Below are 72,089 nucleotides of genomic sequence, written 5' to 3' on the forward strand. Positions count from 1 at the left end.
TGGGAGGTCACCATGTGCCCTTAATTTAAAGGTGCCCAGTCTGGAGACCTCAGCTGCAACTAAAGTTCAGTGTTGATAAATACAAGGATACACATGTGGGTAGATATTACACTTCATATGCAAGTGTTTGGATTAGGGGATTATTGTGGATAACAAACTGTGCAACACTGGGCAGTGACAGTAAGTGACCACTAAAGCAAATAAAGTGTTGTCTTGTATAAGGAGGATATTAATTCGAGGGATGAAAACATAATTTTGCCTCTTCATACATTATTGGTATGGCCTCACTTAAAGTATGCAGTGCAGTTTTGGGCCCCAGTCTTTAGGAAAGGATATGAATGAGCTAGAAAGAGTGCAGAGACATGCAATTAAACTAGTAAAGGGAATGGAACAGTGAACCTACTATAGATCATCAAGGTTGGGATTGGTTTCTCTGGAGAAGAGGCACCTGCAAGGGAACATTCTATAGAGTATAGTATGCAGAGAAAAGAGACTAGGATAATAAAGAGGTTGAGTGAGGAGAGGAAGAATAATAGTTTGGAATGTGGGCCCCTTAGCCTAAGGTTTTCTGGTGGCCCCTGGTATCCCAGTCCAACACTGCAGAGTGTAACTGTAACCAACCCTAAAAAGCATCAGTAATTGCATGAGGATGGTTCTTGTTCCCTGCACTTAGAATCCATTCCCCTCACTCACTTCTCCCCTCTCATAGCAGGGGAACCACTTTACAACTCTGATTTCGATCTTATTAGAGAGTTATGTGAAATGAGTGAGCAAAACATTGCATGCACTTCACCTTGAGTAGCCGATACACATTTAACTAAAGACAACAATACCTTGTGGTCATATTGCAAGTTGTTCTTTTTTATACAGGCATGTGCCTCCGGTGCCATATATATTAGAGTTCCGTCGAAGCTCAAACTCTTCCTTCCGACGGTGGCACATGCGAAACCACCTGGAATTGTACAACAAAAGCATGAATTCTAATGTTGAAGATTCAGCCCAACAATAAACACAATGATAAAATATTAGATAATCTATTTCTTGGTCATTTGCTGGAAAGCCTTAGCACTGGGAATATTGTTTTTTCCCGGATTAAGGCTTCTCAATGGTCTATTTAAACATTTCTGGTCTTGTGAGACAAAACGAGATAAAATTGAACAATAAAACACCCTCACTTCACATTCACTAAAGCTTTACAACATTCACCCTTTGTTCACATTTTAATGGGGGTATTTACTGAACCTCAAATTTTTCTGGTCGGGCTTTTTGGGTGAAAAAAATATTTTTTCTTTGAAAAAAATCTAGAATTTTTCATGGAAAAAATGTATATTTTTGAGATTTATAATACCCCCTGCTGCAGAACATAAAATCTAAAAATTCGCCATCTCAGACCTGTCGAGGTCCTGTATAAGTCAATTGGAGAGGCACCTATCTCAATTTGAACTTTTCATGGTCAGTGCTGGAATTTAGGGCTGCACCGACTCTAGGATTCATTTTGGTATTCGGCCATGATTCGTCCATTTACAGCATGGTTATTATTTTTAAATAAAAAAAAACCTAAGGGGGTTATTTACTAAACTCCAAATACAAAAATCACGAAAACGTTGTGAATTTTTTATATAAAATCGGACTTTTAAAAAATCATAAATTTTTCGGAGTTTATTAAACCCCAAGGATGGAAAAATTCTACATCAGAGAATCCAGCATCTCAGACCTATCAAGGTTCCATATAAGTCAATGGGAGAAGTCCCAATGATTTTTTAATATGCGCTGGGTTTCGTGCAATACCCCAAAGTTTTTGGAGTTTTCCAGCAAAAAACACTTACCAATGTTAACTTTGCCGGATGACGTCAGCATTAGATTGGCGGGCTTGATGTCATGATGGATGACCTCCACTGTCTGTAGGTGGCACAGACCCTGGGAATAAAACCAAATTATAAATATTTTCATGCTTTCATAACAAATTCAATATATTATGAATAGCATGGAGGAGGTTTACATACCTGTAATACCTCTTTACAGATATAAGCGGTCCACTTCTCGCACAAAGAATTATTCTTCTTTCTGTTCATGAGGTCACCTATGGTCCCACCAGCACACATTTCCATAGAGATCTAGAAGACAAATAAAGAACATAAAGTACATATCACCTACAATTTTATTGGGAATCATGGGAATAGGTCACATTGGATGCAGACATCTTTCTCTCCTTACAATATGCAACTGTAACAATGTACATATGTATTTGTGCAAATGTTAATATAAATATAGAAGTATCTAGTGACTACGCTGAACACTGTGAGATACAAAATAAATTATAATTGGTGCTCATTGCCGGATATCGTTGAGCTTTGCATTAGGCAATACAGGTGTGTACGACCCTTCTGTGCTATAGTTTACTATAAAATACTGTACATGCAGTGGTTTTAGCTTCTACTTGTTGTGTACCATATGAGACTTGCAATTGGGCTGCTTTGTGGTTACACGCATTGTGCTCTTTTTTTACCAAGCTATTCCTATTTCCATGTAACATCCAAGCTTGTACTAATGCTCTTGATTGGACTATTGGGTGCATAAAGGATTACCTATCTGAATAAACATTTTCTTACCCATAGACCTTGATATGGCAAGCAGTTGGGCGAGGCCTGGTGATAAAAAAGGCCCTGTAAAACTTGAAGACATTGCGGTGGCCGATGACCTTCTGGAGAATTTCTAGCTCTTCTTGTTGGTGTTTTTCATTCTAAATTCAAATACAGTTAAATAAACTGAATACAATTACCATATAAAATACGCCACCTAGTTATGAAGAACTACTGCTTCTAAATACAGCAAAAACTATCCACTTATTTTTATAGTTACAGGGTGATTAGGGGTCATTTATAAAGCCCCAAAGAGAACTGCACAAGCACAAAGGAGCACAAAAAACAGGACCCATAGTGATTGTTCAGGGAGTGCTTTGGGGTCTCGCTTCACTCTGCACCCCACCTGCCAAAAGCATGCATTAGGGCAGCTCTGTTTGGAGTACAGAGGCCCGTGCCAATTTATTTTCCATGGAAGGCAGAGTATAAAGAACAATTTGCAACCTGCAGACTTTCATGATGTAAAAGACCCGTATTGAGTTTGAGAAAAAAATGCACAACCATCAGGTTAGTGCCGCCATTCTGAAATACTGGTAATATTTCTCCATCTGCTAAACCCACAGACCTAGGAACAGGGTTGGACTGGGCCGACGGGGAACCGGGAAAAAACTCAGTGGGCCCTGGCTCTCATGGGCCCCATCAGCCCAGACCTGCTCCCTACAACACAACTCTCCTTACCTCCCTGGCTTTGTCAATGTCCCAACCTCCCTCCCTGGCCCTGGTTGCAGCCGCACAAAGTAAAAGGTAAGCATGGGGGGGCAGAGGGGGTTAAGGCTTGGAGGGTGGAGAGTGCTTGTGACAGGGGGGGGGGCCTAAGGAGAAAGGCCCATTGGGCCCCCCAGTCTGACCCTGCCTGGGAACTTGCCAGTATTTGGTTAGCATTTTCTCCTTCTACTGATAATCATAAAATTGGTGGACCAAAGGCTTATTAGTATCTAATAACAGTAACAGTGTGAAGTCATTACCTCCGGGTCATTGATGACCTTTATGGCCACTTCTTTTTGTAGTGCAATATGCCATCCCTGGAACAGAAGCAGAGAAAGAAGCTCTGTGATGATTATGAACGTAACAATTTGGTAAAGCAACAGATATAGCGTGTGACTAGGGTAAGGTTTAGTGGCAGACTCACAGACAAACGACAAATACACAAAGGACAATACTGTAGAGAGTAAGACCAATTGGAAGAATTATAGAATCACCCAAAAACATGATATTGAATAAAATATCTTACCACATGAACTCGCCAAAATTGGCCCTCTCTGATGGCTTCTCCGATTTGTAAATATTTGCTGGCTTTCTAAAAGGTAACATCATAAATAACAATATTAAAATAATGTAATACATTTATATGAGGAGCACAGGTGGTATAGGGAGAAACTGGAAGGTTTTTGGTTAAGCTTTTTTTCAGATTTCTAAGTAAAAAAAAGTCCAAACAAACTAGAATTCACAATTTTACTTTATATATCATTGAACAAACTAGATAAAACTGTTTTGGAAAAAACTATAAAAATGTGGGTTTTTGTGAAAAAAATAAATTTTCTTGGTTTTATGCTCGAAACATTTGAATTTTTCGTGAAATCGACAAAAAACAATGAATTTTTAGATTTTGGGCCAAAACTCAGCGCAGACCATGATATCTTCAAATTTGAAATGGGACTTTTGCTATTGACTTCTACAGGACCCGACAGCTTGGAGATGAATATTTTCAAATTTGGACATTTAGCAGCCTTGGGGGGATAATAAATCAAGAACAATTCCAGTTTCTCGAGTTTTTAGCATTCGGGATTTAATAAATAACCCCCTTTGTGTTTCAGATTTCAGTTTAAATACTTTTGCTTCCCGGGAGTTTCTTTGAGAGCGGAGTTACGTTTTCCTTCTGGGGAAGGTTCACCCGTAAGTTAACTTTTAACTTAAAGAACTTTAAGCCATTAAAGAATGGCTAATTCTAAACGACTTTTCACTTGGTCCTTGTTATTTATTTTCTATAGTTTTTTAATTATTTGCCTTTTTAGCTTTTAAATGGGGGGTCACTAACCTCATCTACAAACAAATGCTCTGTAAGGCTACAAATGTATTGTTATTGTTACTTTTTATTACTCATCTTTCTATTCAGGCCTCTCCTATTCATATTCCAGTCTCTTATTCATATTAATGCATGGTTGCTAGGGTAATTTGGACCCCAGCAACTAGGTAAAAGTTTTAGCAAACTAGCTAAAATTGCAAACAGGAGCGCTGCAGAATAAAAAGCTAAATAACTCAAAAATAAATAAAAAATAAAAACCAAGTACAAATTGTCTAAGAATATCCCTCTCTACATAATATGAACAGTTAATTCAAAGGTGAAGAACCCCTTTAAAGAAGAACCACATTATCCAATCTACTATGTTTGTGCCCATAATCACACTTTTCTCCGGCTCCTCCTTATTACCCAGATCCTCTTCCTCTGGGCTTTCCTGGCAGGTGTTGGTGTCAGATGATTCCTGGTAAATAGAAACAATTATGATTAAAAGTATCATTAAAGACATTTATTATCACATGCATTTGGCTCCCCTAAAGAAGTTGTTTGGAATTTATGGGGGAACTTATGGCTGATGGTATTGCCAGGTTCCACTATTGACTCCTGGTAAATAGAGAGACCACTTGTGTACCATCTAGGTGAGATGCTTAAAAGTATCAATAAAAACATGTTTTATCACATTCTTTCAGCTCCCTAGGGAAGCTGCTAAAATTAATATTTTGTTTCTCTATGTGGCTCTTGAATAGAAATGTTATTATAATTGTGTCCTTATTTTACATAACAATTTATGTGTTTTTTTTTACTAAAAATTTGGATTTTATAATATGAAAACAAATTTTTAGAGTTGTTGGCATTCAGACTTTAATAAATAACCCCCTATGGGTCCAGATTTGGTTTGACCAAGTGCCAGAAATTCCACAAAATCTGAATCCTAAAAATAAGTGCTGGGATAATGTTATGCCCAAATCTATTGATTCTGGCAGATGCCAGAGGGCAGTTTTTTTAGCTAATAAATAAAACCCGTATTATTTCAATTCGACAGAATCAAATTTTCTAAACTAAAAACTCGGATATAACAAAATGTGAGGCGCTATCTATGTGGAATTTGGAAATGAAGCTTCTGAGATATGAGGATATAGAAAAGTTATGAGAAATGGCGGGATATAGAAAACTCCTTGGAGAAGATAAACTGGTGGGAATAAATCTGGAGAAAAAATGGAACCAAACTCTACAGGAGGTGGCATTTTGTTAGTCCCTCGGAGTAGTAATAATGTCTTATGTTCTGCAGTTGCCATTTTATTTCTTGTTGCAAGGGATCTTCTGCACTCAATGAATGTTTTTGCATACAACGGAGACATCTTGCAAATTACATTTAGAAAATAAAACCGCAGCTATGAACTTTGCAGAACATCTGGACAAGGTTAGTCAGTGGGGTCTCTAACACATTGTCATCCAAATCTGGGTTTCAAGTTTTTGGTATTCTAACCAAAATTTTTCTTCTTACCTGTGAGATCTGATGTTCAGGATTTTCTAGAGTCTCCTGATTAAGGAAGGGAAAGGAACAATGTATTATTTCTCATACAAAGCACTAAAAATACAGGAAAATATAAGGTGATTTTAATTTGCTGCCATTTTCTCACTTGTACTTACCTGGCAGTTGTTGCCAGTATGTTCTTCTTGCACTGGTTCCTCCTGAGTAAGAAAAATAAAGTTATTCATTGGATAAACTTAGTAGAACACAAATGTGCCTTGTATAAAGTCAGTGAGCACAGCTTCAGGAATAAAACTATTTATATTTCATCTAAGTTGAGTGTTTCTGGACTACTTACCTGGCAGGTGGTAATGCCAGAGTCCTCGGTTTTTTCCTGGTTAAGAGAAAAAAAAGTCAAGTTTACAAATGAGCTTAGTTTTTTAGAGAAGAAGTGAAAATACTCTGTCTGTCTGGTTTATTCTTTTTTACTTATTTAGCTGATGACTTGGCCAATTTCAACTGGTTGTACCTGGTTAAGATTTATTAAGGGTCGAATTGTAAATTTGAATTTTTGAGTTGGATTTTTGGTCAAAACTCACAAATTTGAGTTGGGAATAATCCAAACTTGAATTTGGATTTGAGATTTATTATACTTGGACCCTGGGAACAGTTTAAATTTGACAATTTGCCACCTAAAACCTGCCACGTTCATGTAGAAGTCAATGGCAGAGGTCCAGTGACCCATTTCAAGATGTTAATAGCCTTCCTGACATTCGAGTTTTTTTCAGAAAAACAACTCGATCCAAGTTTAGTCAAATTCAATTTAAGTTTTTGGGTCGGTAATATTCTTTCGAGTTTTAGAAGTTCAAGTTTTTCTTAAATAACCTTCCATTTGAGTTGTGATTATACTCAAATTTATTAGAGTAAAAAAATTCACATAAACTCTAAATTTGATCTTTGATAAATCTTCCACCAAGTGTTTACTGCATCAATTCCATGGCTTTTTCTGCTTTCCTGACAGATCCCATGAGAGTATTATCAGTTTATCCTGGTTAAGAGCCAGGGCCGGACTGGAAGTAAAAAGCAGCCCGGGCAAAAAAAACTCAAAGCAGCCCATATGTAAACACACAGGTCTTGTAATCATCCACTCATACTATATATTGGAGTAAAACTGCAAAAAATTATGTGCATAAAGAGCTGCTTTTCTCACTTAAGTGTAATTAATGTAAAATATGTTAAAGATTCTGCAGCCTTGTGCCTTTAATTGGTCACAGAACAACCCCTCAGTGACTTCTAATATCCTTATCATTTACATTAGGGGGTACATTATCCCTTATAATACATGAGTGATACTCAGAGTTCCCTGTATAACTTAGCCTGCATCCTTGTGCCTTTATATGGTCACAGAGCGGGAATACCATGTATAATACCCCCAGAACTAGACACATGAAACATAGAAAGTAATCCGTTAAGAATGTTTAAAAAATATTTTAAGGAGTCAGAACAGAAAATAATCAACGCTAGTTAGGCAGCACCGCAAGATGGACTGTCCTTTAATTTGTTCCTATGGCTTCAAGTTTGAGTAGATATTCCCTTGGCTTTTACTCTGAGCCACCCTGAGGAGGCCATGGCATAGCTGCAGTTCCAGGTTTTGGCCTGCTTTGGCAATCCTGAAAACGAGTTCGGTCTCTGGTAGGGTACAGTATACATATACACATTGCGTATACAGTGGTCCTGTTTATCAGACAAGGGGTACAGACAGCCTCAGCTGCTTAGAAGGTTGGCACAACCGATGGCCTCCGTTTTACCAACATTGGTACAGAATAAAACAGGGAACCGATTGCTTGCACCTGGACCTCATCTGCCTGTAGGGTAAAAAATTATGAATTAATGGCTGGATTAAGAAAAGCCCAAATACTGCATCAATCCTGCTCCACTTGCTGATAGATTTCAGGTCCCCCCACCCAATTGGGACGAGATGGGAATAATTGCACCAATGTGCCCGATGAATCTCTCATCCAAGACAATCCAGCAACTGCCAACTTGGACACTAACGGAGTCCATGTCTTTGTCTTCTGCTCAGCCAGCCAGAATGGGCTGCAGAAACACAAGTAAATCACCGTAAACTTGAAAGCCAAAGAGGCATAACTTACAGGCACCAGTCCCTATGCCAAGGAGCCGCAGGATAAAGTCGGTGCCTGCTGTGCGCTCAGCCCTCTCCACTGCTGCATGCAGGCAGAGCTTTACAGTAACCCCCACCTCCCCCTATAATAATACACTAAGTGCCTTGACACTGGCTTTCTGAGCAGCCCGTCACTTTTTATGTCGTGGGGCAAGAAGGCACCAGGCGTGCAGCAATGACGGTTTTTCCTGCTCCGGCAGTCAAGCGCATACCTGTGCTGTGGGTACAGTTCCGTGCTGCGGCTGCTGCTTCTCTCCACCGCTGACTGCAGAAGGCAATGAATACGCGGACGGGTAGCTCAGGAGCCTGCCGTGCAGGAGCATTGCGGAGCTGGCCTGCGCTGCCACTGCTTCTGGTTCTGTTCCGGTTCCGCCCTGCTGTGCGCACTTAAAGGAGCAGTCGCGGTTTTCGGCCCCATCTTAATTAACTTGCGAGCGGCCCACTTGAACAACTATATAGCGGCCCCTCGGGCAATTGCCCGAAAAGACAGATTGCCAGTCCGGGCCTGTTAAGAGCAATGGTATAAGAGACAGATCACTGCTCTCCTCTAGGAATATCCTGATGTCCCAATGAGAGAGCACTGAGCTAATAATACTTTTATTAAAACAGTGGTTTGAAGTTATGCAGCTGGTCTTACTAGTGAGCCTGAGAGACTTGGCTGGGGGGCTTACACTCAAAGAATCTAATCTAACAACCTCTTGTGCCTTTGCTTATGAAAAACAACTTTGATAATCACAGTAATGATGGAAATAGGTCTGTCAGGAACAGTGTTACTTGGCCAATATTAATTAATGAATTTGGACTATTCCCTAGTCAAAGTACGCTAAAATTAGCTCAAAATTAGATTTTTTTAAATTTGAATTTTCACTTCGGCTTTTGATAAATCTGCCCCTAAATAAACCCAATAGGCTGGTTTTCCCTCCAATAAGGATTAATTATATCTTAGTTGGGATCAAGTACAAACTACTGTTTTATTATTACACAGAAAAAGGAAATCATTTATACAAATTTGGATTATTTGGATACAATGGGAGACGGTCTTTCCGTAATTTGGAGCTTTCTGGATAACAGGTTTCTGGATAATGGATCCCATACTTGAACAGCTTTAATATATTTCTGGAATTAAAAGTCAATTTGAATATCTATAGAGTTATAAAATGTCATTTAGTTTTTGTGCTTAGGAACTTGCAAAAATAATAGGTGTAACAATGTGACTATAACTCCCAGTTAATAATCCAGGTGATTCTTTTTGCTTCTGTTAATAGAATAGTTTAAGCCATTTACCCACAAAACATTTATAGAATTGTTTCCCTATTTGTAACTGTGCGGAACTCATTAGAAATAGGATCATTCCTGAATAATCACTAAGGGGCACATTTTTGGGTTTTCTGTGAATGAGCCTTATGGACTGTGGGTCAGGTAGTAAGTACAGGTACATGTCGTATAAATGAAGAGCAATTTATAGGATTGACCACTTCACCTTCAATCTGTCAGACAGAGAGCTGGAATTTGAATCGTTCAAATAGAAGGAATATCGCATTCGATTTGAAGTTTTTCCCAAAAAAATTTAGATTTTTCAGAGTCCACCAATTGACTCCAAATAGGTTTACCCCCATAGGCTAAAACAGCAATTCGGCAGGATTTAGATGGCGAAGAGACAGTACATGATAAATTTCTATATTCAAATTTTTTTGCAAATTCTAATAGAATTTGGACTATTCCCTAGTCAAAGTACACAAAAATAGCTCAAAATTTGAATTTTTTTCAATTCGAAAATTCCCCTCGACCGTTGATAAATCTGCCCCTTAGATATTGACAGATATCTTTTAGAAATCATACGAAAAAACAAAGGTGAGTATTACAAACAATTTAACTTAATAAGACTAACTAGTCTAGTCTAAACTAAACTGAACTAAACTAATGGAGACTTGTGGATATAATTTCAAATTAAGCAATAACTGTCCTTTGTCTCCCTACTTTAAGGACATTATTGCTATACTGCGAGGAGTAGATCAGGGGGCACATCACCGAACCTGTATGTTATTCGTGGTTGCCAGACCTTTTGAACCGACTGTAGCCTGTCTGTAGCTATGCCTGTTAGCTTCTCATTTGTGAATATCCAGTCGATTTTATTTTTAAAAATAATGTAGTTTATAGGGGGGGATTTGCAAGATTTTGCTATCGTCTGCCTGACAGCCAAAAATATATAGTTTAAAGTGGACCTGTCACCCAGACACAAAAATCTGTATAATAAAAGTCATTTTCAAATTAAACATGAAATCCAATTCCTATTTTTTATTAAAGCATTCATAGCTGTTGTAAACTCATTTAAAAATCTCAGCTGTCAATCAAATATTGTCTGCCCCTCCTCTATGACATGGGCATAGAGGTGGGGCAGACAATTACTTTCACTTTCCATTCAGCACTTCCTAGATGTCACTGCTCTCCCCACATTCCCCTGTTCTCTTTACCATTTAATTGGTTAACCAGGGCATAGGAATGGACATCAGGTCCCCCATTCTGGTGCACAAACAAGATTCTGAGATGATACAAGACTTGCCTTAAAAACAGTGTCCACAAAATGGCTGCTGCCTGCTTGTTATAATTATGAATTCCCAGACTGAAGGGAACAAGATTCAAATAATTTATACAGTGTAATTAAAGTTCATTTTACTTGACTAATGTAATAAAATAGGATTTTGAATAATTTTTTTGGGTGACAGGTCCCCTTTAACAGTTTACCCTTTGTTTTTTGTACCTCTTTAGGAGGAGCTCCCATTAAAGCTTCATGTGGGTTCTTGTGTAGATTTAATTGTAACACTGAATTTAAGTGATAAACTCTCACCCAAAATCTAGTTACCCGTGGGTATGTCCAGTAGATATGCCCCATTGTTCCTGCTGTGGTGCAGCCCCCGAAGCAGTGATCATTGGGTATGCGATATATTTTTGCCAATCTTACTGGAGTTAGGTACCAGCACATAAGGACTGTATCCCACCACTGTTAAAGGATCAGTAACATAAATTTAAAAGAAAAAAAAAAATTGTTCATTTAGAAAGAAAAAAAAAACACCAAGACAAATTAAAGGTTTAAATAGCTAAGTCTTTACCGAAACTCCGCTCTGCGCTCCTCTTCAGAAAAGGCGATAGGGTGAGGATCCATCATGCGGCGCTCGATTTCTCCTCCCTGGCTATCTCCTATAAGAAAGGCAGGGAGAAGAAATCAAGCGCTGCACGATGGATCGGAATCCATAGTAGTCTGCTATGGGCCAGACTCCGGTTGCACTCTGCTGTTTTTTTTCTCTTTGGAATCTGGGGTGCATCCTAGCATATTAGGGCTCTGCCCCAAAGACCTAGGGGAGGACTCTGTGGCCCTTAATACTCCCTGAACCCTGTTTGTAGTTCCTCGGGTAAAGTTTTGGCAGACCCCTTGCCCTGTAGTGATTTTTGGCCTGGAGGTTGGGGATAAAGGGAATCACACTAGTCTTTGGGCGAAGGCGAGTCCAAAGACTCTGCATTACCTTTAGAGGCTTTTGGCCTGGGTTTTTGTGGGAGATGTTTTTGGGAGCCTGTATCTTTTCAGGGAGGGCTCACTGATTCCACCCTGCACTGAACACTTTGTTTTTGCAATATTCATTTTTTGAGGTGACAAGAAAGCATGACTTTTGAGTTTTCAATAAAAAAAAACATTGCACTTGTAGCAGCAGAAGGGGCAAGTTGTGTAATGTTCCACACCTTCAGCCGGATATAGGGTTGCCACCTGGCCGGTATTTTACAGTCCTGGCCAGTAAAAATGATGGTTGATCCCAATTTTATTAATAAGGAAAAAAGATAAATATATAGGAAGGCCGGTATTTTTTTCCAGAAAAGTTGCAACCCTAGCCGGATGCCAAATCTATTGCCTGTCTGTCAGTCTACTTCCCATTGTGAATGACTAATAAGCTACAAGCAGGGACATTACAGAGGACTCCCAGGGAAATGTTTACCTCAATTTTGTCCCTGGCCCCATTTTTGTAAATAATAAGATTCTGACTCTCAGGCCTGGGCAGCACTGAGCCTGATAAACTATAATTAAACTAATAAGCTAATAAATATCTGCTCCCTAAGCAGCAAATCCAAAGCCTTATATAAATGGCCTCATGATGAACAGTGTGAAATAGGAGCATGAACTAATGTACTATTAGAAAAAATAAGGCAAAAACAAGCTGCATTTAGCTCTGCCTCTATAAATACACCGCGGGCTCCATGTCTGCCCCCATTGTTGTCTGTGGAATAACTGCTGGAGCTTGTGACACAAAAAGCATGAGAGTTATTTCGGGCTTTTCTTCTCTGCTGCTAATTTTAGCTCATTGATGCAGATACAGGGATTCCACTGACGTCAATGAGGCTCTGTGCTGACGTCACTACCCCTCCTCTTCCCCCGCTGCTGAGGGAAGGAAGAACCTGCTAGAGAGAATGCGAGTGAACTTGTGTGAGAAGCAGAGGCGGGAGCATCCCCCGTGCCTCTCTGCTCGCCTTGGCGATGGGCTGCCGCCGGCTGCGACAGAACTGGAGCTTCCCCACTGGAAGAAGACAGATAAGAAAGGGCCGCGGGGAGGGGGAGAAGGATAAATGTGACCCAGGGATCCCTGCTTGTCTCCCCCCACAAAGAGCAGGTGGATGCGTCTGGAGCCTGTAACCTGATCAGCGCACTCGGGACTAGGGGGGAGACACACACAGTGTGCCCAGTGTAAGTACAGACTCTGCTTCTGCTGCTACTACTACTGGGATTTACTAATGCACATGCTTTAGAGATGACTGCAGACACACTATCATTACACATATATGTAGTCTGCAAAGTATGAGTGGCTGGAATATACCCAATGTATAAGAATGAATTGCTTTAACCCCTGCAAAGGGGTGGTTCACCTTTAAATGAACTTTTTGTATGATGTATTGTAGAGAGTGATATTCTGAGACCATTTGCAATTGGTTTTCATTTTTTATTAATTGTGGTATTTAAGTATTTTGGCTTTGTATTCATCAGCTCTCCAGATTGCTGCAATTTGGTTGCTTGGGTCCAAATTATCCTAGCAACCAAGCATGGATTTAAATAAGAGACTGGGGAATGAATAGGAGAGGGACTGAATGCATAGACCAGTAATGAAAAGTATCAATAACAATACATTTATAGCCTTATGGGGCATTTGTTTTTAGATGGGGTTATCGACCCCCATTTGGAAGCTGGAAAAAGTCAGAAAAAGAAGGCAAATTAATTTCAAAACTGTAAAAAAAGACAATGAAAAGCTGCTTAAAAGTAGCCATTCTATAACATATTAAACATTAACCACCCTTTAACTAAAGCATATGAAGAACACATTTTTTTTTATTATTGAATCTGTAAGACAAGTTGGGATTTGCCATACAGCTTTCTCTGTTGGTTTTCACTGAAATCAAACCTGTACAAATAGTTGCTTGGATTTGCAGTGCAGCATCAGTCTCACGTGTAGGGAATAACAATCAGCCCTGCTCTCAGCACCTTCAACTGTGATACTGTACTGACATGTCCCTAAAGTACAGTCATTTATCTGCGTTCCTGCTTTTGCTTAAACCCAATTTGGCCAGAGCAAATGCAATCACCCCCACACAGCATTATCAGGGAATTGGGGCAGAACTGCTAATCCTTGCATACTAGTGCAGCTTGAAGAGTGCTGTCGTCTCTAAAATGTATTACATAAGGACACTACGATTTCACTTGGATTTCTGGGTTGTTAGCAGAGCATGCTGGGAGTTGTAGTTAAGTAGATGCTCGGCTGCCTTAGCCTTGCTGAAAAAGGCAATACAATCTGAGACCTTCTGGGCTGTAAGAACAGTGTGCCTCAGTGCCTGATCTGTTTTACTGCAGCAATCCCTAGTGTACAGTTACTTGAAATATGATGTTCTATTGGGGCAGGTGGGTGAAGCTTCTCTCCTGGAACTTGGATGTGGTGCTGCCATACAGAATACAATTGTCTTATTCTGCAATACTAAAAGAGCAATCATTTGTTGTGTTTATAAAGACTCGATAACTACTGCAGTGCTGAAAATACATTCCTATTCTCTCCATGATTCTTTACAATAGGAGTGTCCTACCTGAAGCCTTTCCCATTAGGAATGTAGCATAAAGAGAATCCAAGTCTAGTGGGTTGTTGGTAGTTGCAGTTCCACACTCTCCCAAAATTTCACTATAAGGTGCGAGATTACTTTTTACATCCACCACGTGCCTTGCTTATAAATTGGGTACTTACAAACATTTTAAGGCTTTAAAATAATTCAGATATAACCAGGATGAAGTACTCTGTGGCTATTCCTTGTATAGCCACAGAGTACTTCATACTGGTTATATCTGAATGATTTTAAAACCTTAAAACGTTTGTAAGTACCCAATTTATAATCAAGGCACGTGGTGGATGTAAAAAGTAATCTCGCACCTTATAGTGGAATTTTGGGAGAGTGTGGAACTGCAACTACCAACAACCCACTGCACTTGGATTCTCTTTATGCTACATTCTTATTTCTCCTAGCTTTTAGCGCTGACTTATACAGATGGTGATATTGTGATTGCCACCCAGCAGAAAGGGAAAAACTGAGTGGGAAACAAAGGGGAATTCGGGAACTGCAGTTATACTACTTTTTATATATCTACTTTCCCATTAGGGTTTGGCCACACAAGCAGATTCGGGGAGATTAGTCGCACCAGAGACAAATCTCCTCTTTTTCGGGGTGACAATTTCCCTGAACTGCCTTGCCCCTGCCCTCCGCCGGCTAAAATGAAAATCACCTGCGGCAATGCACATGCGGCGCTTCGTTTTCCGAAGTCGCCCGAAGTTTCCTTGTGATGCAACTTTTGAAAAAGAAGCGCTGCATGTGCATTGCCGCAGGCGATTTTAATTTTAGCTGGGCAGGGGTAAGGCAGTTCAGGGAGATTGTCGCCCCGAAGAAGAGGAGATTTGTCACTGGGGCGACTAATCTCAGCGAATCTTCTCGTGTGGCCAGACCCTAGGGGTGCTGGGAGTCTTAGTTTAGCCACAGCTGAAGGTATGTAACTTGGTTTTCCCTCCTGTACTTACCTCCAACTGCAGTCACTAGATACTGAAGGGAAGAGGAATCTTTAAGTCCATGGGCCACGTTGCAGTTAGAGGGGCACCTGAATCAGCTTTGAGTGCTAGCTATGGGACACTTGAAATCAGGGCAGTTGAAGCATGTGATGTAAACAACACACGTGTGTCATTGGCTGAGAATCTTGTGATAAAATCCCATGGCAGAAATCTAGGGACATTTTGAGAATGTAAAACATATGAGGGGGGAAATGTACCAAGTCAACACATATGTGACATGTGCCTAAAATATATTTTATGCAGGTTTTGGATGGAGGTGATAAGCAGCTTCTCAAGCAGTAAATTGCAGTTGCCAATAGCAACCAACCAGCAGTTAATTTACTACAAGTTAAAAAAAATGAAGAGACCTAATTGTTTGCTAATGGCAACTGCACTTATGCAATTTGTATATATTTTTTTTATCTGTACTGTTTCCTCTGTAGTTACGCCCCTGTCAACGGCTGAGGGGTTTTAATTTTTCAATGTACCGCTCTGCAACACTCCAACCTTCAAAATAGGAGTACAAGTAAGCAAATGATGTATCTAGAAAATATCAGGGAAGTTAGGAAATAGATACATCACAAATGTTTTCCTTTTTGGTGTTCTTTAGCACTTATTGTTCAAATCAAGCCAGTGATAAGGTTAGATTGTTATAACACTAAGGCCAAAAAGTGCATATGTTCCATTATTAACTCTTTTATGTTGCCACTGAGGTACTGCTTTAAAGGATAGTTTATCTTTAAGTTAAAGTATGTTATAGAATTGCCAATAAGCAACTTTTCAGTTGGTCTACATTATTTTTGATTTCTTTTTATCATTTGCCTTCTTCTTCTGACTCCAGCTTTCAAATGGGGTCGCTGAACCCATCTAAAAAAACAAATGCTCTGTAAGGCTACACATTTATTGTTATTGCTACTTTTTATTACTCCTCTATCTGTTCAGGCCTCTCCTATTCACATTCCAGTCTCTTATTTCAATCAATGCATGGTTCCTAGAGGGTAATTTGAACCCTAGCAACCTGGTTTCTGAAATTGCAAATTGGAGCTTCTGAATAAAAAAACACAAATAAGAAAAAATAAAAAGCAAATGCAAATTGTCTCAGAATATCACTCTACATCATTCAAAAAGTAATCTCAAAGGTGAACAACCCCTTTAAAGGGTTAGATTATCTATTGTATGTACATAATGGAGTATGGGTATGACACATGAATACTTTCAAGTGTGCAGAAAAACCTATGCTACACAGCGGATAGCAGATAAACTCTGTATTTTTTGGTGTTAGGGCAGTTTCGGGCGACTTTGGAAAACGAAGCGCTCCGAGTGCCATCCCGCCAGCGATTTAGATTCTAGCCGGCGAGAAGGCTTTTCGGGGACATTAGTTGCCCGAAGAAGAAGCGATTAGTCGCTGGCAACTAAATCTCCCAAATCTTCCCGTGTGTCTCTGCCCTTACTTAATGAGGTGCAAGTGACTAGGATTGGAAATTGTTAGCTGGTCGCTTGCCTGTGACTAGTTTGTAAGAAAACATAAACAAAGTATGCTCTGCTGCTTTACTTTGGGCCGAGTAGTAATTTTTTCCCTGCACACTGCCAACATTTTTCCGTGTCTGAACGCTGAACCTTAATGAGGAATTTTCCAGCACTTTCAATGGCCCCACCAGATATGTGTCATAGTAATTGGGCGTGTGCATCTACTTGTTTATCTGCCAATTGGGAATCTGTATCTACAGATAAATTATGTCTTTTGTGTAAACAGTGGGATTTCGCACAAGGGGAGTTTCTTTATATTTTATCTGTGTTAATATTAAGCCACGTGAATACAGAGATCTGTTTGCGCTTTTACCTTACATAGTTAGGGTCAGGGCACATGCTCTGATTCGGGGAGATAAGTCGCCCGGCGACCAATCTCCTCTTCTTCGGGGCGACTAATCTCCCCGAACTGTCTCGCCAGGCTAGATTGTAAATCGCCGGCGGGATGGCACCTGGAGCGCTTCATATTCCAAAGTCGCCTGAAGTTTCCCTTCGATAAGAGTAATTCTTTTTTCCCCATAGGCGAATATTGTAAAACAAATATTGAAGACTTTGTGAATCAGATTTTTGTAATTTGCCTGGACACAAGCCACACTGAGAAATTCCAGCAACCACAGTTCATAAGATCTTCTCCTATTAGACCTGTTCTGCAGAATGGGACCTAGATCAAGTTTAAAATCTGATTATTAGTCATGGAATGCATAGCGCATGGACAAGACGTGCAGGCTTCTGCATCTAGTAATAGCATGTGGAGGATTTCTTCAGACTTTTCCTATCCTTGAGGTTGAAAGGGAAAGTTGAAACCTTATGCCATATCTGTACAGTACTCATCCCTCAGTCTATGTCTGCCAAGCTTCCAACTATGTACCTGTATTGCATAGGTATTTGGGATATATGTATAATAGGGATGCACCAAATCCACTATTTTGGGATTTGGGTGAATCCTTTGTGAAAGATTTGGAAAAATACCAAACCAAATCCTAATTCTCATATGCAAGGGAAAAAGACACCATGTGACAAAAAGTCGTGTGATTTTAAGGATTCGGCTAGGCACGAGGATTCGGCCGAAGCCTGCTGAAGGAGGCCGAATCCTGGATATGGTGCATTCCTAATTAATAAAGCAATTTTGATCGATGTGAAACCTAGATCACAATGCTGTGTGATGTGTAATAATAGAGACAAATGTGCCCTGTTGCAGTAGCCACCATAATTTTTGCTTTTAAACAGATGGCCAATACTTGCTACTTACTTTCTTGTTTGATGGTCCCATACACAGCAGCCACTGGCACTAACAGGTTTAACTGCTAAACTGCAGCGAGAGATAGATACTTCACAAGCCTCATTATAAAATGCTGCCTGCAGGTTCTAACTCTTGTAATTCAACAACCGCCGCTTTATTACACTGACAGTGGACAGAAGTATTATCTTGCATTTATTGGCTTATCTCCCATAGAATTTGCTAGCATTAAAGGGGACATAAGTATTTTATATTTTTTTTAGCAGTGTTGCACTACCAAGACAACTCCCATTGTATTTTAGGGTTTAAAGGGAATGTAAAGGCAAAAAAATAAAATCCCATTTTTACTTTCTTCAGTGAAAAAGAAACCTATCTCCAATATACTTTAATTTAAAAATGTGTACTGTTTTTATAAGAAACCTGACTGTATGCAGTGAAATTCTCCCTTCATTTACTGCTATGGATAGGAATTGTCAGATGGTCCCTAACTGCTGAGCAGGGAAACAATCATTCTTATGAACAGCAGGGGGAGCCCCTGCCTTACTTCCCAGCCATGCAGAACTCAAGCAGCTTTGTTTATGATAATCCCTAAGCAGCCCAGACCACACTAAGCATGTGCACAGTCTTAGTCTTGCAAAGATGTATAACAAAGTTACAAGATGGTGACCCCCTGTAGCCAACTTTGAAAGCATAAATCATTGGTTTGATTAGGCTTGTGGTGCAGTAAGTTCATGTTTATATTTAGTATACAAAATACAGCATTTCTAGCCTTATTCTATTTTACACTTTACATGCCCTTTAAGCATGATGTCCTACAGGGCCGAATCCTTCAGTGAGAATCCTGCCTGCTCAGTTTATGTGTAACTCTCTTTCCTGGTTTCATAGGTTATTACCAGCATCTTTTAACAATGTTCTTCTAGCCGTGAACACCTTAACATCGCCATATGCCCCTTGCAGATGTTACACTGCTAGAAGTAATTACAGTAATTTAGATATGATTAATGGAGTGTTAGTAGTGGTGATTCTCATTGGACTCTTTCATCTCATGCTTTGGGATGCCTGCTAGGGAAGCTTTATTTCCCCTTTAAAAATGCAATGTTTATTGATTGACCTGCATACAGTCAAAACTGATCTACAGCAGCAAAACAAATATATATTTTTAGTTATACAGTGTTCAGCCACAGAGCATATTCCACGGGGTGATCTAGGTTTTGGCAGGACTGGTTCCTTGCAGATGTTGCTTACAGCAGCCCCCAACAGCTGTGGCACATGAAATATTCCTACACGTAGGGGAAGGCTCACTGCCTGCGTCATTATGATGAAAGTGAGCGAAGGGAAACAGTAAGTGTGGATGGGATCCCCCAGGATTAGGCTCCAACACAATTACCATTACTGTGAAATCCCCTAACATACTTGTAAACATAGCAGAATAGCTTGAAAGGATAACTTCCCTCTTTGGGAAAAACAACTTTTTTTTGGAACAAATCTATAATGAATGTATATATGGAGAATTGGTGTGTGGGCGGCTGCCTATCAGTGGTTATTAGGTGCAGATTACATTTTTCTGTCTTCCAGCAATAAACATATACAATGACTTGTAAAGCGAAATTGCAAAGATTTACATTTTGAACAGATGGAAGCTGTTTGGGTGTAGTCCAAAAAAATGGTTACTTGAGAAGACTGTAAAGGCTTTCCCTCTGTTCCATGTGGGTAGGAGTGTTAAGTGCAATCCAAAGCAGTGTTAAGTACATTAATACTCCCCCTTAGCTTCTATGAGCATTTCCATAAAGGTTTGCCTGAGATTTGAGATTGTAGTAAATCATAGTGATAGGTTTGATGTTTTGTCCAATGCACGCTTAGAGGGAAGATTTATTACAGTATAAATCTGCAGTTCTGTTTTGTTATTTTATACAAAATAAATGTGTGGAAAAAGTTTTCAATGAACTGACACTTTTGAATGTGTTTGACTTCTTTGAGCAGATGAACACCATTTTGTTTAATGTGTGATAGCGTTCGGGGCTGCTCAGCAGTAAAGCTGTGCACTGTCCTCTATCCTAATCTTTATTCCCTCATACAAATTGCCTGCAGGGAAAAAGGATTCCTACAGTTATTCTCCGTTTCATTTTAACTTTTGAAACTGTCATATCTAAAGCTGTCACTAAGAGTGGTTAAAGTTAAGATCTGCTGTAGTGATTTTTTTTTTGTAGCCCATCATCCGCTGCTGACCTGTAGGACCAAGTTAGTTTAATACATTGGTGGAGCCATTCCAACAGGATGGGGAGGGGAAGCATTTGCCTCTTCTTCTACATGACATTTTTATGGGTTTCAAGCATAAAAAAGGTGTTCTTAATTTTTGTTGTGTCAATATAACACTTACTGTACTGCTTTCTTTTGTTCTATATGCTGGCTGGAGATGCACGTGATGGCTTCCACTGCATATTTTGAGATCATATAACTAATTAGTAATTAGTAACATGGCCTGATTATGCTAGGAGGCTTGAGATTGGCTGGCACCTAACTAAAGGTGGCCATACATGGAGAGATCCGCTCGTTTGGCAATGTCGCCTTCAGGTGAGCAATATTGGGCTGATCCTAACGATGGCTAACATGCGATCGGATCGCGGGACCGCATCAACAAACAGATGCGGCCGCGATCTGACGGGATTTTTAGTCCCGTCCGATCGACATCTGGCCGACTTTCGACCAGATATCGATCGGGGAAGCCTGTCGTGTATGGCCACCTTAATTGTTTTATCTGGCCATTATAAACCCCTGTTGACATGCTTGTTGCACTAGATACATTGTTGCCCATAAAAACTGACATTTTGCAACAGTTTTGTGAAGGATATAAAGGAGACCTATAGCATAGATAAAACCTCACCCTAATATTGGAGGCAAATTTTGAACAATATATGGTGCTGGTTTGACTTTGGGCTAAAAGGTAATATAATCTTTAAAAAATGACCCTTTATTGCAGCTCCCTATAGATCTGCCATGTTCCCTGTCCATGTTTCAGTCGAGGGGTGGGTGTGTTCTAATGGTCCCTACCAGAGGCACAGTAGGAGGGCTATAGACAATTACAGCTCCCGGATATGGAATTCGGTTCCCTATCGGGTCAGGCTAGCTACTGATTGGTTCCTATCCTACATAGCCTGGTAAAGAAGGCAGCAGGAAGTGAAACAAATGGGTGGGGTTACTTTGTTTTTTGCACCACTTTTTTCAGCACAGTCCTTCTATATTTAAGAGTATATAATACGCTGGCACATTGTTGTTGTTTTTTTCTTTACATAATATGTCTCCTTTAATGATTATTAGATTCTTAATACATAATTCAATTAAACCCTGTTTGTGTTGCATCTGTGTAATGCTCTACTGAAAACAACTGATTCACCCCATCTCCTTTCACCCTATATCATTCAGTTGTGAACATATACCCTGCTCTGTGTCACTAAAAACCCTGGTGTATGTGCCTTTTCATTCTGTGCTTGTGCCCAGGGACCAGACTTCTGCTGCTCCAGACCTTAAAATAGGGCTGAAAACCCTTGATGAGAGATGATAATTGAGTGCTAAGCAGAAAGGATTGATGGCCTTTCTACGTTTGAAACGTAGAAATGTGTTACAGTGTCTTTAGCTTTTAATAGACGTCTCAGCAATATCATTGCCCGTTTTTTTTTTGTGGATCTTTACAACCTATGTGTGTAAGGAGATTCTCCTATGCCTGCTGGAATGAAACTGCGAATACACTTAAGGTCAGAGGTGAAAAGGGACATTCTATTTCAGGTTTGACCGTTTTCCTGAATTACTTTTTAGAATGGCTGTGCTCCTTCAAGAATAGAGAGCAGTTTGGGGCAAGCCTACTACCTTATGTATTGAGATTTACTCATTCAAATAATATTATATATGTCATTTAGTAATCTATTTTTTGTTCCTTCCTCCACAGCTTCTAGCTTAAATTGCTTTTAGTGTAGTGTGAGGGCCCACTATATTTTAGGATTGACTCTATCATGGATGTAATATCAAATGTACACAATAGGATGTATATGGCGTCAAAAAAGGGCCATAGTTAACGCGAAACAGCCCCCCAGTATCAAGGGCAAACGCCACAATAATAACAAAAAGTATCCTGTAACCAAAATTATTCCATTAACATACTTTTTATTTAAGGTTCCATGTTAAAAATGAAATGTACATACTGACCTCATGGTATTCCACAATAAACGTTTCATACCCTCTGTTATTCAGTCATAGGCAGTTCTGAGGGTATGAAACCCTTAAGGCGCAATACCTATATATTTTACAGTTCTGCCCATGGGGTATGAAACACATCAGGCGGAATAACGTGGGGTCTGGATGTTTTTACATCTATCGTCCAGACTGGCTAACCTTATGAATACAAATGATCCTGCCCGTTGCATGATGCCAGTGAGTCTGTGAGGCCACTCATAACATTGTATAGGGCACACCTCCCTATGAGACAAATTTATACACCCAACCTGTTTGACTTTCATTATTTTCACACAAACAAAGAAGCACGTCTTCAGTGTGCTTGGACATACAGGAATGTGCACTGTATCTTTTCATTATCACCGAGGCTTGAAGGATTCCTTCAGCCTCTAAATATACAAGCAAAACACTACAATGTTATTTCTTTTTCCCTCATTGTATGACCTTTTTTTTCCACGTATGCAGTCTCCTTACCTCACCCTTGATGTACGTACATGATTGCACAAAAAATGCCTCCTCTGTACATGTACGTGCTTATGGTTTCCAAGATGACCAACCAATATTTGAACAAATGGAACACTATAAAGTGGCCCACCTCATTGATATCAAAAGAGGAGTCTGTGTGACAGCAGGTGCTGTCAATATATTTAACTTTTCTCATTTCTGAAAAACAGATAATACATTTTTACAGCAGTTTTTCATTATTGCAATGGTATTCCATATAGAGGTTTGAGCTGTTCCAAGTGGTTGTTGCTTTATTCTGTCTATCCACTCCTGGCCATAATGTTCATTGTTGCAATATAAGTAGTTACCAATTTGGAAATGGACAAGCGCTTTTGATAGACCCGGGGGGTTCCAGCTGAGCTACCTCTGCAGACAACTTTCATTTTATAAGATGGCCTCTTCATTTGTTGTTTAATTAGATTTTGTAATGCAACAGAACAGCCTCTTATCATCTAATCCCTATGGCAAATGGCTTCTAGTATGTGGTTGAAGTATCCCAGTGGTAGGGGTGCTTCACTGAGGTGTAATTGCTTTTTAACCCTGTTCTACTGCACACTAAATTGCTGTGTTCAGGAAATGATTTGCTTTTTAGTGATTTGCTTGAACCTTAGTAAGAGGATTCAGATTCCCTGCAGCATTTCACTTTGCTAACTGGTGGTGGAAGGTATGTGCACCGGTGTCTTGCACCCACAAAACCATTACTAATGTCATGTCACGTGACTCGCCAGGTGCAGCCAAAGGTGCGAAAAAGGTGATAAAGGGAGAAAATGGAGGTAAAGTTATTGGCACCAGTGTGTTTCTGAGCCATTTATAATACCGATGCAGCTGAAGTGATTCATGGGGATTTCCCATGTTTTGGCAACACAAAAGTACGTCACAACGTTTAAAATTCTTCTTGGATGCAATCACCCCAAAGTAGAGGTTACATCTTGGGTTTTAGTGTCAACATATGTTTAAGGCCCCTCACGCCATACTGTTTTAGTTCCATGACTATCCAAGGATGCAAATTAACATTTACACACTATCACCCTGTTCCCCCCAACCATAGCTTTGGGCCTTCACTGAGGGGCAGGCCTATAGATTTAGAAGCTGTTGCCTAAGGGAAATGCTGGTAACTCCAGCATATCCTTTAAAGAGGTGGTTCACCTTTAATTTAACTTTTAGTATGCTATAGAATGGCCAATTCTAAGCAACTTTTCAAGTGGTTGTCATTGTTTATTTTTTTGTTATTTTTTAGTTTTTGAATTATTTGCCATCTTCTTCTGACTCTTTATAGTTTTCAAATGGAGGTCACTGACCCCAACTAAAACAAATTCTCTGTAAGGCTACAAATATATTGTTATGCTACTTTTATTACTCATCTTTTTATTCAGGCCCTCTCCTATTCATATTCCAGTCCCTTATTCAGATCAATGCATGGTCACTAGGGTCATTTGAATCCTTACAACCAGATTGCTGGAATTGCAAACTGGAGAGCTGTTGAATAAAAAGCTAAATATCTCAAAAACCACAAATAATAAAAATAAAAACCAGTTGCAAATGGTCTCAGAATATTGCTCTCTACATCATACTTTGGGGTAAATTTATCAAAGAGTGAAGTTCCGCTACTAGAGTGAAATTCCGCCACTCTCCATTCATTTCTATGGGATTTTGAAAGGCGTATTTATCAATGGGTGAAAGTTCACCCTTTGATAAATACGCATATAAAAATCCCATAGAAATGAATGGAGAGTGGCGGAATTTCACTCTAGTGGCGGAACTTCAGTATTAACTTCACTCTTTGATAAATATACCCCTATAAGTTAACAACCCCTTTAACATTACAAAGAAATCAGCAGTAGTATTTTCTAGCTGATTCTTTATACTTTTTTTGGAGCTGTCTTCCTTCTGCAGCTCTAAAATAGAATACATTACAGTGCAGCATTACACACAGTGCTTGATGTATTTAAAGCTGTTTATTGCATAAATACTCAGCAAATACAAGGCAAATCATATACTGTTGGTGTATCAGTATATTCATTTTGTCTCTATGTATTAAACACCATTATTGCATTGTGTTTCGCTGCTGGCACCATTCTGGTTAATAACGCATTGCCTTCGGTTGCATGGAACAGGCGTTCCCATATCTCTACACAATGCTAAGGAAACAAACACTTTTCCAACTGCATCTCTAAAATGCCATCTGTGCAACCCACCTCTCCTGTTGATGTATGATTTATGCAAGCAATTTCAGATCTTCTTAAGGCAGTGGCTTGTATCCCAGAAAGTTGCTGGCAAAGCGGTCCATAATAATAACCACCAGCACATTCCGAAAAGCAGCAGCCCTGGGCCATATTCCAAGAATCCAACGCAAACATGCCATAAAGTTGAATTAATTACGCATGTGTGTGGACCTGCTTAACTCAACTCCGAAAGAATTCCAAAAATAGAATTTAACAATAGGAACAATGCATAACCTCTTTCTGTTTGTATTTCACATTGCAGTGGTGGCCTTCCATAGGCTCTTCATTCCCTGCCAGCTGTAGACAGTATGCCAGTGCTTTGTATTTGTACATCTCGGGGGGCGTGGGTTCACCTTCAGCAGGATCCTGTCTATAACACAACCACAACCAATGGGGAAAAATAGCAATTTTAGAAAACAAACATCATTTAGAGACAGGGATGCATTCATTGTGTCCTTAAAATCCCAGCAGTTAAACTTCAAGACAATTTTACACCTGCTGTCTGCCATACAAGTACTGTACCTGTGCATAATGGCACAAGCAAAATCAGTCCATTTAAATCACTGTTATCCATTTTATAGAGTTTCTGCAAAGCACTTTCTGGCAGGTATCCTGAGACAAGACAAAAACAGTGAATATCCAAGACAAAAAGAAAAAAAATGTTGGGTGCACTTCCTCATAAAGAAAGAAAAAAAACCCTGTTTATTAATCCATTAAAAATAGGCCTATGATTAAGGGTTGTTCCTGAAACGCATCCATTCCACAGCAGCCACCTGTGTCTTTTAATGGATCTTCTCTTACTTTATGAGGAAACGTGCCCTACATTTTTTTCTTTTTGTCTTAGATAATCGCAGCTTGAGGAGCTCTGCATGCTTTCAGGCACACTGAGTCTTCCGCAGTTCCTTTGAGATACTAAACAAAAGGAGTAGTGGTGAGTCTGAAATGCTTGTTAATTGATTAAAAACAGTGAATAGACTTGTTTTCTGCTTGGATTTAAGTCGTTTCAAGTAAATCACTAAGATCGTATCTCAGTGCAGGTAGGAATAGTAAAACACAAAGTAGCATATGTAAAATACGATCATTCACTTATGATCATTATGATCGTAAGGGCATCATCATAGTTTGATTTGAAACAGTTGTGCTGTTAACTAAGCTCGAGTGAAGGAATAGAATAAAAAAACTTTGAATGATTTTTTTGGCTACTTCGACCATCGAATTGGCTACTTCGCCCTTCGACTAAGACTTTGAATCGAACGATTCGAACTAAAAATCGTTTGACTATTCGACCATTCGATAGTCGAAGTAGTCAAAAAAATCATTCAAAGTAGTCTCTTTAAAAAAAACTTCGACCCCCTACTTAGCCACCTAAAACCTACCGAGGTGCCATGTTAGCCTATGAGGAAGGTCCCCATAGGCTTTCTATCAATTTTTAGGTCGAAGAAAAAACGTTCGATCGATGGATTAAAATCCTTTGAATCGAACGATTCGAAGGATTTAATCGTTCGATCGAACAATTTTTCGTTTGACCGAACTATTTGCGGTAAATCCTTCGACTTCGATATTCGAAGTCGAAGGATTTACATTCGGCAGTCGAATATCGAGGGTTAATTAACCCTCGATATTTGACCCTATGTAATTCTGCCCCTATGTATTTGGTGTATCCCTCATTTGTATTGCTACAATTTCAGCAGGGATTCAGGAACAGCTTCTTCTTCTCTACAACAAAAAGTGCAAAGTGTAAAATAATTCTCCCTCCCGAGAAACATTTTCATTTATTTTATAATTTAAAAGGTACGGGCGTGGGATCCCATATCATGAAACTTGTAACAGGAAGGCCATCTCCCATAGAATAAATTTTAAGCAAATAATTATAATTTTTATAAATAATTTCCTTTTTCATTGTAATGATCGTGGGCCCTAGGGCCCAACGATCGGATCCTAACGAATAGTAATGGGCGGTCAGATCGCGGGACCGCATCAACAAATAGATGCAGCCGCGATCCGACGGGATTTTTCGTCCCAATCTCGATCTGTGAAGCCCGTCGGGGGGGCCCCATACACGGGCCAATAAGCTGCCAACACGGTCTGTCTGCAGTTTTTATTGGCCCGTGTATGGCCACTTTTAGTCAATACAATCACTTGGGGGTGCCTAACATTTGGCACCCCAAGTGAAAACAGACTTTTCTTCTCCTTTAAATAATCCCAATAGGCTGGTTTTGCTTCCAATAAGGATTAATTATATCTTAGTTTGGATCAAGTACAAAGTGCTGTTTTATTATTACAGAGAAAAAAATAAAAAAAAATGTAGATTTGGATAGAATGGAGTCTATAGGGAATGACCATCCTTTATTTTGGAGCTTTTTGGATAATGGGTTTATGTATAACCAATCCTATATCTGTATTCTAAATGAATATCAGTCTTATTCATATAGTGCCAGCAATATAGTGGTACAATCAAAGGGGAAGGAACATAATGTGCAGGAAGCAGATATTAGGGGCTGAGGTATGTGCCTCTAAATTTAGCATCATAGAGCCAACTCAACTCAAATGCTACCAAAAATGTAAAAGTTGCGAAATTATTCACTCACTGAAGACTATTTTTATCTGTTAAACGAAGGGGTATAATAACAGGAGTATTGTACAGAGCTATAAATCATCTGGTTTCTTGTAATCTCCATTGCGTGTAAAGTACTGAATACTGAGATTTTCTCCTTAAAGGTATGCCTAAATATTATTTTGTAAAAAAAAATATAATTCAGCTCAGCTGTGTAAATAGACTTTCCTGCTTTTTATGGATGCCTTTTGTTTTTTACCGTACAAAACCCCTGGCTCATTAACTAAATATGAATCCTTTTGCATTCCAGAAGTTATTTAACTACAACTCCCAACACCCCCACCAGCTGATGGGAGTTGAGTTCCACTACAGCAGGAGATGCAAAGGTTTCATGTGCCAACATAAAATCAACACTTGTAGTGGTTTGTCAATTGATCTGGATCTTTTGATATTTTCCCCATACTAGAGTACAAGTTATCTGCATATCGTTGAGATGGAAAGGCTTTGGTTATTAGGCAACCAAAAGAAGTGACACCTCCCCACAGTACAGACTGTGAGAGTATCTCAGGAAATGGGGTGTAGGCTTTCCTTTGTATGTGTAATGCTCACTCATTTTATTTCCCCAACTGCCTTGACTTACCAAATCTTGTCAACTACTTGTACATTTCTAGTTCATTATATATATATATATATATATATATATATATATATATATATATATATATATATATATATATATATATATATAGCTTTGCTTTCACTTTCCGAATTCGCTATTATATGCAGCCCATTGTGTCTAAATTGTTCCATTTTCAGTTTGGTATTTTTGGTGATTTCATTGGTAATTGTAGAGATGTGCACAAAATAAACTGCATGCAGTCTTGGCAAATGTAATTAACTCTAGGTGTAAAAGGATTGTTAACCTCTCCGCATTAATGTGCCCCCTTAGAAATAAAGCAGCCCTTACAGAAATTAACCAACTTTATGTGACCATGGTGCAATTTGAATTTGACATGCCTGCTGGAGTTTTGGCCTAGAAAGTAGTCTGTAAATTGCCACCAAGCCCTTGCATATAAAGGTGTAGTTCACCATTAAATTTCAGTACAGTGTATTGTACACCGTAATATCCTGAGATAATATGTTATTGTCCTTCATTTTGTTGTTAACTGTATCTCTTTACCAGAGAGTGCTAAAAGTAATACATTTTAACAATAAAGGTGCCATTTTTAACCCCTTGTTTCTAATATCACTTGTTTTTATTCATACAACCTGCTTGTTCTTGCTGTTTAGAGTGGGTACCCCTTCTTCTTATAATAGATAATAGCAGTATTGGATTATCGTAAGAGTAGTCTGGGCAGGTGCCTGGGACCCAGTGGTGTGGAGAGAGTACAGGGGGCAGGGCACCAACCAAGGCCTTTACTGAAGTTAATCTGGATAACATTAATTAAAAATGAGCAGTATAGAAGTCCATGTTAGGCTCACAAATCTGATTTACTGACATTAAGGGAAACTGGTGTAAAACGGCATAAATGAAAGCATAATATGAGCTTAATCTAAGCTTCACTGACAAATTGCTGGGAGGGAGATAATCAAGTTATTCTGCACTATTTTAGAAACCGTGCAGAATTTCAATTGATATTATTTAGAGTTTGTATTTTATAATTTTGAGTGGCAGTTAGAAAGGTCCTTTTTCTATCAGTATTCTCCAGACATGTTGGCACAAGAACCATATTTATGATCACATGGTTGCAAGGGCCCCAGCTACAATGGTTGCCCCCACACCTGTGCTATAAAAGCTAAGAGAAGCCCATGAGCATATATAATTAGATATTTTACTATAGAAAATGATGCAGTATGAGAGGAACATTCTACAAACCTACATAAAATAAATGGGGGACATGGGTGATAGAAGGTGTAAGGATAAGAAATAAAGTGGTGGTTACACAGGGTCTGTATCTAGTTATATATAGTTAAATTGATACATCTCTCATACATTGTGCATACTCTTCAATAAATGAACCATAAATACTCTCACAGTCAGGGAGAAGTGATCTGCATAGACAGTCACTTCCCATGTATTTGGTTGGAAAATGTAGTGTCTACAGCAGGCTCCCAGTAGAATGGTATCTCTTGGAAATTCAGAGACTACAAATGTGTTTTTCCCCATTAAAGTAAATGTGAAGCAGATGGCTCCAAGAATCTTGATCACCACAATTCTGCCAGAGAGGACCAAAGTGATAACAATTTACAAATGCCCATATGCCATTAGCCTAATAGGCGATGTTTCAATATCTAGAGCAGGGCTCTCCGAAATAAAGGTAGTGAGAATATAGTAAGGAGGAACTACCATTTTACATTTTTCACAGGACCAGAAAAAAATGGTCCTGTTCAGCTTAAAAAAGGGTACTGTAACCAGACCATAAGAGAGTCTAATAGCACAGCTGTGGTCCCTGTGCCAGGCAGAGAACCAAACCAAAGGTCCATATGACTAACCCTTTCATTATAGCAGCATTTCATTTTAACCTACGCTTTAAAGGACAATGAAACCCAAAATCATATGGGGTGCTAATTTGTTGGGCACCTCAAGGTGATTCTAACTGCTACCCTGTGATACTTTTCCGGTGCTTCTCTTCTTTAAAAAAAAAACACAGGCCCGTAGAATAATCTCTGGGCAATGCTGCAGCCATTTTAGTTGCTCTTTGCAGTGATCTGTAGAACATCATTAAGTGCAGACACCTGTTGGGAAAAACAACTTAACTGGCAGCAGAACTTTTACTTAGGCCAAGACTCCTTATCTCTCTCACTCCTCAGACTTATGGTACGTGGAGCATTTGGAAACACCTTGAGCACCATCAAAATGTCCATGTGTCCATAGTGCTTCACTGTTCTATCGGCCACTGGCATTCCAAGCAGAGTAATCGTTTTGTCTAGGTAAGGGGACACTGGCTTCGATCCTGCCTGTAGATCTTTCTAGACTATCTGCTATAAATTACAAAGCTTCTGTTTGCTGGAAAGAAAAAAGGATTGCAAGCATGACAAATGTCAATAACTTTTCCAGTAGGAAAGCATTTTTTCCAGAACTACTTTGTAGCTAGCTCTTAACTTTTTATTCTGAAGCTGGGTTTCCTTTAACTTTTTTTTGTTCCCAGGGACTTTAATTCTCCCTGAGGGCACACAGCTGCCTGGTGAGTGTAAAGTCAGTGATCAAACAACATGACAGGCACTGGAAGGATATCACAGTATCCATGTAATATATTCTTCTGCTCTTCCTAATCACTACATATTTTGTTGTCTGACAATTTCCAGGTTTCTTTTTCATTTAAAGTTAATTACAATATATCTTGTAAAAAAAAAAAAAGTGCCATTTCTAAATTTACTGTACACATGCCTTTAAAATAAATAAATGGGTGTGCTCTTATAATGTAAAATAAGAGGGTGAATTTTACAAGATGCCATTAATTGAGAGGCACTTTGGAATGCAGGTTGGGGTTTGCCTGTTGTGGGGTTCACAATGAAAAAGCCTATAAACCCTAAGAAGAATTAAAATGGAAACTTTGTTATTACAGTGAGGCAACGATATGTTTCCCAACCAAGTCAGTGTTTCCTATTGACGTAGCTAGAATATTATCTGTATGGATTATTACGACTAATGCTTAACCGCTTAACCATATGCAATATGGAGAGTAATTGCTAACTAAGTGTATTATGGATTTTTCTGAACACTCAACTTAGCTAATGACCCATGAACTACACAATGGAACAAGAAACGTGAACTCTAATCACACATGGCAAAACACAGATGACTGACAAATTTCAGGTGGCAGAGATACCTGTTTTTATACAGTAGATGTGTCCAGTCTTAAAAGTATAAATCACTGGGGGTGCCAAATATTAGGCACCTCCTAATGATTGCAATTACTTACATGATACCTATTTTTTGTACCCCCAGTGATTTAAACTTTCATTCTCCTTTAACAGCCAATGGCTGCCAAACCTTGGGAGTCCTAGTTCAGCACAAAAAAATGATATCCTTTATCTATGTAATTATAAAACAGTACCTTGTAGTTAATGGTAATTAATGGCAAAACATTCCTGCTGGCTTTATTTTAAGTTAAATTGAAGGCTTAATGTATGGTGATCCAAATTACAGCAAATTCCCTTATCCAGAAAACCTCAGGGCCTAACTTTGTGATGGCAATATAGATTTTTAACCATAGACCTGTTAAAGCTTAGAGTGGTAGCATTTATAGGTAGCACTTTTTTCAAAAACTATATGGAATAAAAGGCATGTGCAGTTGCCAGTAGCATCCATTACAATGTTTGCATACATTTAAATAAATGTAAATGCTGCCTGCTGATGTTGCTGTGTGTCCTAGTACTGGCGGGGGCAAATTTTCTTTAAAAAAAGCTACTGTTACCTCCAATTGGAGTGTGGGCTCTATTGGCCACACCTTTGGGGATAATATTTTTTGACAACATGAAAACATAATTATGCCTCTTTATAGGTCCCTGGTAAGGCCTCATCTGGAGTATGCAGTTCAGTTTTGGACTCCAGTCCTTAAGAGAGATATAAATGAGCTGGAGAGAGGGCAGAGACGTGCAACTAAATTGGTTAGAGGGATGGAAGACTTAAATTATAAGGGTAGACTGTCAAGGTTGGGGTTGTTTCCTCTTGAAAAAAGGTGCTAGCGAGGGGACATGATTACACTTTACAAGTACATTAGAGGACATTATAGACAAATAGCAGGGGACCTTTTTACCCATAAAGTGGATCACCGTACCAGAGGCCACCCCTTTAGACTAGAAGAAAAGAACTTTTATTTAAAGTAACGTAGGTGGTTCTTCACAGTCAGGACAGTGAGGTTGTGGAATGCACTGCCGGGTGATGTTGTGATGCTGATTCTGTTAATGCCTTTAAGAATGGCTTGGATGATTTTTTGGACAGACAGAATATCAAAGGCTATTGTGATACTAAACTCTATAGTTTGTATAGGTATGGGTATATATAATCTATGTGAAAGTATGGAGAGATGTATGTGGATGCTGGGATTTCATTTGGAGGGGTTGAACTTGATGGACTTTGTCTTTTTTCAACCCGATTTAACTATGTAACTATGTAACAGGTGCCCTTTAAGTCTACTAGAAAATCGTGTAAACATTAAATAAACCCAATAGGCTGGTTTTGCTCCATATAATGCTTAATTATATCTTAAATCTTAGTTTTGGCTCAAGTACAAGCTACTGTTTTATTATTACAGATAAAAAGGAAATACAATTGTAGTCTATGGGGGACAGCCATTTTGTAATTCAGAGCTTTGTGGATAACGGGTTTCCAGATAACAGATCCTATACTTGTAATAGTCTAAAACTGCTAATGCCTCAACTAAAAAATAGAACATTTACATTATGTTTGCAATGGGTGTTTAGAGCCTCTTTAAACTTTGCTCCATCTGCATTATTGTCAATTTGAAAACCAGAAAGTCTGGGATATCACTGTTAGCAATGACACCTAAACACTCTGCATGCTTACTACAGCTGTTTTGGGGATTAAATATTTCATTAAAAAAAGCAAACATTATTTAACAGTATTTGGGTTATGCAAAAACAGGTGAATGTTGCCAATGTCAAGCAACCAATTGGCACTTTACTTTCACTGGCTGAGAAAGCTATAAAACCTATTGGGTTACCTGTCACAGACAATTTCCTCCTGTCTCTATGTAAGTAGCCCACAGCAAAACACTTCTTATTTGTTAAAGAAGACATATTATGTAAAAAAAACATCAATGTACCAGTGCATTGAACTCTCTTAGATATAGAAGAATGTGCTTTTAAAAAGAAGTGTTTCTGGTTGTTTTATTGAAAATTTCTGCAAATACCCTACTAGTCCCACTCCTGCCCATCTGTTCCACTTCTTGCTGCCTCCTTTCCCAGGCTGTGCAGGGGAGCCGGTTGCGCTCAGCACACTGCACTGTAGGACAGGAACCAATCAACAGCTAGGCTGACCTGATAGGGAACTGAAGCCTGCCTTTGCAGTGTGACTGCAGAGCTGTGATTGCCTGTCCCCCTCCTACTGTGCTTCTGGCAAGGACTGTTGGGACACGCCCATTTCTATAGGGAGCTCCAATAAAGGGCCATTTTTAAAGATAATGTTAATTTACAGCCAAAAGTAAAATCAGTACCAGATAGTATACGTTATCTCCTACAATATTAGGGGAGAGAGTTTATTTATCAATATGTCTCCTTTAATGATCTCCAGTTTAGAATGTGCCTACCTCCTTCCCCATATAGAGAGTTACATTTGGTGCCTCATGCAGTACACCTTAAAGGAGAAGGAAACCCCCTGGGTGCAAAAATCCCTGGCCTACCTGTCCCCCGGGCAAATGCCCCTAACTTGTTACTCACCCCTCTGCACAGGTCCTGTCCACGGAGTTCACAGATGCCATCTTCTCCTGAGCGGTCTTCTTCTTGCTTTGACCGGCGTTTTTGGCGCATGCCGAAAGTTATAACATTTTCAGAGTCTTCGTGACTTTCGGCGCATGCGCAGTAGATCCGTACCGGTAAATGCTCCTACTGCGCATGTGCCAGAAGATGCCGATTAATCCAGGAAGAAGACCGCTCGGGAGAAGATGGCCCTTAGCATGCCCAAGATATCCATAGACCTTTTGCATGGCATATTGGCATTGCTTTATAATAATCCAGCCCCCAAATGTGTAAAATAGTAGATAAAATAAATGCTTATGCCTGGCATGTTCAGCAGTGTTTAAACCACTGCTCCTATAACAAACCACCTGCTGTCAGAGAATCCTGGGAAATGTAGTCTAGCAACAGATAGGGTTGGACTGTATCTAGGGGTGGAGAGACATTAGTTTAACAACAGTTCAAACTGTTGTTAAACTACAACTCCTGGCAGCTTTCAGGTGGGACGCAGGGAGTTCCAGTCCAAAAGCTAAGGGCTGCCTGTTTGATAACATTACTAATAACTGTTATTCAGCATATGTCCTATGCAATTATATCTGCCATCCTTCCCACCCCCCTTCACTCAAGGGGCCCCTCTGTTGCTGGGGGCTTTGGGTTAATACCCATGAATATGACTGGTACACTTCAACTTTGTTTGAGGGAAACATTACAGTACATAATGACATCTACACTGTATACAAGTATAGGATCCATTATTTGGAAACCCACTATCCAGAAAGCTCTGAATTATGGCAAGGCTCCATTTTAATCAAGTAATTCAAAAATTTTAAAAATGATTTCCGTTCTCCGTGTAATAATAGAACAGAGGCTTGACCTTGATCCCAGCTAACATACAGTTAATCCTCGTTGGAGGCAAAACAATTCTGTTCGGTTTAATTCGTGTTTAAATGATTTTTTAGTAGACTTGAGATATGAGGATCCAAATTAAGGAAAGACCCCTTATCTGGAAAACGCAAGAGATTCTGGATAACAGGTCCCATACTTGTAGTATAGAGCTAAAAGGAAAGCTTATGGGCTTTACTAACAACTTTTAAACGTGTGGTTTTACTGTGTTTATATAAAGAGAGACGCTCCCCCATCATGAAATTAAATGGAATATGCCGGGCGCATAGTAATAAGCGGTGCGCCCGGCATATTCCATTGAATTTCTGATGGGGGGGGGAGCACCTCTCTGAATGTAAACACGCAGTAACGCCACAGGGTATATATCGTTAGCAATAAGCCATTACATCACAGACTCATAGTAAAGGGAGAGACCTGGCCGCCACCTTTCCATAACTCAAGTGCCCATGGAATCCTTTGAGCCGTAACTGTGAAGAGAATCCCCGGGAAACCTCGTACCATGGGCTATAACAGACCGCTGGTGACGTTCAAGCACGGTGTCCCCCCTGTCTGCTGACTACTATTTCAGGGTCGGAGCTATTTTTAGAGCGTGGGGTCCTATTAATAGATCAAACAATGTTGCCTGCGTCATAGGAAATAGCCTGCGTCACTCAGATACATTCCAGGAGCACGCTGCCCGTCTGCTACCGGAAAAGCCACGCCCCCGTGTCCTTCTATGGGGGAACGAGCAGGATCACCCTTGTGCGTCACACACTCCCTCTGACAGGACCCCGCCCATGTGCGTCACGGAGGCTTTAATAACATGTAGATGCAGGACTGAATCCCAGTGAGCTTGGAGACAGCGACTACAGCACAGTAACCCATTGCTCTCATTGGCACCGTGCAACACTGACCCCAGCGGACAGCCCGCAGCGGGGAGATCTGGTATGTCAGCCTAGCTCGCCCTATCAATAACAAGGGGTTAATAGCGCTCTAGATAAAGCCCTTTGGGAGGTAGACATGCATGCAAGGGGGAAAGGTAATTATTTGCTCATTCTCATATTATTATCGTTTGCATGTGAGTGTGTGTGGCTCTTTGCAGAGATTGTATGTAGCCATTGATCGGCCGAGGTTGTAGTGGGGCATTTCAATGGCATCACCTGCACAATTATTTCTTTTTTATTTCCCCCCATGGAAATAATCGTTTTGGATGTGGATATTAGTGGTGTGCATTAGAAGCTTCCATGGCAGCTCTTTGTACAGCAACAGGTGCAGAGGCTCTTTGCTTTGTACTTCTCTTACTTGATGCTGCTGCTGCTGCTGTACATATGTACTCACAGATATGCAGCTCATCTCCCAGTGATCTCTCTCTCTATAGATCATCACTGTGTCTGTGTGTGTGTTTAATAAGTGATGTATTAGTGGCTAGCTGCAAACATCAATATCCTATAGGTGATATGCATGCTTCTGATCATCATTGAGGGTTCACCCTCAGAAACAGACCTGAGCTGCAGATCACTCTAGTTGTTGTGCAACTGCAACTCACACAATCCCTTGACAGCAATTATGCTGGGATTTGTAATCGTGAAATCGCTAGAGGGCCGCCAGTGGGACATCACATTGCATTTCATGGTCTTGTTCTTTGTCTTATGAGATGTGTTCATTGGTGCTACCTAGGGCCATAAATGAATGGCATTGTTTTACTTTCTTGTTATCTATACAACTATCTCTATCTAATACTGTATATATATCTTATGTGTAAGAATATGCATGCTAAGTCCTGAAGTTTAAACCTCTAACTTGGAATTCTTTTATTTATTTTTTTTCTTACTGTAAATGAGAATCTCAGGTACATTATAGGGAGGGTTAACCTTTCTGGGACAAATGGGCTGCAGTGCTTTTGTGTTCTTGTGCAAAGTGCTTTCTTGGCTCTCAGCAGTCCCCTATCTCCTCGTACCGGTTGCATTTCCCGTGGGGAAGTCTCTAACCTATAAGGCTTCTAAAACAGTCTCGTTGTGTTGGATCAATATGGCCTTTGTCGGCAGCTAAACAACAAATGTGCAGGCCTCCCTTTAGTGCACCTCACAGGGGGAAACGAGTGTTGACCAGACATTGAAAACCCCCAGAAATGATAATGAAGGACGTGTCGGAGCTGAACATAAAACCATTTCTTGTTTTGTGGCCACAGCAGCCCCATTCTAAATACTCCATTTACAAAACATAAAGATACATTTTTGATTCTGAGCTGCCATTAAAGGCTTCGGAGGCTAGCCGACAATGACTCTTTGGGCAAGTGCACTTTGCTGTTTTATAGGAATCACTTGACTTCTATGACACAATCAGTGCAGATAATCATGGGAAGCTGAGCTGTCAATCGACACCCTACTTATTGGAGTGACATTCTGTCATGGGGTGTGACTTCAAGAAGCTGGATGGCAAGTTTAAGCTTTTCTTCCAAAGAAAATCTGTAGCAGCTGAAATATTTTACTTATGTAGGTTTCCTGGCAGATCCCAGCAGCAGATTTTTTCCCCATGCCGACTTAAATTAATACTTATTTTATATACATCACAAGATAGTGATACTTTTCTACACTTATATTCAGAAATCAAGGACTGCCTATTCCTTGTAACTTAATTTAAGCCTCAGGGACCCCCTGAAAATTTGATTTCCCCCCCCCCCCACACCTGTTTTAGTTAAGGTAGAATGCACTAGTGGAAGAGAGGCTTGGCAATTAACTTACCCTTACAAAGTGATACAACTCATAAATGTGCAGCAAGCCATTCAAAGTGAAGTCATCCTGCTTTTCTTTATGGTGATAACTATATGACATGCAGGTTGCATCTTTGGGAAAAGTATAATACATTGACCAGTTTGTGTATCTGATTTATAATCCACATTTTTAAAATATTATTCAAAGGCAGCAGTTGATGGAAGCAGCAGTGTAACTAGGAGTTATTGGGCCCATAACAAAACTTTGGGAATAAGACGTTTCTCATAAAGATATATTCTATTCTCCTCCCTTTATATAAGTGACACATGAAAGATCTCCATTTGCAAAAAGTGCTCATAATTGTGATTTTATTTGTTTATTATTTTACTAATTAATTTATTGTATAGAGAAAAGTGCTTTTACCTTTAACTTCCCAACGCAGACTCTGTAAATGGCCATATGAAAGTGCAATTTTCATTAAAAAAGCATCTTATACAACAAGCCACACATTGTCTTGTCACACTATTCTGCCTTCGTTTGCAACTTGATCCATATTTTAAGCAAATTGCTTTATGTGCGAGACCAGTGTACAACATCTCTCTAGTCTGAAATACACAGTGCCATTTTCACATAAATAAACAACTCTGCTTTTTTTATATATTAGTAACTGTTGGGATTGTCATGGTAGAGTTTTTAAAAAGTCAAATATTGTTGGGATTGTATGCAGTAAATCAGTGATTACAATTGTTCGATTTCTACCTACTTGTGTTATATTTCTCCTGACCGAAAAAGTGACTTTGTGCCCTGGTTCTGTTTCAGAAATGCCCTGTATTCAAGCTCAGCATGGAAGTCTGTCTCAATGTGCAGGTCCCTGTGACAACTATGTACCAGACATCTTAAATTCTGAGTTTGGCAAATTCACCATGGACCTTGTTAACAGTGAAATTGCAGCTTCCACCTCCTTGCCCAGTTTTAGCACTTTCATGGACGGATACACTGGAGAATTTGACGCGTTTCTTTACCAGATCCCTTCTTCAAATCAGCAGTCCTCCCTGAAAGTGGAGGAGTTCCAGGTTTTTGGCTGCTACCCAGGTTCCTTCACAAACCAACTGGACGAAACCATGTCGTCCAGTGGATCAGACTATTATGGCAGTCCCTGCTCTATTCCATCTCCTTCGACACCAGGGTTCCAGAACCCTCAGCTGCCCACTTGGGAGTGTTCATATGGTGCATACTCACCAACCCAGAACTATGACAACATGCGGCATTGGACCGAGCAACAGAAAAACAGTATTTCACAACAGACTTTTTTTTCCTTTGGCACTCCAGCTCACAGCCCAAACATGGCTGCCAATCCCCTGAAGATAGCTCCTGCAACACACAGACTTGATCAGCAACTTGTGGATACTGATGTTTTTGCTCTGGCACAGAACTCTTCAGGAGGATTTCCTGCTGTTCCTCTTGGTCAGGCACCTGGGGTACTTGACAGCTCCGTTTTACTGGACAGTCCTTTATCCCCTTCAAAAACACGGAGTCCCAGTTCTAATGAGGGACGGTGTGCTGTATGTGGGGATAATGCTTCCTGCCAACATTACGGAGTACGGACCTGTGAAGGATGTAAAGGATTTTTTAAGGTAAGCTCCAAATTAGCGTTCAGTTTGTAACTGTTCACTCGGCTTCATGATTTATATCAAGCTATGCTTGCCTCACCTGTTGGTCTCCCAGGCTGCTGGTTGGCTCCAGACTTGGCAAGTAGATCTGGCACCTAAATTTGACTGTGAGCCACCCAGTCTTTGCGCTTTAGCTGATTTGCGTTCTTTGGGATGAGGAAAAGGGGCTCGTCCCAAAACCATTCGTGTTAAACAGGAGCAGCTGTCCTTTCCCGTTTACAGTTTCTTGGCCCAGTCATACAATAGTTGATCATCTCTGCTGCCTTTTCTAACGTCAACTGAAAGGATCGAGCAGGGGCAAACTGGGGATAAGAGAAGGAACCCAACACCAATTAAACAGCGGCTAGGGGACCAAAAGTTTCCATTAGGCAGCAGGTGCTGGAACGGTGTGAAATAAGCTGCAACCTTAACCCCTTCCATAGTGGAAAAAGTAAGAATCGCATTACCTAGCAAAACGCACGCTTTGATGTGCCATGATACTTCGTGAAGCTACTTCACATATTGACATGTTCAGGGCCAGGTTGTTAAATATTTTGCCAGCTCACATTAATGTGCTGAAATTTTTCAGGCTTTTATCCAAAATTATGCAGCCATTGTAGTTTGGTACACTGCTTTCAAAACATTAGTTGTCCCTTGACAGAAACTAAGATCCAAAATGTAAATGATGTTCCTTTTTAAATCGCTTCCTTCAGTTACCCGCTAGGTCCCCCCCCATATTGTTCTACAGTAGTAATTCAAAATGTGGTTCAGACTGTTCAAGACATATGGAGATCTTTAGCTGTAGGCAGTTGCAGATTGTAAGGGGTAAAGTAATGTATTCAACTGATCAATCAAGATGTAATGTACTTAATCTCACTGTTGAGTGTAAATGATATAGGGTGTAAACTAAGTAATCTAAGACACACACATTATTTGTGACTTCTAATGTAAAGAATAGAAATCTGTATCAATAGGAATAAGTTGAAATAATTAGGAGAGATTCATCCTACTTCTCTCTCCATTTGACTGAGCAATAAGGGCACCCTCCTCAGATGCCATGTCGTGGTCTGGGCTGCACACCTGAGAATCTGTTAAGTTACTAAGTCCCAGAAATAGGTCCAGACTGAGACACCGGGACAAGGCAGCTGGGCATGTTGTCAAGCTCTAACTCAGCAGTAAATCAAATTCGGTAGAACAAGCTTGTTACAAAACATAGACACAAACAGAAAACATTAGTGTTTTAGCAGTGGCCATATTGCATAGAACTTTGCTCCTGTAAAAGAAAGAAAATCTAAATTGGAAATGAAAAGTGGTCGATCCTAGGAAGCTAAGCTTGAGTGTCGTTGGTATAGTTTCCATGTTGGCATCACTGCTGTAACTTAATGTACATAAAATGTAAGATGCCTGTATTATGTGCAGTGATCTACTGTAAATTACCCATTAAACATTTGGAGACACTCCCCATAAACTTTTAAAATATTATATTCGTATCTGTCAAAACACAAAGTACTTTCACTCACGTTAATAGTTATTTTGACTTTGTCAGAGATATAAGGATCCTGGATACATGCAGTGTTATCCTACTTTTAAGACTCAGAGTTGGCTGGCACAACTTTCATTTGCACAAATCAATGGGTGAGATCATCCCCTATATGATTTGTTTTTCCATATCTTGGGCCACGTCTGTTGTGTTGTAGGCAAATCAGGTGCCTTAGAAGAAAAGCCCTGCTAATTCAGATAGGTGAAACACTTTCTTTCTCCGAGAGCCAAATGTCAACTTGATATTAGGAACAGTCCAACACAAGAGAAATGTTACAAAAATAAATGGGAACAGTAGGGTCTTTGTCCTGGCCTGGCATCTTGCTTCTCCTGACAATTGTTCCCTTTTCTCCTCATAGAGAACTGTACAAAAAAATGCCAAGTACATCTGCTTGGCTAACAAGGACTGTCCCGTGGACAAAAGACGACGGAATCGCTGCCAGTTTTGCCGGTTCCAGAAATGCTTAGTCGTCGGAATGGTAAAAGAAGGTATGTATGATTATTCCCTGCAAAAAGACACTTTTATCTATGTCTCCAGACTGATATTAATGATTATACTAAAAAAGGTTTAAAAAAAAAAAGTATGTCCACTGTTTTGCACCTGATCCTAGCTATCTGCTTTTCAAAATGGCTGCTCTGCCCATCCTTTAAGAGGAAGACTGGTGTCCATTTTAATTTACCTAGCACCATGTGTTGTGTGAATGCCCATACAACGCTTAATAGCTTTGAAACCGCTTACTGTAGATTTGGAGTAGATCGACTTATTAAGCAAATACTAACAATGTGCCAATTAACCTGGAGCACTGGAGAAATCACAGTCATTTACAAACCACATATTAGCTGAGTTTTGTCAACATTTGAAGAACATGCTGTTCATGTTGCATTTTTATTCTGATTCATTTTCCAATGCATTTATTGGCCATTTTCTCACTTCAGTTGTACGAACTGACAGTTTGAAAGGCAGGAGAGGTCGGCTCCCATCAAAACCAAAACAAATTGCAGAGTCCTCACCAGTTAGCCTGATCAATTCACTGGTGCGAGCGCACATTGACTCAATCCCGAGCTCCTCTAAGCTGGACTATTCCAAGGTAAGTGTACATTATTAATTATTAAAGTTTAGAAAAGCCTTGAATGAAGCACACGGGTTTGACACCTGGCCAACTCAAAAGATGGCTCTTAAAGGCCAGGGGTAGTGGTTGTTCATCAACAGATGAGGAGTTTGCGCCTGAAGAAATCTTCCTAACATATGTAACCCTCTAAAGACACTATGATGAAATATTATACCTCTATTAGTACTTTCCCCAGCTTCAAATATTCATATGTATTCATCCGTAAAAAGGACTGTTGATAGCAGGAATTAAGGATATTCACCTTGATATTTGAGCAGTTCCTTGGTGTCATTTGCATTTACACCACACTTATTTATTAGCTTCGTATATAAAACGTAATTATTGCTGAAGATTAACTCTGGTATCTATCTCTGTTAGTTCCAGGAAACCGTGCCACTCCAGTTAGAGAAAGAAAGCTCTGTTGATGTGCAGCAGTTCTACGACCTTCTCTCTGGCTCGCTGGAAGTCATTCGCAAGTGGGCTGAGAAAATTCAGGGATTTGTGGATCTCCCCAAAGAAGATCAAGACCTACTGCTTGAATCTGCCTTTCTAGAGCTTTTCATTCTGCGCCTGGCTTACAGGTAAACCAGCTGTCACTTGCAGGCAGGCGTTACGTGCTTCTCCCTGCTAATCCTTGTACTGAACATTAGACAGGACATGCAGTTATAAACGAGAAGAGCTCAACTACCTGCCCGCCAGGGAAATCAGATTCTCCCAAGTGGAGTCCGGCCAAAGCAAACGTTAGACCAAATTAAGGCCTGTGTTTGGCACTGGATGGAGCTGTTAATCCAAACTGATTTTAGATTTAAAGAAACCACAGCTCAGTTATAGGTTAGGAGTAGCTGTATCTAAACAAGTCTTTTTTTTCACATACTTGTGTGCAATACACCAGACCATGGCAATTACTATTTCTTAACTTGCTGTAATGATAGGAATAAAAACAGTATCTGTACCTAATCAGCAATTTGGTTAATGCTAAAAATAATTGGCTCTAGAACAGGCAACTTAGAACCAGCTGGTAGAAAGTTCACAAGGCCGTTGGCTTGAACCATTCAGAGCTTTGCAATGTTTCCAAATAGCTACAATCAGAACAGCACGATAATTGGTAATACATGTCTAGCAAAAAGCCTCCTTATAAAACTATGTTTTTACATCCATCTTTATTTATTACTTTGTTCCATTCACATTGATACATACTGTAACCGTGACATTTTTCTCTCTTCAAACAGGTCAAGACCAGAGGAAGGGAAGCTGATCTTCTGCAATGGTGTGGTGCTTCATCGTACACAATGTGTCCGAGGCTTTGGGGAATGGATAGATTCAATTATTGAGTTTTCACACAGCCTCCAGCGCATGAACATTGATGTCCCATCCTTCTCCTGCCTCTCTGCTCTTGTCATTGTCACAGGTGAGTGCAGAAGAAAGAGACTGGATGAGTGTTTCCTTTCTAAATATACATCCATTACCTGTTGTTTGGCCTAGAGCAAAAAAATTATTTTTTGTTTTTTTTTAGATTTTTTTGATTTATTGACCAAAGTTTTTTCAGACCTATCTTAGCTCAGATTTGTACGGTGTAACTAGACATTTTCAGGCTGGTCCACTTACCCACTCTATTGAAACCACTGGCCTTAAGGCTGTATCTTTAAAGGAACAGTTCAGTGTTAAAATAAAAGGCTGTGCAAAATAAAAAATGTTTTTAATATAGTTAGCCAAAAATGTAGACTGGAGTTTTATAGAGACTCCAGGATCACCAATTATTACCTATGTGTATTATTTGTTTCTTTTTGATCAACAAACTAGTCCCAACTTAATGTTCCCATTGGAAGAAATCTCTATTCAAACTGATCAGCAGAAAAGGGCCAAAGACACAGTAGAAATATTTAATGGTAGAAATTGCAGAACAATAACGACTTGCAAAGAATCTGATAAATAGAAAAGGGAATGAACTTTCCACAGCTGAGAAAGCTAAGAGATTTTCTTTTTTTCTCTTCAATAGATCGACATGGGTTGAAGGAACCTAAGAAAGTTGAGGAACTTCAAAGCCAGATTATCAACTGCCTTAAAGAGCATATCCCCTCCTCCATGAATGAACAGAACAGACCCAACTGCCTGTCCAAGCTTCTGGGGAAACTTCCAGAGCTCCGCACCCTCTGTACGCAGGGTCTTCAGCGTATCTTTTACTTAAAACTAGAAGATCTGGTGCCTCCCCCTCCTATTGTGGATAAGATCTTTATGGATACTTTGCCTTTTTGAAGCTGCTCTGCTTTTGCCTTTGGGCCCAGAGATGCTCTAAGTGAAAAGAGGAAACTCTTGGAACATTCAAAATAGTTTGACATTCGGTGCCTTGGTCAGCAGATTTGCAGTGCAGTGTAATCTACTGGATCTTACTAGGAGTCTTTATTTTTAATACTACAGAGAACCCAGATGTGCCTTTGGTTAAAAGTGACTTTTTTTAAATTTCTTTCCTCCTTCTACTGTCTCATGTTCAAATATGTTTTTTTATTTTTATTGAAACACTTGCAGAGATCATCTGGTTCTGAAATTGCCTACCCCTCACTGCTTCTGTTGAACGGGTCTGTCCTGCTGCAAAAACTCACCCTTTTTACATGCAACTGTTGTCAAATAGGTCAGAAAGGATGGACCCACCACAATCGCAGCCAGTTTGTAAAGTCTTGTATATAGAACTAAGAGAAACTGTAAATACTGTAGTTCTGTGAAATACAAAGCTGCCCTCTTCAGCGGTGACTATGGTTCCCACAGCCATTGAGCTGTGTGTAAATATGTGTAATTTTTTGAAAAGAAACATTTATATTTGTGTATCTTACTGGATTTACAGTATGTGTTTTTTCCGATTAATATATATATTTAATATATTGAATAAAAAATTTGCTGTAATAATACGTAGCTTCATCTTTTGCCCCAGTGCAACTCTTATTCTTGCGACTTGGGTGGTTTCCTGCATATTAGTCATTTCAATCCATGCTTTTATAATCTCAGCATGTTGGTTTACATTAGGCAAAGTAAAACACTTTTTTATATTTATGTTTTATGGCTAAATGAAGCCATAATTATGAGTTATTTTTAAAATAATTTAGGGCATAGGGCTGCTATGCTGTTATCCATGTATTACAGGAGTTCTGCCTGTAGGTTGAGGCAGCTATGGCTGCTGTTTTTTAATGTTTTTCAGAATGCTGATCATAACTAGGGTGCAACTGTTGTTGCACTACAACTCTCCAGGGAGAGTGCTGTGGGCTGCATATAAAAAATGCAACCACTCTATTTAGACAATAGTGGAACATTGTATGAGTTCATCATTTGGGCCTATTTGTTCTGATTATATTAAAGTGGCTCCAGTTATAATGATAGAATGTGATGCAGTCAGGGTCGGGCGCTCCATCAGGGAATGGCCAGTAATGAGAGACAGGTGGTGGGCCCTTGACTCAGGTTGTACAATAAATAACATCAATTCATAGGAAAAAAATATTTTCCTATGAGGATGCATTTAGGACTATGCGAAGGCTAGTTATCATTGTTTCCGTGCTTGTTAGCTACAAAATGCATTACATATTTCCTTCTAGTGTCAGGAAATATAATGTGCTTTTACCCTGCACTGTTTAAAGTTGTGTCTTTGCTTCAGAAACACTAGAAAAACCGCTTTGAAGCCATGGGAGGCAGCCATTCAAGCTGAATTGGGCAAAAAGGCTCATGGTTACATAGCAGATAACCTGTAAGCTCTGTGAAATGAGAACCTTTCTCATGTAAAACAAGATTTGTTGCCAAGTAATATTTTATTTGTAGCTGCTTGTTACAAAATTGAAATGTAAAAGGAAAAATAAAAGCGAACACTTTGTAACTGATCATTTAAGGGCCGTACACATTTCTACATGTCCCAGAGCTTGTCCCCCTGTCCTTTGGGAGCAGGGCCAATTTCTAGTACGCCCAAGGAGTTTGCTTTAAACATAAATCCGTCTAAGCACTGGTGTGTGGCATTCCAGCTAGTTCTCATTTGCTTAAAAAGGTGATGTTAGGGAGAAGTTAAAGATCATGTTCTTTGGGACCTTTGGAGTTTATTGATTCAGCACTTGGCCATGCACATTCTTCCCATTCCACCCAAATCACCTCCCTGTTGGGAGAAGCGACACTCTGCTTCATAAATGAGAGCAAAAGAGCAAATGGATCCTGGGGCAAGGTAGTTTACAGCTGCTTTAACCTTTGCAGTAGTTATGCAACTTCTTATAAATGTCACAAGATGCATGACTTTGATGGTACATGACACTTGCTCACATTCATACCACCATCATATGAGAAGAACAGGGTTCTCTGATATTTTAGAACTCAAGTAGTGCAGCAGAGGCCTGTTAACCTTTGTATTGGCATTTTCATTCAATTTTTATTTCGCTGCCCAAATGTGTGTCATCTTTTTGCCCTACCCTTTACAATGAACAAATCCTAAGTGGGGACTTTAATGGGTGTCCACCTACATCAGATATATGCAACCTGAGGCACTCCATCTATTAGAGCAGTGATCCCCAACCAGTTGCTTATGAGCAACATGTGCTTACCAACTGTTTGGATGTTGCTCCCAGTAATCTCAATGCTGGTGCTTATTTTTAAACTTCTAGTTTGCAGGCAACTTTTACTTGCATAAAATCCAGATGTTCTGCCAAACAGCTTCCTGTAGGCTGCCAGTCCACATAAGGCTACCAAATAGCCAATCACAGCACTTCTTTTTCACCACCCAGGGACATTTGTCATGCATGCATTGCTCCTCAATTCTTTTTACTTCTGAATGTTGTTCATGGGTAAAAAAAAGGTTGGGGACCTCCATACTAGAGGGTGCTAAAAACGGTGGGCCTATAATTACATGCACCACTTTTTTATTGATCAGTTGTATTAACATTGTGATTGTCCATGAAGTTGTCTGTGGACCTCTTGGGCAAACAGGGAACCCATAAAAGTACACTGGAGAAAAAAGAATGTAATTTCACATTTGATTAGAAGTTCATGTCTTTCCAGACTTTTAAGTCTTTAAAATAAAAAAAAAAAATGATAGCATGCTGCTATGTAAAATGCCATGAATAGAATATATATCCACAAATAGCGTCTAAAGGAAAAACAATTGAACAGAAGCAGGAAAATGATCCTGTTATATAGAAACAAAATGGCAGATTCAGTTTAAACTTTATTATGGTGAATGCTAAGAGCCAGGCTTGGTAGTGTGCAGCACTGCAGTCCATCATAACGCATTTAGTTTAGAAACAGGTTCCCTTAGATGGAAATAGCCTGTGGAAGATGCAACTTCTTACAAATGTTTGGATTAGGAAGTACAGAGCTGCCCAATTGTTTCCATGGAGTTGGTGGATTGTACTTCGATGTTTACAAACTCTGCCCTATTGGAATGTATAGAAAAGTCTATAAATCTCTTGGATTCCTTGGATAATCATTAAATATGATTCGAAGACATTTTGAACAAGTAAATGCACTAAGCTGCCCAAATGTATTAGAATGACTACAGTTCATGAAGGGAAGAAGGATACTAATGCAATACCTTGTGCTGAAAACTCTGCTACTGTAAATCATTTTGCTACAGGTCTATTCTCCTCTGGGAAGGCTTTCCACTAGTTATTGTAACATTGTTGGGGGAATTTAATTCTTTTCAGCTACCAGCAGTGAGGTTCAGCACTGATATTGTGGGATCAGGCCTGGCTTGGCATCCAATTAATCCCACTAGTGTACAACTGATTTGAGATCAGCGCTTTCTGCAGGCCACAAATGAGGAAGCACAGAGTTGTACATTGTAGCGTTAATGTTTGATTGAACTGATACCAGGACCCTAAGGGCTCTTACAGACGAGCGTTTTTACCTGCGCTCCCCTGCGTTCCGTTTTTCTGGGTTCAGCCGCAGGGGAGGGCAGGAGTAGACGCATTACATTTTTTCCAATGGGGCTGTACTCACACAGGCGCGTGTAGGCGGCAAACGCAGGAAAAATGCAGCATGTTGCGTCTCAGCCTGCGTTTGCCACCTACACGCGCCTGGGAGCGCAGGTAAAAACGCTCGTCTGTAAGAGCCCTTAACCATGAAAACAGCCCCAGACCACTGTTGCTCCCACAAACGGTACCATTAGCGTTATGTAATTAGACTGGTAGCAATTCAGCATCCGCCAAACCCAGATCTGTCTATCAGTCTTACAGTTGGTGAAGCAAGATTCATCTCTCCAGAGAATGCATTTTCACTGCTCCAAACTTTGACTTTGCCTCAAGAGAGCTTGGGATTCAACAGTGAGAACATGCAATTTTTATACGGGTTAATATACTTTTGTGTTAATCTTTACACTGCAGTAAATAGATTATGAGCACACTAACCCCAGATATGCCAGAACATCACTGCAGATATGAACACTGAGCATATGAATTCCATATATGTCAGTAATATCGCTGAAAAAAATATAGATTGAAAACATTAACTCCCCACAATTGCACAAGCAGAATACCTCAAGCTTTTTATGTCCCGGTACTCTTATGTTGCTTGCCTTGCTCTGTCTTTCATAGCTGAAACTCCAACAAAAAAATAAAGCATGGTTATGCCATCTTTATTTTTATTTCATCTCCTTTTAAAGGAGTTGCAGCGGCGCAGCTTCTAGTGAGACCCAGAGTCCACTGGGATTTTTCAAAATGTCCTGATGGGGGGGGATATATTTTATTTTTATATGCTTCATCTGATCTTTTCTGTGTCCCAAACATCATACATTCTATGAGCTGGCTAGGTTTAGCAACAGAAAGAGAATCCAGGACCTCCTGGAACATAAATATTAGACCCTGTTTAATGTAATATCTCTCCATAGACTATGAGTAAATGTACAGGCTTGCTTATTTTTTTATCCCTGTATTCTGTTATTGCTGGATCCTTGAGTTTCGGTTATGCAACCGCCAGAGAAGCCATATCACTAAGATGTCATATTGTTTCAGGGAGTTATCCATTCATATGATTTTTATTCCAAAGTAACCAATTTTGCTTTGCAAAGTTTCTGATTCGAATAAGGAATACCTCTTCCACTGATATATTTGGCTTGGTTTTCCCATAATATATAATTATATATAATATGATGGGCCCTAAGACATCCTTACGTCTATTGTGCAATATCCCTGTTTGTCCCCTTCCTTTACTCCCTTCCCCCAGTAGACTTGGGTTCCTTCATCTTTCAGTCTCCTAGTCCACTATATGGTCACTGTAATCCTAAATGCAGAGAGCTTTGTGGATAAACTTTTCCTAGCAACCAAAATACCCTACTCTTTATGCACACAGAAACAAAAGCAGCTGCATGGCAATAGAATAGCCTTGGATGTTCTTGAAGGAAGGCCTGTGTGCAAACTATACTATGAAAGAACTCTCATGTTGGCCCACTAAAAGACTTCACTACCTGCAAAAGAATCTACCAACAAGCCCTGCTGCCTGTAGAAATGCTCTTGTTGTAATCCCCGTGGAGAGTTAAGAGTGACATTCCTTCTAATGGATCCCAGCTACACAACAGGGAGCTGCAGGCTATGAATGCTGCCAGAAACCAGTCATGTCCAAGGAGACTTTCTCATTGGAACGTGCGTCTGGCAAAGTAACAAAGTGCCTAGTAGTTGCTGATCTAAACACTTCCCTTGCTATTAGTGTTTAAGTTACCTTCTCTCCTGACAAAACTTACTGCTCTGGAATCAGTAATATTAACATTTTTCCTACAACTTGTGCTCATTTCAGTCTGACCATGTATGTCTGTAATTACAGAAATACATAGTGCTATATAGGAGCCCTTTAATACCAAGCCTGAGGGTAACCCATCTGATTGGGAAAGAATAACTGTAATACTAGCGAGTCAATGTAATTAACCAAGCACCAGATTGCATTCTTATTACTTCAGGGCATTCAATTAACAGTATCCTAAAATCCTAGTCTGGGGGGTCCCAAAGGGCTTGTTGGAGGAAAGCTGCTATTAATAATTTAACATTTAAAATGATATTTAAAAGTTTTGTTGAAACTTTACAGAACCGAGAGGCCTAAGCAGTTCATGGAAGGCGCTGAGATTGCTTCAAAAATAATGCATTTTGTTGGTATTTAAAGGGATACTGTCATGTGAAAACATGTTTTTTTTCAAAACTCATCAGTTAATAGTGCTACTCCAGCCTTTAAGCTATAGAGCAATGGTATAGTAATGCTACAGCGCCAAATAGGAGCCGGTGCATATCAAGCTGGAGCAAAGGCTTGAAAGCTTTTGGTTTGGGAAAGAGAAAAGTGAGGGAAAAGTTAGGTAAAACGAGTTAAAGATAAATTGAAACAACCCCATGAAATTTACTGCCTATAAGATAATAAAGGCCAGTAACATGTCAACCAATATTACCATACATCAGTCCCTGCCCCAGTGAAGCTCACATTTACTGTAGGTCCCTATCACATTCACATACACTAGGGTCAGTGGTGTAACTTGTCTGCAGAGGGATACCTACCTGGCCCCCATCCACTCATTCCCTTCCCCCTTCAGCATCCCTCTGCCTGCATCCATTGTGTCCCTCGAAGCAAGGAGAGTGGCCGAGGAGAGGGGATTCTTTTTTGCAACTACAAGTCAAGTTTTAATAAGTGTTTTCTTTGTGTTTTGTTTTTTTTAAAAGGTTTTCTTATGCAGAGCTCTTGTTTGTAAATGAATCTGTTACTTGGTTGCTATGATTCCACTTTCCTATCAGTCACAAACATAATCATGTGGTATGATTCACAGTGGATTGCTTCCTACTGGAACACTGCAGATCTGTCAGTAGCATTTCTGCCTGAACCTCTGCCCATTCCCTTGTCAAGGCTTTATCGGCAAATAACATGGTCTCTGCGTGATCCGCAGTCAGCCATGGCACTGATACACTCTTTCAGCTCCCAGATTTGTATACTTCCATGGTAAGAAAGACTGGCAGATTATTTTGCTGTATGTATAGAGCACAAAACAGGTGCAGTCAGTGGACTAAAAAGAAAAGCAAAGTAGAATAAACTATGTATTAAAGTGGACCCGTCACCCAGACATAAAAATCTGTATAATAAAAGTCCTTTTTAAATTAAACATGAAATCCAATTTCTTTGTTTTATTAAAGCATTCATAGCTGTTGTAAACTCGTTTAAAAATATCAGCTGTTAATCAAATATTGCCTTCCCCGCCTCTATGCCTAGGCATAGAGGCGGGGCAAGCAATTACTTTCACTTTCCATTCAGCACTTCCTAGATGTCACCGCTCTCCCCACATTCCCCCAGCTCTCTTAACGATTTAATTGTGTAACCAGTGCATGGGGATGGACATTGGGTCCCTGTCCCCTGGTGCACAAACAAGATTCTGAGATGATACAAGACTTGCCTTAATAACAGTGTCCACAAAATGGCTCCTTCCTGGTTGCTATAATTATGAGTTCCCAGACTGATGGAAACAATATTCAAATAATTTATACAGTGTAATTAAAGTTCATTTTGCTTGACTAACATGATAAAATAGGATTTGGAATAATTTTGTTTGGGTGACGGGTCCCATTTAAAGAAAAACTAAAAGTTTAATCACTGGGGGTGCCAGAATGTTATAACTGCTTACCTGATACCCCAGGATGGTGCTACTGTTTGCAGAAAATGGCACTGGCCCAGGGTATTTCTGTAGAAGCTCTTTTGGCTCAATTTTCATTCTCTTCTCTCTTCTTTTCTTTGGAAAGGTGGTAACGTGGAGCTTCTTCAGAAATACCCCGGACTGGTGCAGTTTTTAGAGAACAGGAGCACTGTCCCGGGGTATCAGGTAAGGGACTATAATTACTGAGGTGTGCCTAACACTTTAAGACCACCACAGTGATTTAAACTTTCGTTCGCCTTTAAATCAATGTTTCTGATCCACCCAAGGAAAGTTGCGGAGCTTGTCTGTAGGGTTAGAGAGGTTATCTCAGAGATCATTCATTACAGTACAATATAAGAATAATCATGCCCAATTCATTGCCCAAGAAATTGACTTTTACTCATCCAGGGTATTTTTTTTAAAAAAAAGGACCTGAAAGCAGGTACTATCTGGATCCTCCTGGCAACACTCAAAAGTATTTAGCCAGAATAATCTAACATTAAACCAGAATAATGTGAGCAACTATTTTGTGCGGCTTTCAGGTACATCAGTAGAGGCATTTCATTGCCTTGCTGTCTGTTCCATCCTTAGATCTAATATGACATAAGCCTAAGTGGCACATTAATAATACCTTAATAGAATAATATTAATAACGTTAATAGAATAACTGTAAGCTTGTATAATATACACGTTATATAATACTCTTATGGGTGCTTTTGAGAAGGACCAGCATTTCTATTTGTTCATCACTGTGTATTTAAAATTAAATATTAATGTGCTAGTAAAGCATTACCGAGCAACAACTGTCATCACTTATCTATAAAATTTATATACACCTAATAATTTGCCCCCAAAACACAAACTTTTTAACAAAGTGACTCAGCCAAAATGCCTGCTTGCTCCTATGTGGGAAAGCTTATTGGCCAGCTTCAGAATCTTAAAATGTACAGCCAGTCACGGGTCTGGTATTTTTGCAAGTATATAATAAAAGGTAAGATCTCATATAGCCCTAATTGCCAGCCAAAAGCTTATAGACTGCTTGGTCAAGCAGAGCATGATTGAAGGGGAAGTGTGAACTCATATCAGATTGCACAGTTTCCACACATAAATCTATCTGGCTCTTGGCACATAGTTGTGCCAACTGCCAAGGGTGTTCCAGGCTTGATTCCAAATGTAAAATGTAGGCACCACATATCCTAATCTGCAAATTCAACGGGTATTGGTAGTTCTCGCAGTTTTTAAGGAGCTGCTACAGACTGGAGTTGAACATCGTTAATTCCTACTTCATTTTTAGCATTATTAGGCAACCCCTCCCTCTACCTAGTTTTTATCTGCTGCAGGTTGTTTCGCCGTCTTTTCCGCAACATGAAGTATCCTTAACCCTTTGATATGTTTAGTCCAGCAGGATTCAACCCCTACAAACGTAAATGTGTTAAAGCGGTGGTTCACCTTTAGGTTAACTTTTAGTATGTTCTAGAATGGCTGCTTCTAAGCAATTTTTCAGATGTCCTTCATTATTTTCTTTTTTATAGTTTTTAAAGTATTTACCTTCTTCTTCTGACCCTTTCCAGCTTTCAAATGGGGGTCACTAACACCATAGAAAAACAAATGTATCGTTATTGCTACTTTTTAATATTCATCTTTCTATTCAGGCCCTCTCCTATTCATATTTCAGCCTCTTAAGCAACTCAATGCATGGTTGCTAGGGTAATTTTGACCCTATCAACAAGATTGCAAACTGCAAAGCTGCTGCATAAAAAGCTAAATAACTCAAAAACGACAAATAAAAAAAGAAAACCAATTACATATTATCTAAAGGTGGCCATACACGGGCCGATAAAACTGCCGACAAACCAAGTCGGCAGCTTATTGGCCCGTGTATGGGGGCCCCCGATGGGCTTCCCCGATCGAGATCTGGCCGAAAGTCGGCCAGATCTCGATCGGATGGGATTAAAAATCCCGTTGGATCGTGGCCACATCTGTTCGTTGATGCGGTCCCGCGATCCGACCGCCCGTTTGCGAACGCTAGGATCTGATCGTTGGGCCCTAGGGCCCATGATCGGATCTGCCCGATATTGCCCACCTCAAGGGGGCATATCGGAGGGAGATCCGCTCGTTTGCGACATCGCCAAACGAGCGGATCTATCCATGTATGGCCACCTTAAGAGTATCACTCTCTACGTCATACTAAAAGGTAACAAGTGGTCAGGCTCTCATTCGTTATTAAAAATCTCCTCCAAATGATCCAAATTTTTACAGCATAGTGTGTCCCACTTCGAATTGATTAATTCTAGGGATGCACCGGGATTCAGTTCGGGATTCGGCCTTTTTCAGCAGGATTCGGATTTGGCTGAATCCTTCTGCTCGGCCGAACCAAATCCGAATTTGCATATGCAAATTAGGGGCGGAGAGGGAAATTGTGTGACTTTTTGTCACAAAACAAGGAAGTAAAAAATGTTTTCCCCTTCCCACCCCTAATTTGCATATGTAAATTAGGATTCGGATTTGGTTCGGTATTTGGCCAAATCCTTCACAAAGGATTCGGGGGTTTGGTCAAATCCAAAATAGTGGATTCGGTGCATCCCTAATTAATTCTATACAGGATTATAATAATCTGATTCTAGTAGAAATTTGGAGGATCCAACAGTTCATACACGTCCATCTTGTCTATGGAAAACTCTTTATAATAGGCAATTCTAGCAGACCTCAGTCATATTGCCCTAAGTGTGATGAGACTGATGTAAGCTTGTTTCACTATCTATGGTCTTGCCCAAAGGTTAATCTCTTTTGGAGAGAAATCACTCGAAATTTAAACACTAGGCTAAAAATAAACATAACATGATTCCCCTGTTTTGCTCTATTGCACTTAGACAGTAGCAGGTTATTTTCGAATCCTGAATTAAAACCTATCTCCCAAGAAACTGATTACTCTGATAATGGCTGCATCGAAGAAAGCACTATTTAGTTATTGGCTAAAAAAGGAATCTCCTTCAATATTAGATATCACTTCATACCTCAAACTATTTAGTTGGCAAGAAGCTCTGAAACCTGAAGAAGACAGATCTGGAGAGTCTTCAAGCTTATATTGTCTCTTTATTTTGAGGATAGTGATTCTAGTGATTCTATTTAGAACATCTGACATCAGGAGAGTCCAATTTTCCCGAAAACACCGGTTTTCCCTTTCTTTATCATCCATCATCCTGGATTATTTATGTTATTGATATATTTTATTATTTGCTTATATATTCATTTTCTTACAATTTTGTTTGATAATCGATTGAAAATGTGTTGACAGTCTGAACATTTCTTATTCTATGTTGTTGTTCATTTTGAAGTAGCACCCGGAAGTATTATCTGTAATATGTTTTTGAGACTGACGAATAGTAGCGTTCATATTGTTTTTTTTGCTGTCCATTATGAAAATCAAAAAAAATATTTGAAAACAAAGAAGGTGAGCAACCCCTTTAACAACGCTTACAATTCCATGTGCTACTGATACCACAAAGCTGTGGAGCAACGTGGTTCTTTTATACCATGCCAATTTTTATAAAATGGGTTTAGCAAATGGGCTGGTGCTAATTTAGATTTTGAGAGATCTTAGTATGTCATGTGTCTCTTAACCTTCTAAAACCTGTCAGCAGCACATTGATGAAATGTACTTAATTATACCAGCGCTGCATTTTTTGGCATTAACATCCTTGGCATTCTGGCTTAGCAGTTTTTCAGTTTAGCTGATTTTATGTGGAGCATGGCAGTATATAAAATATATTCCATACAAGTTGAATCCATATATGTAACAAAAGGCATACATTTGACCTGGGTGCCGTAACCTGTAGCTACCAACAAAATGTTTGCTTTTATACAGGTGTTTAAAGAATACTACTTGCTGATTGGATGCTATAGGTGACTAGACCTGGATCACCTTTTACTAAATAACCCCCTTATAGTCAGCAGATTCAGCAAAGGTAAATCTTCAGACAGTGTTTACCTAATCAATAGTCAAATCATATTTTTTTTCCAGGGGCGCTTCAGTCATGAGGCAAGGTGAGAACACCAGCACTTTAGCAGGGACTGCTAAAAGCCACTTGTACAGGTATGGGATCTGTTATCCGGAAACCCATTATCCAGAAAGTTCTGAATTACGGAAAGGCCGTCTCCCATAGACTCCATTATAATCAAATAATCCAAATTTTCAAAAATGATTTCCTTTTTCTCTGTAATAATAAAACAGTATCTTGTACTTGATCCCAACTAAGATATCATTAATCCTTCTTAGAAGCAAAACCAGCCTATTGGGTTTATTTAATGATTACATGATTTTCGAGTAGACTTAAGGTATGAAGATCCAAATTACGGAAAGATCCATTATCCAGAATACCCCAGGTCCCGAGTATTCTGGATAACAGGTTCCATACCTGTAGTAACTTTCACAGCCAAATTTCTTTTTATTAAAATGAAACTGCAGTTCTTCTAACGCAACGAGTGGAACTGTGCTCTCTGTATTAGTGATGCTCTCCCTCTGACGCCAAAGAGGAGCACCTCTAAATTTTATATAAAAATCTAACTGAATTAAATTATTTACTCTACATAAGTAATTGGGGAATAGTCTATACACCACATCCCGAAGGAGGGGACAACTATTCCACTGGGACTGACCACTGACACCATTAAAGAGCATGCCATGAGCTGCAGAATGAAAAACACATTTAGGACATAGTACTAATCACATAGATCAGCTATAGCAACATCTTTTTTGGGGCAAATTTACTAAGCAGCGACAATTCGCTCAGACAGTTAAAGTTGAATGGACGTATATGTTGCAGCAAATACATTACACTACACAAGGCCAGGGAAGTTTAATAAAATAAAATAGAGTTGTTATATTGCCCTACACAAGAACCCACTGTATAGTTCATGTGCCATACAGTATGTTAGGAAATGTAGGGGGGAAGTGGGTTACCCCAAAAAATTTGTACACTCTTTTGCAGCCTATCACCCTGAAAAAAGGAAAAGCCGCCATCGTTTTTTGGAATCTAGAAAATTTTTCAACTAAATTTTGAGGAAGTCCTATCTACTATATTGCACTTAGCCTGGTCTGAGGTGGCGAAGGAAAGTCTGGCAAAAAGGGTGACATTCAGTAAAATCCGCATCTGCATCTGAATCTGCGCAGTTACGTCCCTTCGCCAGAACGCAACTTCGCCTGGCGAATGAGTGCCAGCGTCAGTCTCTTTCACTAACAAAGTTACTCCTTCGCCCTTTAGTAAATCGCCAAATTTTCACCAGCATTAGTCACTTCGCCCTTTAGTAAATTAGCCCCTTTGAATTTGTCATTGTTATTTTGGTTTACAAAAGAGTCTCATATTTTTTGCATCTTTTCTCTCTTAACCCTAAGTAGGGCATAAAACAGCCCCTGCTCTATATAAAATGAGACATTATTAAAAGGGGTGGTTCACCTTTAAGGTAATTGTTAGTATGTTATAGAATGGCTAACTCTAAGCAACTTTTCAGTTGGACTTCATTTTTTCTTTTTTTTTATAGTTCTTGAATTATTTGCCTTCTTCTTCTGACACTCTCCAGCTTTCAAATGGGGTCAATTGCCTCATCAACAAATGCTCTGTAAGGCTACGAATGTATTGTTATTGCTGCTTTTTATAACTCATCTTTCTATTCAGTCCCTCTCCTATTCACATTCCAGTCTCTACTTCAAATAAATGCATGGTTGCCAGGGTAAATTGAACTCTAGTAACCAGATTGCTAAATCTGCAAACTGGAGAGTTACCGAATAAAAAGCTAAATAACTCAAAAACCGCAAATAATAAAAAATGAAAACCAATTGCATAGTGTCTCAGAATATCCCTCTCTACATCATACTAAAAGTTAATTTAAAGGTGAACAACCCATTTAATCTGATATATGCAGTTACTGTATATAATTCAGGCCACATATTGAACTGGCATAGGTTTATCTTGTAACCCCCTATATACGGTAAGGAGGGATACTTTAATCCCCAATATGTGAGTCCTACCAGCCAGCAAAGTTCTCATGTTGGAGCCATTTTGCAGCTATTAACCTCTCATATAGTAGCATCCAACTGTTTTCTTTCAACAGGCAAGTGAAGAAATGAGCAATACATGCTATTTTATAATGTCATCACATAATGTGAAAAACTTTGAGGAAGTGGAAGTGATAAAATGCCAGACTGGAGGACTACTTGTGCCTAGATGGATTAAGTCAGCTCTCAGGTAATAACTGTACTTGCAGCATTGCCAAGAACTATTGGGTAGGGATTATATTTATGTATTGCTTCAAGACACATCTTACTGCTGAATAAAAATTAGGTAAAGGGCTTGATAAAGTAAAAAAGAGCATCGCATTTAGTCATTATGGTTTTTTACAGGAATATATTTTTAACTGGGGATCGAATGTAGCAAATAAAAACTAGAGGACCCCTCACTAGATTTCAGCCCAAGGGAAAATATATATATGTGTGTACAAATAAATACAATGGAAAAGTTCAAAATGATCTAGCTCACACTTTCAAACATAAGACACTTGGACAGAGTGTATGATAACATTTGGTTCCCATGGTTGGCCCATAAAAATGCCCCCAACTCTCAGCTCTACATATGTAACAGTCCAGCGCCCCCCCATATGGGCTCATGATCATGGTATTTGTACCGTAACTCCCCATTGGTGTATAATTCAAAATAAAACCCACATATTTGTTGTGAAATTTCTTTTTTGCTTTACTCTTTTTCCATAAGTTATAATGACGATAATAATTGTAACAGTCGACCTTATATGTCGATGATCCACAAAATAGGCCCCAACTTCACATTAGGTTGCTGTGACTGGCTCCAGGCCTAGACTGGGATTTAGCATAGGTCTTTAGACTTTATAACCTTTATAATTGTCTGTTTCCGTTTCCTTGTACTCACAGTTGTACATGCAGAAGAGAATCTATAACAGAAGATGAAAGTTAAAGCAGTTGAAATCACAAATAAATGTATGTAAATGGCAGTCGAATGGAATAATTTCCCCAGCAATTCCAGCAGTAGTTGCAACTTAGTACACAGCACTCGCTTATGCCCACCACTGTACTTTAGCCTATAACTTTTATCAATGACAGAGCTCCATATCTGTATCATGGCAGAATAAGCTCCATTTTACAGAAATAGATATAACTGAATGTTATGTATGTACATGCCCATTGCTTGACTCCGTGATGACCCTATTGTTTTGGGTACATCCAAACCCATGCAGTTACCAACTGGTGAAAACCTACAGCAATTCTACTGGGATTATGGGAAACATGACTAACTGTCATGCAGCTAACCAACTAAATACCTTATTTCATAACATAGGAAAATTGTATATTTTGCTCACATTGCAAAGGCATTTTGTTGGTTAGCTGCACTGTAACAAAACAGACCATAAATCGTATCTTATCTTTGGCCCTAGCTGACATTTTTCTTCTGCATTTAACTAATTAAGTTTCTTAATTCTGATGAGGGACTGGTGTGGTCTTTATAGATAACCTTGATATTAGTATCCGGGCTGGTTGGAATTTGGAACATCGGGCCTCAGCTAGCATGGTATAGAATCTAATATTTGGTTAAGTAGATCCAGTGCTTTAGAGGTCTGAATCTAGAGGAGCATGGAGGCGGTGACAAGTTAAAGACCTCTTTCTAGATTTGTGAGCAATTTTACCATACAGTATATATAATGGATGTCACATATCCAAGCAGGAAAGAATATGTACATACTCATAGGAATAAGAAACAGTTATGTGTATGGCAGATTTTACTGATTTTGTAAGTGGCATATGCTTCATGTTAACTGGTTTGGTGCCTAATTGCAGATGTCTACTTCTTCTCTCAAGGGTGTGGGAAGTTTGGAGTCTTCTTTCCAAGGTCAGATATTTGTATATTTCTGTATATTTGTGGGGGAAATCAGATAATTTGAATGCTATGGTGTCTAATAATACTTTGACTGGTTGATAAGTCTTCGGGGTAGTTTTGGAAGAAGTGCTGAACATTTAATATAGATCCTTGTAATTCCATGGTAGATGATGGCGATTTCACTAGATCTGTTTTTGCCCATTTCTAAGTTACATTTGTGAGTGTTGTAGTTATTATATGTATAGAGTTGGCATCTGGTGGGATGTCTTTTGGCTTTATACAGCTTTCGCCAAAAGAGTTGCGGCACATAATATGGATTGACTTCTGTTCACAGTCACATACTCGCCATTGGGTCTATTGATCATCTGGTCAGCCTGTAAGGCGTCCTGCGTGCATCCAAGATGGCGGTGCCCAGAAGAGGCCACGCAGCCGTCGGACGCCATCAATCTGACGCTGTCGCCCAAAACGTGCAGGCATCGGCGCGCATTCTGGCGCACGTCCTATGACGTCATCTGGTGTTTTGGCGCGAAATCCTACCTATTTAAAGACGCCAGAAGATTCTCTCAGCGCCCGAGTATAGGTTCTTCTATCCTGAGTTCCTGGGTGCTTACTATTATTGATTCCTTGATCTTCGACCTTTGCCTGAAACCCCGACTTTGATATCTTGCTGCCTGGACCGACCTCTGCCTGAAATCCCGACCACGTTATCTTGCTGCCTGGACCGACCTTTGCCTGAACTGATGATTCTTCTGCCTAAACCCTTTGTAACACAAACTGTGTTTGCCTAGTTGCTTCCTCCTTGGTCCGCACTCCAAACTGCGCCTTCGGGCCCTGGCACAGCCATAATGTATTTATTAGTAATGTTCTTGTAAGGTACGCTCTGTTGGTCTAGTGACCAGTGGGTACGCCAACCGTGTGGTTGTTTCATTCTCGAGTACCGGTCTCTGAATGGTGCGCAGCACGCACCGGGTTTTTCAGTTATCAGTTTCTGGCTTTCCTGCCTGTTGGTGACTATTTTGCTTACCAGCTGCCCTTACCATTACCTGTATTCTGACTACTAGTTCAATTAACCCTATGGATAGTACACTATTGGACTTTGGCCTGTGTAGTTACCATAGTATAACCAAAGTGTAAAATAGTATAAACAAGATATAAAATCAGAGATTTGCTGCCATTGGTCTATGTGCAAGAAGGTTATTAGTGATTGGTTGAGGTTAGTTATTGCATCTTTGCAGACATCCCTAATTTTAGTAATTGTGTCCTACTAGTGCAAGTTTATTAAAGTTGCAAATGACAGAGTAAGAAACTTGTTTATTAAGTCAAATTGCTATATATGAGAACATCTGCCCTAAAATTAGGGCAGATGACTAAACTGACATATCACACTAGCCGTGTTAGATATTAGAAAGGATAATAAAAGAGTAAAAGACTGAACAGGGATAAGCTTAATTAAGTGAATGAAACTATACAGAGCTTGGGATCCAGACTTGCAAGGACCCATATCAAAATCCAGCATTTAAAACATCCAAGGCAACTGTTCCTTAGATCTTGTAGTTTATACCCTGGTTGCTAACACATTACACACAGGAATTTATAACTGGATTGGGATGAGTACTGCACTATTTTCTTGTTAGTTGGCAGAATGCCCCCATATCGCCAACTGAGCACCCTCACACATGTTGTATGCTGGTTGTTTATACAAAGAAGCAAATGAATTTTATTCGCCAATGATTTCCATCATGGTGCTATCAATCAGTAACACACTAGCACTATCCATGCAGCTAATCCTATATAGGGGTAGGCAGAAGAGGACCGTGTCTAGGGCGCAACAATGGGGATGCTGGGCAGTTATCTTTTGAAGAGTCTTCTGCCTGCTCCTAGTCTGGACTCTCTTGCCCACACTCTTGGCTGGCCAGCCGGGTTTCCTAGGGTGCCCAATCGTCTTGGCTTGCCTCTGATTCTTCCCATGAAAATCTTTTACTACTGTATGATAAGATGAAGTTGCATCACTGTTAATTTGCTTGCAGTTTCCTGTTGCACTGGTGCAATTGAGTAGAAATACCAGAGTACATAAGGCCAGAGATATTTATAAGGCAAAATCACAGGAAGGTACATTCGGGGTACAGACATACACACCACCAGAACTAACAATGTACTAGTCTGATTGTATTTCCATAGTAGCAGGTGCAGGTTATGACAACAAGGGTGTGGCATTGGGTGGGCCATGCTTCCATTTCCATTTTTATTTGCTAACTCATAATCCCATTTCTCTAATGTTCTCCTGACCTCTACAAGCCCAGTCTCTGTTCTTCTCCAAGTAAACTGCAGTGTGACTTACTAAAGGCAAATAAATGCTGAATAAAAATGCTGAATGGGGGACCTTCTCTAAGCCTCATGTATAGATTATTCAGTATTTAATTTCCTGCCTGTCTGTGTTTATTTGGTGTTTGTGCCCCCCTTAGTAGTATTCTGCTGAGCCACCTGCTGTTAATTGCATGCCCCCCCACTACTTTTAATTTGTTTCACTGAATACTAAGGATATGTTTGAATATGAATCCTTAAATAAGTGCTGGGATTTGTCTAAGCTGAATGCTGGATTCGAGGCATCCCTAATTGAATTAAAGATATTTAATATGCTTTGTGTGCTTGTCTGGTCCAATTTGTTTTATAACTGTAATTGAATTAAGCCTGTAAATGCCAAAATGATGATGAGTACAGCATGTATATGATTGGTTGCAGTGTGTAGGCAATTGTGGGAGGAACAATTGCAGTATGATAACTTTCTGGCTGATTAGCATACCTCCATTGTGGGGCATCCTGGGAGAATCTCTCCCTGTGGTCCCACTGCAACAGTGCCCCATTGGAAGAGTTAGGGGTGGATATAGACTACGTAGCTGATGCAGGAAAAGTGGGCAAAAACAGCAGGTGGTCCAATGATGAGCCACTATTTGTAGCGTGCTGCTGTGTATACTGCAATAAACATATTCTATTATTATTATGCAAGGAGTCGTTATGTGCTTGTGTGTGTTTCTTACAGGTACTCTGCTTTCCTCCCTCAACATGCAGGTAGCAAGTTTATTGGTTTCTGATAAAACATTCCTATGTGTGTGTAAATGTGTTAGCCAGATCCTTAGGAGTATATTTATCAAAGAGTGAAGTTAGAGATAGCTGCAGCACCCTCGAGGGTGAAATTCTGCCACTCTCCATTAATTTCTATGGGGTTTTTAAAAAGAGTATTTATCAATGGGTGAAAGTAAAAATTCATCCATTGATAAATATGCCTTTCAAAATCCCATAGAAATGAATGGAGAGTGGCGGAATTTCACTCTAGTGGACTGTGGCGATCTCTAACTTCACTCTTTGATAAATATACCCCTTAGACTGTAAACTCTGCTGAGGAATGGGCTAAGGTGAATGATGTATAATATTTGTAAAGTGCTGTGAAATATGCTAGTGCTGTAATATTTTCTGGCATTAAGACACCCTTCCCAAAATAGGTGTGCTTTTCCTGCCTACTCTTTAGTTCCAGCACTGCATATGTATACTGATAAGACATACATAAAGTAGCAAAGTGCTGATTACCCCAAATGTGAGACACAGTGAAGCCACCAAAGGAACCAGACAATTTGGCAGCTATAGGCAATTAATGTATTTTATTCTCTCTAAACAACCCCTTATACTAAATCACTTGCAGTTACCTATATATACCAGAAAATACAGATTGGCAGTTTGGGCCTGCCAAAATGCCAGCTGGCAAGCCTTCCTCTTTCAGTATAAGAATGCTTGGATCAGAAACCTTTGCTTTGAACTGCAGTACAAGTGACATTTAGGTTTCTCTGTTATTTACTGATCCACAGTAAATACTGTATTTGCTTTGCCTCCCCTGTGCCCCCTCCAATGTTGCTGTCTCAATCTCAATCATAGTCAGGGTCACCATCAAGGGACACAAGTATGATCCCAGTCAGATACCATGGTCCCTAATCGCAGACTGAAAAAGGGGCAGGGTTTAGACATCAGCTTTCTTAGATGACTAATTTTGATTTTTTTTTTTCAAAAACCCAAGAACCCTGCTCAGATAGATAAGATCCTGGACATTTACACATTTGCACAAATTATCAGTGGTTTCTTTTGAATATTTTCTTTTACCTAAAGGGGTGGTTCACCTTTAACTTTTGTATGCTATAAAATGTCCTATTCCTTTGCAAATTGTTGTGATGTTTTTTAGTTTCTTTCATCTTCTGCCTCATTACAGTTTTCAAATGGGGGTTACTGACCCCGGCAGCCAAAAAACTATGGCTCTGTGAGGCTACAATTTAATTGTTACTTTTCAAAAAATATCTTCCTATTCATTCTCCAATTCATGTTCCAGTCTCTCACTCAGACCAAAGCCTGGTTGCTAGGGTAAATAAGACCCTTTTAAACAGATAGCTGCAGAATTACTGAACAGGAAAGCTGATGAACAAAAAACTAAATAACTGAAAACCCACAACAATAATAAATGCAGACCAATAGCAAAATATCTCAGAATATTAAAGGAATTGTTCAGTGTAAAAATAAAAACTGGCTAAATAGATAGGCTGTGCAAAATAAATAATGTTTCTTATATTGTTAGTTAGCCCAAAATGTAATGTATAAAGGCTGGAGTGATTTGATCTATAACAAGTCAGTCAGAACACTACTTCCTGCTTTTCAGCTCTCTTGGTTTACACTGACTGGTTCCCCTGGTTACCAGGCAGTAACCAATCAGAGACTTGAGGGGGGGCACATGGGTCATTTCTGTTGTTTTTGAATCTGAGCTGAATGCTGAGGATCAATTGCAAACTCACTGACAAAATATGTCCCATGTGGCCCCCCTTTAAGTCACAGACTAGCTCAGAGTTAGAGAGCTGAAAAGCAGGAAGTAGTGTTTTGTTCTGTTATGTTAGACATCAGTCACTCCAGCCTTTATACATTACATTTTTGGCTAACTAACTATATTAGAATTTTTTTTTATTTTGCACAGCCTATCTATCTATCTATCTATTTACCCAGTTTTTATTTTCACACTGAACTGTTCCTTTAATGTCTTCCTCATACTAAAGGTTGAGATTGTCGCCGGGCGACTAATCTCCTCTTCTTTGGGGTGATTGACTAATCCCCCCGAACTGCCTTCCCGCTGGCTAGAATGTAAATTGACGACGGGATGGCACTCGGAGCGCTTCGTTTTCCGAAGTTGGCCAAAGTTTTCTCGTGAGGCAACTTCAGATGACTTTGGAAAAGGAAGCGCTCTTGCTGGCGGGAAGGCAGTTTGGGGAGATTACTCACCCCGAAGAAGAGGAGATTTGTCGCTAGTCGACTAATCTCCCCGAATCTGACCGTGTGTCTCTGCCCTTAAAATAAGTAATTATCTAGTGTATAACAACTACCCCAGCTATTATGAACAGGTGGCATAAGAAAACAATTTGTCTTTACTGAACGCCTGCTCTGAACTCATCGCTATCTCCTGCACTTACATCAGTACAAATAGATTAGAAGTGTATCCTGGACTAAGTATTATTGTATTGGGGTATTGTACTTATCTACATATGCCCAAGGTACTGATTTGTATGCATGAGAGGAGAAGTCAGCTGTCTGAAATAAACAGTCCTGTGTTGTGGAACTGGAATGACAAGGCATGTGTGATGGAATTGTTAATTAATTTTTCATTTTACCTACAGATGGTTGTTAGTATTAAAAAGGTTCCTGATATATATATTTTCATTTCAATTTTCAGTTCTGGGTTTTCTAAAGTTTTTATGACTAAAGAGAGATGCTCCTATATCAAAATGAGACTAAAAGATTCATACTCACACTTTCAAAACAAAAGCTAAATTGATGGTTTGCAGAACTTTGCTAGAATGTTTGTTAAATAAAGCATAAAACCAACTATGTTTTTTTTAATAAAGTCAATAAACCATTTCCAAAAACAATTCTATGTACACAGAACTCTGAAAATGGCAAAGAATTTCCATTGCACCATTATTACAGAAAGAAAATCTGTCAAAATCAATTACTATTTGTTTTCTTTTAGGTTTTTCTTTTTGCATTTTACTTTAACAAATACAGAAAGTACTATTTGTTTAAAAAGAACACTGTATGATACTGCTATATTTCATACGTTTCTGCATAAGGGGTTTATGCATAACGGATTCATGCTTTGACAAAATCTTTCTAATGACCTCTGTGATCAATACAATTAATAGTCAGAAATGAAGAATTCCAGCTAGAAATATACTCATCGATAAAGCATAACTGTTGTAAAGAAACGGAAGAGGAAAAACTATCAATAGTGATGGGCGAATTTATTCGGCAGGCGGAAATTTGCGGGGAATTTGCGCGTTTCGCCGCCAGCGAATAAATTTGCGAAAATTTGTGTCAAAAATTCGCCGGCGTCAAAAATTGGACACCGGCGTAAAAAACGGACACCGGCGTAAAAAAACGGTCGCCGGCGTCAAAAACGGGCGCCGGTGTCAAAAACGAATTTTCGAATTTCCCACAAATTTTTCGGCGAAGCGAAACGGCGCAAATTCGCCCATCACTAACTATCAATATTAAAGTCTCCTCCCAAAGACTGTTAGAAACAGGGGCCAATAGAGACATGTACCAGTATTACTGGAGTAAGCACTGCCTGCATATTAATATTCATTTTAAAATTGAATTTTCACTCTGTATTTAAGAGCTTTAGCAAAGGCAATGTACAAGCAAAATTTTTGTTTGGCATGATCATGTTAATATGCAGACAGGGCTTATTCCTGTAATACTAATATATAGAATAAATTGGGGCTAATTGTTTCATGGCAGGAGTTCTGTCAAGGGCTCTGCTGAAATGTGGAGCTCAGAAAGACACATAACTTCTGATGGTGCAGATTTGTTGACCACAAAAGCTGTGGTTCTTCCTCTGGAATCAGTGGGGTTTGGAGCAGACCTGGAGTTTTTGGGCATAGTGGGACATTACTACCCCCCACGGGGCGAAGGTGGGAAATGGGCAAACTACATGGCCCAAGGGGTAGGGTTTTCCTAATTAAAGCAAAATAACTAATTGTGCTCACCACTAAAAAATTTTCAATTACTAAGCAGGGGAACAATAAAGGTGTGACCAACAAATTCATATATGCAAAGACATGAAATTCATACAGACAAAGTCTCTGCAATCAATTACATTAATGTCAGGTATGATTTTAATGAAGTTCAGCTTGATTACATTGATATAAGTGGATAATCTCTTTTGTTTGGGGAGGGGAGTATTTTTGGCAGCTCTATGTCTTGATATCCTGAATATATTGATGTGGGTGTGTGCAGAGTATTTCTTATATTTGCCTTTGCCCATGATTTCTTATGGCACTTGTGACATTGTTTCAACATTCCAGGGTCAGCTAAGCTTGAATGAAGGTATGCAGATCACAATGTACAGTACTCCCTATGACTAGTTACAGTATACCCCTATAGTATTACTCTTAAACCACAAAGCATTGCACCATAAATAATAAGAGACTCTATTTTAGTTACAAGATACAATACTGAGCCTCAGAAAGACTGAACAGTATCTTAATTTCTCTGTGCATTTCATATAATCACCATTGCTTCACTCCCTTATGTCTCTGCTGGAAGAAATCCCTCTCCCAGCATGCAATGCACGGCAGGCTTCTCTAGCAGCAAAAGGGTTTTTGTTGCCTCGCAACACAGGACTTGTCAAGCCAGGGATAAGGTTTCTCTTGCAGATCGTAGCTGTCAAAAGCCTGTGGGGCTTCGGGATTCACACATTAGGTTTGTGTGACACATGCGGAAACTCTGATGCCCTTGAAAGGGGTAACCAATACTACCACGACGGCTGCTTTTAAAGGCAGCACCTGTTACTTGTTGATTTGTCAACCCCAGAAATAGAAGGGGAATGGCGAGCCCTCGCTGTGTCCTCTCTCCAAGTGAGATGAGCCTCTGTCTGGCTGACAGTCAAACACTTCACAGGGACACCAGCTCAGGTCTCATCTTCTGCTCACAATCTGGGGCATTTAACTCTTTCCCTTCTGGCTCAGGTCAGCAGGCAGGAAAGAAAATCACACAATTAGGACACAGAGTAGTCTGCTAGAAATAAAAGATTTTCAATACAATATTAAAATAAATTAGTCATTTTCTAATTCTGTTGACCAAGAAAAAGCCTGTGGAGTCTTTGGACAATGGCCTTGGAGAGCCACAGTTAGACAGCCCCTCCTGCTGTCAATTTTAGACCAACAAACTGCAAAGCTCATCTGGATAAATGTCCTAAACCTGGGTCTATTTGTACCAGTGTAATAACCAATAGCATCCAATTAGAGATTTCATGACGCTACACACAGTGTAAGCTCATATGAGCTAATTCCTAATTGGTTGCTAGGTGTAGCTGCACTGGTGCAGATTTTCACACTCTTAGATAATGAACCCCACCGTTTCTACTACTACTGATATTTTCATAGTCCAAATATCTCTTGTTTTCTTACTTATGCTAAGATGTTCAACTAGTAATATCCAACCATCCTAATCAGGAAATTCTGTACAGAAAAAGCTGGAGGACAATACTTTCAATATAGGATACTTAAAGGAAAAGGAAAGTGTAAATCACTGGGGGGGGGGTGTCAAATGTTAGGACTGAACCTCTACCTGCATCTTCTTCCTTCTTCTTTTGCACAGGTACAAAAAAGGCAGCTTTTTCACTCTACTGCGCATGCGTTGGCCCTGGGCATTCAAGACAGAATGGAAGAAGAGGATTGCTCGGTGGTGCTCGTTAAGTAGAATCCTGGGAAGTTCTTTAATGTTTAGTATGTCGTAAATTGACCTATAATTATCAACTTTTCATCCGTATTTTGTATGCTTTTTTTAATTTTTTGCCTTCCCGTTCTGCCTCTGTCTGGTTTAAGATATCAATGCCATCTGGTTGCTGGTGTCACTAACCCAAACAAGAATTGGCTCTCACCCAGGTTACATTTATATAGTTATTGTTGCTTTTTGCTTTTATTATGGATCTCATTATGAAAACTTTCTTCTATTTATCTTACATGCTTCATTGCCTTCCAAACTGCTGCCTGTTGGAATAGAGAGCAACTAGAGATCTGCAGATCAAAACATTACATTAAGACCAATTACAGACAATAACATTTTCTTCAACATACGAAAAAAATCTTTTACTGTAAACTAGCCTTTTAAGTCTTTAACTGTAGTTTGTGAGGGATCACTTGCAAGTGCTGTGCAAACTTGTGTCCATCAGAGCACAAAGCACTGCACAATTGCTTGAACCTGGCACTCATGCATAGCAGCTGTACTCATGTCAGTGCAAGATGGGGGTATATTTATCAAAAACTGAAGTTTGAGATCTGCTAGAGTGTAATTGCACCACTCTCCATTCATTTCTATAGGATTTTGAAAGGCGTATTTATCAAAGGATGAACTTTCACTTTCACCCATTGATAAATACTCTTTTAAAAATCCCATAGAGATGAATGGAGAGTGGTGGAATTTCACTCTAGAGGACTGTGGTGATCTCTTCACTCTTTGACGAATTGACCCCATAGAGCACATTGCATGCAAATAATCTTTGTACTTTACACTTGTCCCGGGCAGGGCTGGACAGGGGGCGGTAGGAGAGGTGTAGGCTGACAGCAACTTTCAGGAGTGGAAAAGTTCACAACTGGGGTGAGGGTAGGGTTGCCACCTTTTCTGGAAAAAAATACCGGCCATCTTATATTTTTATGGTTTTTCCCTATTAATAACATTGTCACCAAGCGGCATTCTTACCGGCCAGGCCAGTAAAATACTGGCCAGGTGGCAACCTTAGGTGAGGGGTCCCCTGAGGTGGTAGCCCCAGTGGGCCACATATGCCTCAGTCCAACACTGGCCCTAAGTAGGTGAACAAGGACAGGGTGCCCCATTCCCCTTCCATGTGCCACATGTGGGACACAACTTTCTATAAGCAGTGCTAGAACCCAAATGTCACCGCATTCAGTAACCAGTGGAGAGTTGCACCTGTCAGCCTCAGAGCATGCAAAGCATTGTATGAATTGGAGTCTTAGGAGAACAGCTGCCTTTTACCATATTGCCAAAAGGCATACGCAGTGTAGAGAGAGACAAATATTGATTTCAGTTGCAACTTTAAAACCATTGAACATTTTCAAGGAGTGAATATATTGGTACTTTCCTTACAGTTACATTTTCTTTCATTATGTAAACAGAATGGAGTGGAGCTGCATTTACTAGTAAAATAATACAATAAAGTTTTGCACTAATATTTTGGCTTGTGTAGCCAGTATCATAAAAATACTGTTGGTATCTGTGCAGAAAACATAAATAGTGCAGCAATAGTGCTTTTTTGGCTGAGATTGTCTCATGTGCAGGGCCCTCCTATCTTATTCACTAAACCTTCCTGGCTGTAATAATATTATATCAAAGTGCTGCAAAACATTTTGGAGCCGCAGTATATAAATAAATGATGATTCAAGCTATCTGTGACCACAGTCTGAAACTCATAGTTTGTATCTCTACAGGATTTTGAGCCTGTCTTCTTCCACACAGACACACAGGTGTTTTCCCTGCCTTTGCTTATACGCTTATCTGTTGATGGTGTGCCTGTATCCAGAAACACTGCATCGACCTGAGTGTAGACACAAATTTTGGAGAAAAAAAGGAAACTTACATGTTCTGGCCGGGAAATGAGCTCAATGTGTCTGCACCCGGGCCAAAGTAGCGACACCCCAATCTGCAGATCAAAACAGGCATTCTGCAGAAACCGCCTGTTCATCTGCATTAAAACACAGACTCCAAAATGCCCAAAAATACCTTGCCATAGCCAAGCATCAAAATCTTGGTAAGTCAGTCAAATTGAATAATTACTTGTTCTTAAGGACAATGGAAAATGAAGTAATTCCCAGCATTTTATTGCTCAGCAGGTGTAGACAATATGCTTGGAACTACTCTTGACCTTGTTTGTGCATTCTCAGGACAGGCAAGTATTTTTTTAGTGAAAAAATAAACTTTATTAATTACAGTAGATATATATAATATAAATATATCAAAAGCAAACAATATACATTTATCCTCTGTTCATCAAGCTCATAGCAGTTTACAGTAATAAAGCCATAGGGTCAAATCTACTAAAGGGCGAAGGGACTAACGTTAGCAAAAATTCGCCAGCGTGACGTCATTTAGTTACTTCTCTGATTTACTTACGGGCGATGGAGTAACTTCGCTAGCGAAGGAGACTCTAGCGCTACTTCGCACTCTTACGCCAGGTGAAGTTTCGCTCTGGCGAAAGAGTGTTACCTCGCAAATTCACTAAGATGCGCATTTTACTGAACGTTACCTGTTCCACCAGACTTGCGTTCGCCAGCTCAGACCAGACGAAGTGCAATGCAATGTACAGGGCTTCTTCAATTTTTAGTTGCATCTTTTAGTTTTTTCATGGTGATAGGCTGCAAAAGGCCCCATACATTTCCTACCACATAAACTATACACTGGGCACATGTGTAGGGCAATATAACAAATCTTTTTCATTTTATTAAGGTTTCCCTGGGCTTGTGTAGTGTAATGTATTCAGTATCGGACTGGCCCACAGGGATACCAGGAAAACTCCCGGTGGGCCCAGGTGTCAGTGGGCCCTCCTGCTTCAAAACATTTGCCATATTTCATGGCCATTACCTATTTCTATGAGAAAAAGAGACTAAATAGATTGAATAATAGCTCAATTTATAAGGAAATGAGGAGAGCACTCTGCAAGCAATTAATGCTGTGGTTATCCTTTTATTAGTCGACTACTTGTACACGACATGTTTTGGGCCTAAATGCCCTTTATCAAGTGTAACAAACACATAAAGGGCATATAGGCCCGAAACATGTAGGGGCCGATTCATCAAGGGTCGAATATCGAGGGTTAATTAACCCTCGATATTCGACTAGGAACTAAAATCCTTCGACTTAGAATATCGAAGTCGAAGGATTTAGCGCAAATGCTGCGATCGAACGATCGAAGGATTATTCCTTCGATCGAACGATTACATCCTTCGAATCGAACGATCGAAGGAATATCCTTCGATCAAAAAAACTTAGGCAAGCCTATGGGGACCTTCCCCATAGGCTAACATTGACTTCGGTAGCTTTTAGCTGCCGAAGTAGGGGGTCGAAGTTTTTTTTAAAGAGGCAGTACTTCGACTATCGAATGGTCGAATAGTCGAACGATTTTTAGTTCGAATCCTTCGATTCGTAGTCGTAGTCGAAGGTCGAAGTAGCCCATTCGATGGTCGAAGTAGCCCAAAAAACACTTCGAAATTCGAAGTTTTTTTACTTCGAATCCTTCACTCAAGCTTGATGAATCGGCCCCGTAGTGTACAAGTAGTCGATTAATAAAAGGATAACCATAGCATTAATTGCTTGCAGAGTGCTCTCCTCATTTCCTTATAAATTGAGTTATAGATATCAGGATATCGGTGACCTGATTGAGGAAAGTTGCACCCTTTTCCTGAACCAAGCAGGCAGAGCGTTTTGGATAATACACTTCATAGGTTGAATAATAGATTATAGCATGAAGAGAAAAGAGACTAGCAGAATAGA

The 72,089-nt window shown here is 39.7% G+C and overlaps 1 protein-coding gene across 3 annotated transcripts; it reads left to right on the forward strand.

The window, feature by feature from the left end:
• Positions 1-12,690: 12,690 nt before the first annotated feature.
• Positions 12,691-44,891, forward strand: nr4a1.L (nuclear receptor subfamily 4 group A member 1 L homeolog). Of its 3 annotated transcripts, none has more exon segments than NM_001085665.1 (7): positions 12,691-13,035; positions 38,519-39,333; positions 41,247-41,376; positions 41,824-41,975; positions 42,375-42,577; positions 43,226-43,404; positions 43,993-44,891. In NM_001085665.1, coding segments are annotated over 6 exon segments (1,734 nt in total). In that variant the 5' UTR covers positions 12,691-13,035; positions 38,519-38,520; the 3' UTR covers positions 44,250-44,891.
• Positions 44,892-72,089: the final 27,198 nt, after the last annotated feature.

Source organism: Xenopus laevis, chromosome 2L, assembly GCF_017654675.1.
Source record: "Xenopus laevis strain J_2021 chromosome 2L, Xenopus_laevis_v10.1, whole genome shotgun sequence".
NCBI lineage: Eukaryota > Metazoa > Chordata > Amphibia > Anura > Pipidae > Xenopus > Xenopus laevis.

Bases quoted from the DNA above. Each gene is read 5' to 3' on its own strand.
- nr4a1.L (XM_018244735.2), top strand. The intron at 41,377-41,823 runs GTATGTATGATT...TTCTCACTTCAG, and splicing joins CGTCGGAATGGTAAAAGAAG to TTGTACGAACTGACAGTTTG. The intron at 42,578-43,225 runs GTAAACCAGCTG...CTCTTCAAACAG, and splicing joins ATTCTGCGCCTGGCTTACAG to GTCAAGACCAGAGGAAGGGA.